General features: G+C 35.9%; 7 protein-coding genes across 14 annotated transcripts; 4 read left to right on the top strand and 3 right to left on the bottom strand.

Annotated features, from left to right (window-relative positions):
* Positions 1-5,966: 5,966 nt before the first annotated feature.
* On the bottom strand, positions 5,967-7,263 carry LOC125204842 (gibberellin 20-oxidase-like protein). The gene is made up of 2 exons (XM_048103586.2): positions 6,821-7,263; positions 5,967-6,748 (listed from the first exon to the last, which is right to left on the bottom strand). Exons 1-2 carry the CDS (start codon positions 7,162-7,164, stop codon positions 6,142-6,144), a joined length of 951 nt encoding a protein of 316 aa, XP_047959543.1. The 5' UTR covers positions 7,165-7,263; the 3' UTR covers positions 5,967-6,141.
* A 3,495-nt stretch (positions 7,264-10,758) lies between these two features.
* On the top strand, positions 10,759-13,601 carry LOC125204359 (putative E3 ubiquitin-protein ligase XBOS32). 4 transcript variants are annotated; one of them, XM_048103005.2, is made up of 12 exons: positions 10,759-10,917; positions 11,035-11,085; positions 11,156-11,182; positions 11,402-11,533; positions 11,596-11,729; positions 11,997-12,083; positions 12,300-12,422; positions 12,567-12,719; positions 12,818-12,919; positions 12,992-13,177; positions 13,250-13,317; positions 13,410-13,601. In XM_048103005.2, exons 1-12 carry the CDS (start codon positions 10,896-10,898, stop codon positions 13,480-13,482), a joined length of 1,158 nt encoding a protein of 385 aa, XP_047958962.1. In that variant the 5' UTR covers positions 10,759-10,895; the 3' UTR covers positions 13,483-13,601. The 4 variants fall into 4 exon arrangements, with proteins under 4 accessions (XP_047958962.1, XP_047958959.1, XP_047958961.1 ...); XM_048103002.2 differs by having other exon boundaries at positions 11,156-11,329; XM_048103004.2 differs by lacking the exon at positions 12,300-12,422 and having other exon boundaries at positions 11,156-11,329.
* Positions 13,602-13,949: 348 nt separating this feature from the next.
* Positions 13,950-16,865, top strand: LOC125203344 (putative pentatricopeptide repeat-containing protein At3g01580). Its single transcript, XM_048101666.2, has 2 exons — positions 13,950-16,083; positions 16,733-16,865. The coding sequence occupies exon 1, from the start codon at positions 14,130-14,132 to the stop codon at positions 16,050-16,052; it is 1,923 nt and encodes a 640-aa protein (XP_047957623.1). The 5' UTR covers positions 13,950-14,129; the 3' UTR covers positions 16,053-16,083; positions 16,733-16,865.
* LOC125203345 (Calcium-dependent lipid-binding (CaLB domain) family protein) lies at positions 16,736-17,833 on the top strand. The gene is made up of 5 exons (XM_048101669.1): positions 16,736-16,875; positions 16,966-17,031; positions 17,102-17,240; positions 17,322-17,457; positions 17,541-17,833. Exons 1-5 carry the CDS (start codon positions 16,773-16,775, stop codon positions 17,694-17,696), a joined length of 600 nt encoding a protein of 199 aa, XP_047957626.1. The 5' UTR covers positions 16,736-16,772; the 3' UTR covers positions 17,697-17,833.
* Positions 17,834-23,245: 5,412 nt separating this feature from the next.
* Positions 23,246-25,347, top strand: LOC125207730 (zinc finger CCCH domain-containing protein 12-like). The gene is made up of 2 exons (XM_048107196.2): positions 23,246-24,525; positions 24,843-25,347. The coding sequence occupies exons 1-2, from the start codon at positions 23,742-23,744 to the stop codon at positions 25,094-25,096; spliced, it is 1,038 nt and encodes a 345-aa protein (XP_047963153.1). The 5' UTR covers positions 23,246-23,741; the 3' UTR covers positions 25,097-25,347.
* A 194-nt stretch (positions 25,348-25,541) lies between these two features.
* On the bottom strand, positions 25,542-37,158 carry CCT (RNA polymerase II transcription mediator). 3 transcript variants are annotated; one of them, XM_089061145.1, is made up of 14 exons: positions 37,017-37,151; positions 36,799-36,860; positions 35,794-36,047; positions 34,699-34,758; positions 34,344-34,449; positions 34,175-34,243; positions 34,002-34,055; positions 33,723-33,830; positions 32,945-33,094; positions 32,494-32,841; positions 30,112-32,372; positions 27,222-29,825; positions 26,552-26,876; positions 25,542-26,422 (listed from the first exon to the last, which is right to left on the bottom strand). In XM_089061145.1, exons 3-14 carry the CDS (start codon positions 35,919-35,921, stop codon positions 25,988-25,990), a joined length of 6,648 nt encoding a protein of 2,215 aa, XP_088917271.1. In that variant the 5' UTR covers positions 35,922-36,047; positions 36,799-36,860; positions 37,017-37,151; the 3' UTR covers positions 25,542-25,987. The 3 variants fall into 3 exon arrangements, with proteins under 3 accessions (XP_088917271.1, XP_088917272.1, XP_047963681.1); XM_089061146.1 differs by having other exon boundaries at positions 35,794-35,989; XM_048107724.2 differs by having other exon boundaries at positions 36,799-37,158.
* Positions 37,159-42,278: 5,120 nt separating this feature from the next.
* LOC125205471 (uncharacterized) lies at positions 42,279-47,594 on the bottom strand. Of its 3 annotated transcripts, none has more exons than XM_048104422.2 (7): positions 46,762-47,594; positions 46,030-46,234; positions 45,876-45,940; positions 44,157-45,795; positions 43,863-44,065; positions 43,545-43,728; positions 42,279-43,466 (listed from the first exon to the last, which is right to left on the bottom strand). In XM_048104422.2, the coding sequence occupies exons 2-7, from the start codon at positions 46,178-46,180 to the stop codon at positions 42,826-42,828; spliced, it is 2,883 nt and encodes a 960-aa protein (XP_047960379.1). In that variant the 5' UTR covers positions 46,181-46,234; positions 46,762-47,594; the 3' UTR covers positions 42,279-42,825. The 3 variants fall into 3 exon arrangements, with proteins under 3 accessions (XP_047960379.1, XP_047960378.1, XP_088917163.1); XM_048104421.2 differs by having other exon boundaries at positions 43,863-44,071; positions 46,762-47,593; XM_089061037.1 differs by lacking the exon at positions 46,762-47,594 and adding an exon at positions 46,528-46,668 and having other exon boundaries at positions 43,863-44,071.
* Between the last annotated feature and the right edge of the window lie 8,473 nt (positions 47,595-56,067).

Below are 56,067 nucleotides of genomic sequence, written 5' to 3'. Positions count from 1 at the left end.
AAGCAGAAATCCAAACACACACATTGGTGGAAAAAAGTCTGAAGAAAAGCTGAGAAGTATCTTTGCAAGACTAAAGCGTCCCAAAATGCAAACGAAACTAGATTTCCAGCATTAGTTAATTGCCAGACGTTGGACATTTCGAGTGAAAATGCTTATTTCATACTTCTACTTCGGACAGAGTGGTTTTCATATTCTCTTTTTATTCATAGAAAGAGTAAAAAAAATCAAACTAAAATATCACAACCTTCAAACCTTCAAAATTAATAAAATTCCTTACTTACACCTTACAAACACATAATCAAATAAAATTCACGCCAACATAATATTTCCCCAAAACTCACTAACTGCAGTCTATCTACCAAATCAACTTTGTCGGCCTCTCCCCCAACTCCCACCTTGGCGCCGAATCTGCCAAACCAAGTTAAAATCTACACAATTCGGATAACACCACCGAAATTAAACCTTTGCCCTTTTTATACCAACAATCCATTTTAGTTGAGATGTTGCATCGACTTTTGCAGAATAAGAGAGATGGAGGAGAGAAGGTGAGAATAGAGATGGAGGAGATAGATACTTCAGAATCAACTTCGTCTTCTATCCTAACTTCGTCTTCTATTCCAAATTCGTCTTCACGCCCACCAATGCTCAACCAAGTAATTGCAGCCTTCAAAATCCACCGAAAATACAACATTCTATTTGATTTCTTTCTTGAGTCGAGATGTTTTCTCGACTTTTGCAGAAGGAAGGAAGGGGAAGAAGAAGAAGGGAAGAGAAGAAAGATGGAGGAGAGAAGGTGAGAGAGAGAGAATGAGAGAGAGAGTTATTAATATAAGGAGACAACCTGACCTGCACAATTATTAAATGCTCTGACAACTGAAAAAGTGAATTATTTGAACTTCCGAAAATGCCCAAACCCCTAAAAGGGTAGTTTCGGTACGAAATAGTGAAAAAGGACCAATTTTGAGATAAACGCTTAATCCAAGGTTGTTTGAGGATATTTTTAAAGTTCAGGGTTGTCTGGCGAGATAAATACATAGTACAGGGACTATTTTTGTAGTTCACTCTATAAACTATATTACACTTCTCTTTTTTTTGTTATTTCGTTTTTACCCCATTTCTTTGATTAAATCAATTCAGGTGGCCCACAGCCGCTTTTATATATATATATGCAATACTTATTTATTTTATTTTACAATCTTAATATAATAAATTATATATTAAATCCAACGTACAAACATATGGTTGAAATTTTTGTTATTGATACATCAACGCACAAGCACTAAATTAATTTTATTTAATTAATCTGACGACAACTTAATTCATAGTATATATATTTTCCAGAATAAAACTTTGAATATTTAAGAACAGAAAAGTTCAAAGCATAGAATATAATAAACAAAATGAACGATAGTACAATTTATAAATTTATAGCAAAAATATATTGTAACTTGGTCGAAATACTTTTGGAATTTTTAAATAATTTGTTTTTGTCTAACGAGTTTTTAAATAGGCATATAATATCATAAACTTTATTCGTGGTTGTTATTTCCCGCCGCGACGGATTCCGCCTACATTAAAATGATATGGATGCTTAATTCGTATACATCATCTATAATAACGAAATCGTGAATCCTGAAGCGCGACCCTAAATCACGAATCTAACTCAACATTCATGTCATTTTAATGTAGCCAGAATCCGCCGCGGTGGGAAATAACAACCACGGAAAAAGTTCATAATGTTATTTTTCAAATTGAAAGTTTGCAGAAAAAAAATACTACTAGTAATTTTTTGAAAGTTTCACAATATTAGAGGTTAATATTATACTAAAATAAAAATATATATAGCAATATAAACTAATTGCATACTGTTTTGAGAGCTTGTGAAAATGGAGTATGATTCCACTGGAAAATAACAAAAACTACAATTATTGGATTTAATAAATAATTTTTATATAATGATTGTAAAATAAAATACTAAGTATTGCATAAAAGCAACTGTGGCCTGTGGGCGACCGGAATTGATTCAATCAAAGAAGTGGGGTAAAAATGAAAGAACAAAAGAATAAGAAGTGTACGTGTAGTTCATATTTTAATGTTATTCCAACTTGGAATCTCTCTCACTGAATTTTGATGCGTTTCATATGTAAATGGATGCGTTTTAATCCACAGCAGGGGATCCTCCCCCTAAATTAAGTGAGTTGGTTAAAGGTGGGTCTTTTGTTGACTTTTTGGTTTTTTATTTTTGTTTTGGTTTATTTTTGTTTTGATAATGGCATTTGGGTGTAATTTTAGTGAATAATGAGGTAAAATTTTATGTCCAAATATAGAAAATTCTAAATGTGACTATAAATGTGTGACGGACTTTTATGGCAAAATTTGACTATAAAACTGGGACGGAGGGAGTACATAATTAAAAAAAATCATAAAAAAATACATTAAAAATGCAATAAAAAATGCATAAAAAATACATTAAAAAATGCAATAAATAAAAAAAAATGCATAAAAAATACATTTAAAAAAATGCAACCGACTAACCAAAATTGAGCCTACTATGGCGGCTAGCGGGATCGGCCAGCGGTCGGCTAGCGCCTGCAAATCGGCTAGAGATCGCCGATCGGCTAGCCTAAATTGCCGCAATGGAGGCTAGCGAATCGGCCAGCGGTCGGCTAGCGCCCGCGATCGGCCAGCCTATCCGCTAGCCTTCATTGTGGATGATCTTATACTCCCTCCGTCCCATTGAAGATGACCCACTTTCCTTTTTAGTTTGTCCCAACCAAGATGATCCATTACTTAAAATAGAAACACCTTTATCTCTACTTTATTCCCTCTCTCTTACTTTACTCTCTTCTCTTAACACACAAAATACAATTGCATAAAATCCCGTGCCGCCCAAGGAAGGGGTCATCTTCCTTGGGACGGAGGGAGTATTTAATTTTGCTGAAACTGTAATAGTGGGCTTAGTCGATTGCAATTTATTGGGCTTATGGTCGAACCTCAGTTTGATAGTGAGTATTTGATTAAATTTATACTCCCTCCGTCCCAATAAATATGAAATATTTGGTTTCCGGCACGAGATTTTATGCAGTGTTGTTATATGAGTTAATGAAGAGAGAGTAAAGTAAGAGAGAGGGAAAAGTAGAGAGAGTGATGTTTCCATTTTAGGAAACGTTTCATTTTTAGTGGGACAACCCAAAAAGGAAAACGTTGCATTTCTAATGGGACAGATGAAGTATTTTATATCGAGACAAATACATCCTTACAGGCTTCAAAGGGAAGATGGTAATCTATGAGTTCCATCCTAAAACCAATTGGTGATAGGTGGAGGGCCCATGAGACTTATATACTGATTTCAGTTCTCTTTGTACGCCGATGTGGGATAGTTCTAATATTATTTTTTAGTTTCAATTGCCAATATTATAATTCACTTTTTAAATTTTTATTGGCTAGATAAAATAATAAGTTTATTCAGGGAAAAAAGGGATATTAAAGTTTCTTCGCTTTAGGTTCTCTTATTTTTATTTTTATTTAATTACTATGGATATTCATCGGCAGTCTCAATGACTATTTCCCGCGCCGCTTTGTAGATATCTCAATTGGTGAAATAACTGGCCTAGAATTTTAAAGCTACTCCATACCCAAATACATGGATCAATTTCATGATTATTTGATTAAGGATGGACACGTAAGCCTGTATGATAAACACTAGATAATCGCACATAATTATTTGTCATATACATGTGTGCGCGTCACTATACAGCATAAACAATAGATAAAGATGAAATCTTTGCAGATATGATTGTGAATCTAGTGTATAAAGAGGGTCATTACTCTTTTTTGAAATATAAAAAAGGGTCATTATTTGTAGGCCAGTTTCTAATTTCAATCAAAGAAAGTAGCTTTTCATTAGAAAATGACACTTAAGGAAAAAGCCCGCAATCTTAATAAAGATTACATATATAAGATTGTGATCATTCAATAATCGTTCTTAACATAAGAACTATGAATCAATATTATTCTTACAGTTTTAATCTAATGAAATTCATTGGTGATAATTGATTAATAATTTATAATTTATTTTAATTGATTAATACTTATTTATATGTTGTGTGACAAAAGAAGCCATTATGACATACTGATGTTGTGTGACATAGATTGATATTATAAATGTATAATATTGATAGTATTAATATAGTATGGTGTAATATGTTGGTAGTTTACTGATTCTCGAAAATATATCAAATTTCTTAATTTAAATATATGCAATTAGGATGTTTTTAGATTTCTCACAAAATTATTTTTAATGTAATATATATTTTGTGAAAAAATAATTTAAACGAGACGGAATTAGGAAAAGATATTTTGAGATCAAGCGAATCTATCTTGTAAGATATTTCATGCATTTAGATTTGAAGATTTATTGTATTCTCTCTCCTATTTTTTTAAAAATTTAAATTTCATGTAACTCCTTCTATATAATTATAAATTATTTTTCAGAAAAAGCATATCAATATAATTTAAATCACGAGAAATATAACGAAATCCTAATTGCATAATAAATATCCCATCACGAGCCACAATATAGATAAGTACTTGTTAAAATAAAATTGTTCTTAAACACCTCAAGAAGTAGCTAGCATTAAATTGCTTATGAACATAATTTAAGCAGATACTAGTAGTATATTGCAATCTTAATCACAATTTGAAAATTGGATATCGAAGACATGTAGTACTAATACTTTAACGTAAATATATTAAATTGTGCATTTCACTTTACCCACTTATAAAGCTAGAACCAATTTATTATTGTTCATGTACATATATGTTCATTGTACCAGTTCTATTATAACGTAAATTATAACGTAGATTATAGATGGATGCACACTAAGTGTGTATGATATTGATCGTGTGTTTTCCTGTGCTTGTATTAATGAAATTATAAATGGGACTTATTCAATGCATAAAATTATGGCATTTTAACTCTAATGCATACCATCTTTATACACGTACTTGTTTTTTCTTGGACTCTATCCTACTTCAATAATAATAAAAACACTAATTATTATTGTTATTAGTACTATCATTACATAAGAGTGTTTAAGATATATTATATGCATAAACATTTATATTCCCTTAATAAAGATTATCGATGAAGGTCAAAAGTTGATAGATGAATGATTATTCTAATTTTACCAACTTAGGCAAGGATTCGAAAGCAAATCCATAGGAGATTATATCTTTCCAGGATGTTTTAAAAGTAGAAAAAATTAGACATAATAATTAAAGTAACTTTATCATGGTTGGCTACGAAGACGATTTGATTAAGGCTTAATATTTAATGTGGTATATGTCTGCAATTGTGATAACAATTCACAATATTTTTCAGTTTTTTCCCACTATTTTTAGACCCACTTTCTGTTTTAAGTGCATTTTAGATCATACATTCTAGAGATAAAATCCACTTCTATAAAAAATGTCAACTGGTGCTCAAACAACCACGCATGATCACATTTTCATGCATGAATTTTCTAATACTACTATTTAGTTTTGTGAATAATGAAATTTAATAAAAATATCAAACAATCCACACTAAATACAATTACAAAACATTTAATAATCACTTGATTGGTGCATAACATATGGGTTGGGAGTGGTCGCACCCGAATTCGAGTAAAATACATTTAATAATAATAACAATAATTCGATTGTGGCATAATAATATACACTCAATATCAACAACACCCTACCAATAAACATAAAATAACAAATTGAAAACAACCCTTTAACAATTCTCCTGGAATAAAAATCTGAGTTTGAACATGACCAAAGCCAAACACTTCCCAAATCATATAAAATGCCCCCAACCACTCTAATCCCATAGCTGGAATACCTAAATCTTAGATTGAATTGATTTTTATAAAAAAAACTCCATGTGATCGGCCAAAAAACATACCACTACAAGTTGACTCTTCCACAAAAGACAAGGCTGCACATACTCAACAAAATACCTTATTAATACACCTTACATAAATTAATACCAAATGTTCCAACTTCCAACTGTTTCAACCACCTCAAATTCTCTCACAAATTATACACATTCACACATTCACAAACAAATTAGCAAAAAAGGATGAAAATAAAAAGTCAAGTGATGTTATTTTGAGGAAGAGCTGCAAAATCCTTGACAGTAAAGCCAACCTTGTCAAACTTGCCCCTCTCTGTGTTCTCCCTGAAGGTCAGGTACTCCGAGCAGACAAAGGGCTTATACATCCTGGCCTCGTGTTCCCCAATGACGCCGTCTGGTGCTTCGACCACCTTGTGATCCTCGAAGCACCAGAAGAAGGCCAGCGAGAAACGCGTCCTCCTCCCGAGGACCACCCTGTGCTCGGACGAGCGAAGCCTGTCGTTGCTCCAGGCCTGCAGCATGTCCCCCACGTTGACCACGAGGGTCCCCTCCCTCGGGGCGATGCTCATCCACCGCCCCTCCCTCGACCTCACCTGCAGCCCCCCTATCTCGTCCTGGTACACGATCGTCACACAGCTCATGTCCGTGTGCATGCCTAGGCCCTCTGCCTCCTCCTCCGAGCTGCGAGGGGACGAGTAGTTGTTTATCCTCATGTATCCGTGGCATTGCTGGAATTCGGACTCGTAATATTTGGAATCCAATTCCTTTCCAAGTGTGGTCAGGATTAGCCTGAGGATTGTCTTTGAGAGCTCTGTCACTCTACTCCCATACTCCTGCATGATCTCACTGGACAGGAATAGGATAATCTTGTTACATGTATATAGTAATACAGACAACTTGAAACATATATATATATACCTGAAGTCATTGTCATGGTGGCCAAGGGCATCTGTGGAGTTCTTAGCAGAAGCTGCAAAATCGGGGCCGGAGACTCTGAGGCTTTCAAAGAAGGGGGAGGCGATGAAGAGAGGGGTGTAGGTTTTGAGGCCGAGTTTGAGCTTGGATTCGGATGGGAGAGAGAAGATCTTGTTGGAGAGAGAGTAGATTTTGGTGAAGAGATCTTTGGAGATTCCATGGTTGATGATCTGGAAGAAGCCCCATTCTCTGCAGGCAGCGCCTAGAGACCTCAGGGCTGATGCATCCAACGCCTCAGAAACGTCTAGAACAGGCAGCTCTAGGGGGTTTTCTGATTCATAGATCATCTTATTTAGACCAAAGGAAAATGGTGGCGGTTGCTTCTTTTATTTTTTCCAGTAGGAAGTTGGTTTATGATAATGAGAAAATGAAATGTAAAGTTATGTGTCATGATTAATGTCCAAAGAGAATACATATACAATACAAGGTCTCAATCAGATAATCACAGTAATGACTTGACTTTTTATACCACACCGTCAAAAACCTTGCAATTCAAGAAATTTGGAACTAGTACTATTTCTGAATAAGGGAAAGTGACAGCTGGGCAGCCATTATACAGATGATATGGCATGGGTCATACACAATACTGGGTCTCTGAATCCAAAATCTTGGGTTAATTAGTAATGTCAAACAAAAGAAAATTAGGCATGTGATCCACCAGCTTCATTTTTTCTTCACATTACTGCATAAATTATTAAAATCCACCATTCTCATTATTCTATCATCTGGATACTTGAGCATGGGAGATTGTTTTATTAATATTCTCTCTGATAAGATACTAACAATAGGTTGTTGTCAATCAATTTTGATATCTTCCTAAATATATAGAAAATATTGACATATTTTGTTAAATCATAAAAAAGAAATGGAAGTAGAACAAATGGTGTGAATATGCGTAGATATATTAATGAGCAAGACATTATAAGGTCCGTTTGTTAGAGTAGATAACTAAGCTATTTTAAGTTATTTGATCTAAAATGTACGGTATATTTTTATCATGTTTATTCTAGATGTGTTTTGTTTTTAATTTAGTACTCCCGCCGTCCCACCGAAGATACTCACTTTCTTTTATTGTTTGTCACATAATTACTAAAAATAGAAATACTTATCTCTATTTTGTTAGCTCTTCTCTTACTTTACTAGTTTACTCTCTCCACTTATCGCACAGAATAAAGTTGCATAATATTCCTTGCTACCCAAGGAAGAGGTCATTTCCTTGGGACGGATGGAGTACTAAGTATTAGTAGCACTTGTTAAAATCACATGCAGTGGCATTAGAGCGCACACTTTGACATGTGCTGCCCTTTGCGCGAGCTACTGGACCACGAATTCGCAGATTACTCTGGAAACCTTAAACATTGTATCAACTACGCCATGATCGTCTTTCTACTAACCTTAATTGTTATAGCAATCTAGCTTCTCTAGCGACAAGTCAATCGCGTTCTTCAATCGCATGATGGATGATCGCATCGTAGTAGCCAATCTAGAATAAGTTTTGGAGTGTGGAATTATGATATCTTATCCATAAGATCATGTTTGTTAACTAGGATTATGTACGAAGAAGTAATCACATTCTTTAATTTTTAAATTTCACTGTTTGTTTAATTTTTTAATAAAATTAAAAAAGTTATTAGAATTTTAAAAACAAAGAAAGTACCAATCCATAATTAATCAAAAGTCTAAATTTCATTTTTGGTCATAAGGATATGAGTATTTTACGTATTTGGTCCATAACGTATAACCATTTTTGGTCCTAATAAGATGAGCAATTTACGGCAACAGGGATGGATGCATCCTTGTCGTCTTCCTCCTCAATGGAGGGGTCATTGTCGGAGTAATCGAGGGTTCTGAACTCATCCTCCAACCCCAGCATTGTCTGTTGTAGAATATCATCATAAATAGCCGGCGAAGAAGAAGGTGGCAAGTAAATCCTAATTTCTTATTTTTTTCTAAAATTTCTTAGACCAAATTCATAAAATGATCCTTTATTTAGGACAAAAATGGACTTTAATCTTTAATTAATTGTAGTTTATTATCCTAATTAGGTATAAAAATTAGTTAATTAGAGTTGATCATTAGTTGCGTGACCGTGCTGTCCAAAAAGAACCATTTTCGGATTATTAACATTTATTCAAAATAAAAATCAAAATATAAATATTTTAAATTAAATTCATTGAAAATGGACTAGTGTCTTCCTTCCTGGCGTAGCTCAAGTGAAGTTGCTTCCTATTCTCTGCACAGCTCGGAAAGCTAACAGTTCTCTTAGAAACCAAACTAAAATATAATCCAACTCAAAATTAGATAGAAAGGAGATCGTATCTGCAGATCGAGGAAGGGGCAAAATGATACATGCGTACACGATGTCGCCGATGTTGGGAATATACCACTGCCGTGCCGGACCCCTCACCATCCCCCATCGACTCTGGAGCACACCAAATGCGCGCTCAACATCCTTGCGCGCTGCCTCCTGACGGGTCGCAAAGTAGGACTTCTTTGGTCCGACCGCATGCTTGATCGTCTTCACAAAGACAGGCCACTTTGGGTATATCTCATCCGCCAAATAGTATCCTATATTGTGCTGGTTGCCGTTGGCGGCGAAACTGATGGCGGGACCAACGCCATTGCACTGATCGTTGAACATGGGCGGCGACTGGAGGACGTTGAGGTCGTTGTTCGACCCGGCGACTCCAAAATAAGCATGACATATCCACAGCCGGTAGTCAGCTACAAGTTCAAGGATCATCGTGGGATGCTTGGCTTTGAAGCCGGAAGTGTGTATCCCCTTCCAGGCGACGGGGCAGTTCCTCCACTCCCAATGCATACAATCTATGCTGCCCAACATCCCATGGAACCCGTGCACCGACCCGTGCATATTTATCAGCCGCTGGCAGTCTTCGGGGCTCTGACGCCGAAGATACTGATCCCCGAATATCAATCTAACGCCCGCGCAAAAATTCAGCAGACACTCGGCGGCTGAAGACTCGCCAATGTGGAGGTACTCGTCGAACATGTCGGTCGGGCCTCTGTACGCCAGTTGTCTGATTGCGGCAGTGCACTTCTGTATTGCCGTGTGTCCGGGTTTGCCAGCCGCATCCTCCCTGATCCTGAAAAACTCGTATCTTTTCTTTAAAGCACCCACGATATGCATAAACAGAGGACGATGCATCCTAAAACGTCGCCGGAATAAGGCATCCCCAAAACGCGGCTGCGGAGCAAAGTAGTCCTCATACAACCGAATATGTGCAGCAATGTGGTCCCGGGGTACATGACGTCGGCGATGGATCGGCCGAGGTACCGCCGCCGCCGCCTGCTGCCGCCGCTACCGGAGCAATCGACCAATCGCCTCTTGCACAGCGAGATCCAATTCATTATCACTATCACTATCACTATCACTATCACTAGCGCCTCCGCCACTACCACCGCACGACTACTCGTCATTCTAGATATACTTGAAAAAAGAGGTTAGAGAGAGAAACTTGTCAATACAAGTGATGTGAATGAAATGAAGTTCAACGAGCCCTATTTATAGAGTTAAAAAAAAAAACAGTTTTATAACGCGGAGGTCCGACCTTCGCCACAGTGGCGGACGTCCGGTCGGACGTGGGGCTGAGGGACGGGCACATGGGACGGGCGTGGGCGCCCTTCCCGTTCACTACGGCGGACGTCCGGTCGGACGTCGGCGACGTCCTACCGCGACATCCGCCATTGGAGACGCTCTAAGATAAAGTTAATGTGGTTTGTCCTCTTGACAATTAGGGCTCTCGATTTTGTGATTGTTTTTTACCTTTTTAAGAGCGCTTTTTATCAGGGTGATTTTTTTTCTCTCTCTCTTTATTAGAAATGATTTTGCTCATATAAGTATCACTCCGATTTAGGTACTAGTACATTATTTGCAAAATGAATAGTTCTCATAATCCAAGAAAATTTTTCTCAAAAGATATAAAATCTAGAAAGGCAACAATTCCTTGCGCATTTTTATGGTGATTAGCAATCATGTCTTTCTAAGAAGTTGATCGCCATGGGTTCTATTTCTGAAATTGGTAAGTTGATTAGAAAACAGTTTTCTTGAATCACGCACACACACAGTTGCATCCAGCATCCATGTGTGTGTGTGGCGGGGCTTGAAGAACTCATTCTACAGTTGGTAAAAATGGCAGGTGCAGCGATTATCGAGGCTGCTGCTAGTGGAGACCTTAACCAACTCAGGGGTGATTGCCATATCTTCACCTTTTCTTGATTTTTTTGTATCTCTGATTCTGATACTTTTATATTTTGCAGCAATTAGGAACAAGGCTGATGATATCAGTGAGTACCAGAAAATATGTGATGAATATAGTGACTTCACAACTGGCCGGAATGTCTTGCATCACGCGGTTGAAATTGGACATTTTGAGATTTGCAAATTCTTGATAAAGACTGTCAAAGTTTATATTGATGCCTTGACTTACAAGGGTTCTCTCTCTCGCTTCTTCATGTGTTTATATTGAACAAATTGGGAGTGCCTAATTCGATATTATTCTTCAGGGGCTAGTCCTCTGTCAGAAGCTGTCAAAGGGGAACATGTCAAAATTGTGAAGTTTCTCATCAATCAGGGTGCTGACATTAGTCTTTCAGATGTTGAGGGATTCACTCCGTTGCACTATGCAGTTCTAAAAGGTCAGTGGTTTTGTAGGTTGTAATGCTGTGATAGATGCACTAATTGATTGGTTTTGTTTCAGATAATATGGAGGTTATGAAATTGTTAAAAGGTGCTTGGGTAGAAGCAGTTTCTGCAGGTGGAACACCTTTACAAATTGCTGTTTCTCGTGGAAATGTTCAGGCTGTCAAGTGTCTCTTGTCTCATGGCGCAGATGTGGGCAAGCACAACCTTCACTTGCACTCTTGTTGAAATCATTGTTTGTTTTTGTTTCTTGTACTAACTTTTAACTTATTTCACTTGGAGTTGGGGTTCACTTTCTTAATAAACTATTTGCTGTGGATAAGAGTTTGATTTGTTTAGCTCGTCAAATTTGGCCAATCATACTGATATTATCTTTTGGCTTACAGGAATATATTTCTTGAATTAACTTATGATATAATCTTGTGAGATTAATTCCTTTGCTGCTTTCCATTTTTGCAGCCAAGTGGTTATTGTGCAGCTGTGGACACCCCTCTTACATGTGCAGTCAAGTCTCGCTCATTTGAATGCCTGAAATTGTTGCTTGCGGTATGTTTGGTAAAATGGAAATAACTCTCTCTTCTAATTTTCTGTTAGAGATTGATGTCTGGTGTTTTAATATACTTCAATCATCCAACCTACCATTTGTGATAAAGTATTCCCTGTTTTCGTATTGGATGATTTACTCAAAAATGAAAATCTCTCATGCTTCTTTAGCTCTGTTCCTCAACTATAGTTCCCTGGTTAAGTGCTTTCTCTTTGCAGGCTAAAGCAAACCCAAATTCGTATTTCAGTTTAAGTCCTTTGGCATCTGCTGCAAAAGAAGGCGACACAAAATATCTTGAATGTTTGCTTAAAGCTAAAGCAGATCCGAATTCAATTCCAAGAGTTAATTTCAAAGTTTCCCTTTCTTTACTGTGCTATTCTTCATCTTCTACAGTTCTACTTGTGATATCTTCGGCCCGTCTCTTGCTGCAAACATCCTGATGTTATCTACAGGACACTTAATGTATTGATAATGCCGAATTTCAGGATTTCTATAAACCTATTGAGGATGCTGCCATGGTGCATAATCGTACAGCTGTGGAAATTTTATTTCCAGTGACTAAACGGCTTGAAATTTATCCAAATTGGACTGTTAATGGCATAATCGAGTCCTTTCATTCTGAAGAATTTAAAACATTGGTCTGAAACTACTTTTTCATTGTGTAAAACTCAGCAGCACTTTGATCTTCAATTGTAATTACAACCTTCCTTTCTCTATCCCATCACATATCTGTCAGAGAGAGCAGAAAAGGACAACGTACTTGACTGAACTAGAAGCTCAGGGGATGCAGGACACGAGCTATAAGCAATACCGCCATGCATCCCTAGTATATAGAATGGTAAACTTTTCTTCTTCCGATCATCTCGTGCTTGGCCATGTGTGGTAAGTAATACTACATGTGATGGTGTAGGCTAGCCTTCTTGATCCAGCTAACCCCACATGGATATCAAAGCGAAGCCTACTGCTAGCACGCGCAGATGAAAGCATATTTGCTCTGTTAGATGCTCAGGAATACATTAGACTCAAGCCAGACTTCCCCGTCTCTCACCCTCAGCACACAGGGGACATAGCTGCTGCAGCTAATCAGATATTCAAGGTACAGCAAACTCGATTCCTACATCAGCGGTATCAATTCATAATCTAACGTTTAATGATTGTGTTTGTGAAGAAATTCCTCATGGCGGGCCTTGCATTCTCACTGGATCCCTACAACGAGGCAATGTTTCCTGAATTTAGGTAACTACACATCCTAATAATTTTCATTTTTTTTTGTTATCAAAATATACAATTTGTATAACTAATACTCCAGTTTTGGTTTTTGATTGCAGAGTTGCTATGTTTGATTACTTTGCTTCGTTTAGTCAGATGAGCAGCCCGGACGTGATTTTGAGTTTTAGCTGATGATTAACATTGGATCATAATTCTATAGTCACGCTCATATACAGTGATTCATATTCTCCATTGCAAATATGTGTTTCCAACTGATTCAATTGTGTTGCATCTTTTTTTCTTTATTCTAACTGAAAGTTTATCAAAGCATACATATGTATACAGGCATTGGAATCTTGGATGTTCTGACTAAGGAATTCATGAGGTCTGATTTTGGAACAAAATAATGTAGATCTGATTTTGTAGATCTAAACTAGTAATAATGAAAGAGATACAAAAGCCAATATACTAGTTTCATTCACTGCAAATGACAAAAAAGAGAGAATTAAAAATAAAACTAGGCAACTCAGAGTGTGAGGTGTGTAAAAGTTGTTATTACAAAAACAAAATAAATTAAAGCTCAACTTTAATGGGCCTTACAATATTGTGTAAATATGATACTGGGCCTTACATTGGTGTAAACATTATATTAATAATTCCGTAAAAAATTATACTCCACGAGTATATATGACCTCACAAAACGTCGCCGTTTGAAACCGCTGCACCGCCGGCCTCCCTATCTTGGTTGCTCTCTTTCTCTACATCTCTCTCGGAATAGCATTTCTATCTCGCTTCAAGGAGAAGAAGTTATACAAAATTTGTATTCTTTCTGAGGGCGCATGTCTAATGTGGTCCGACCACGAAGTGCCCACCAAGTGTTCGATAAAATCACTAACAGACGCCCACCTCGTCAGAGCTCAACAAACTACAACGCCCACAAACCTGCATACAGACAGCGCCCCAATTTGGTAGACGCATTCGACTATTTCGAACAAAACGATATCATAAAATCATGGACATCGAGAATCTCGAGTTTAGTTAGGGAAAATCGGTCCCGGGAGGCTGTAGATGTGTTCAAATTGATGCTATTCAATGAGAAAAGGCCGAATTTTGTGACGGTATTAAGTGTCTTAAAGGCTGCTGGATCGCTTGGATCGAAAGATTTGACGTCTGGGATTCATGCTTACTCTATGAAAATGGGGCTGATTGAGTCGCAGGTAGCTGTTGCTACTGCACTTGTTGGCGTCTACTCTACTTGGGATATGCCGAGTGCCTGGAAAATATTTGATCAGACATCTAAAAGAGATTTGGTTTTGTGCAGTGCTATGGTTTCTGCAGTTGTGAGCAACGGTGAGTATTTGGAATCCTTTAAGTTATTAAAGGAAATGGTTTTAACAGGTGTGGAACCAAATCCTGTTACGTTTTCGAGTGTACTCCCTGCCTGTGCCGAGTTAGGTGCATTATGGCTAGGGAGAGAAATTCATGGTTATTCCATCAAAAGGTCATTTGACAATCATACCATTCTTCTCAATTCGATTTCGGATATGTACTCCAAATGCAGGCATTTGGAGGCAGCGATAGATGTTTTTGAGCATATGCAGAACAAGGATGTCGTTTCTTGGAGGATCATAATACGGGGTTGCGTTGAAAATGAGAGGCCGCGGAAAGCCTTGAAGATCTTTCTGCAAATGCTTGCTTGCTGCATACAAAATGTGGATGAACGTATCATCCAAGAAGTATTTGGTGCATATAAACAGTTGGACGAGAATTATTGCAGGCATGGATTTCATAGTCTTGTATTGAAAATGGGATTTACTTCAAATGTTCCTTTGGTGACTGAACTTCTTCAACTCTATGCTAAATTTGGCGATATTGAGTCAGCCAGGAATGTGTTTGATCATCTTAAGTGGAAAGATGTTATTGCTTGGAGCACTATGGCTTCAGTTTATGCTCAAAGTGCGCAACCTTATATGGCATTTGACATACTAAGAGAGATGCAATTGGCCGACCAGAATCCTAATTATTTCACTTACGTTAGTTTATTGCTGGCTTGTAGCTCACTTGAAGCTCTGGAGATAGGCAAAACGATGCATGCACAGATAATAAAATATGGATATTCAGCCAATGCATATTTGACATCTGCATTGATTGATTTGTATTGCAAATTTGGGGAAATAGGGAATGCTGAGGCGATTTTTGATGAAAATACCACCAAAGATTTTATATGTTGGAGTTCAATGATAAATGGCTACGCGGTTAATGGCTGTGGAGAGCTGGTTCTTGAGTGTTTCTCAAATATGCTATGTAATGGAATAACGCCTAATGATGTTGTTTTCGTATCAGTTCTATCTGCCTGCAGTCACTGTGGGTTGGAGTATGAAGGATGGAACTGGTTCAATGGGATGGAAACCATGTACGGTATCAAGCCAAATCTTGCACATTATGCTTGCATGGTGGATATGCTTAGTCGTCAAGGAAGTATTGAGGAGGCTCTTGAATTTGTAAATAATATGCCAATGGAACCTGATAAAAGGATATGGGGATCTCTTCTTGCTGGATGCAGAAACTCTCATGGACCTAACGAAATCTTGGAAGATGTTGCCAAGAAACTGATCAGTTTGGACCCAAAGAATTCTAGCTACTATGTCATTCTCTCGAATTTGTACGCAGACCAGGGTAGATGGAAGGAAGTCGAGAAGTTGAGAAATATGATGGACACCAAATTGCTGAAGAAAGTTGTGGGTTATAGTGCTATGAACTAAATCTTATACAGATACTGTGGTCATAAAGATTGTATGTTCTCCTAACCTGATGACAGATGAAAATTTCTTACATATTCAGCTTTTTAAATACACTTTGTTGTAAAGTAAAAAAGAAACAATTTTTTAGTTCATAGCAATAGCTCTGGTTTCAAGTAGAATAATGGAAATGGTGATCCTATTTGAGTTCAGGCTGGTCTCGATTTCATAGCATAAGATGGTAGCCTTGAATGATTTAATAAGTTTAGCTTGAACTGAAATTATGTTTTGAGAGGCTGCATTGAAAAATAACTAAGACTCCATGATTTGATGGAATTATTTTGATTTTTATCAGGTCAGAACTCAATGGCTAATGCTGGGTTACAACTGCTAGCAAGCAGTCTCTGCATTTGTAGATTGTAAAGCTTAGGTGTACTGCTTTGATACATCTTTCCACGTTGATTTTGAGATTGTTCGTTGTTATTGTTCACTGCTGTCCGATCTAGATTCGTGTTGATTATACGTTATCCTCGTATTACTAAAATATAGTAGTATATATCTGTGCTTCATTCTTTGGTTCATGTTGATATTCGTAACTGACCATAATAATGGAGTTTATTAAACTGAAGTTTACGTAATTACTGCTGGCATTTAATAGACAATACATGCAGTGTTTAGCTTCTTGTAACCTCTCAATGCAACAGGTATTGAAATAACATTTAGATAAGCTCTTCTTTTGCTTCTATGAATAATGAGAAGAGCCAGGCATTTCTTGATCAAATGAAAGGTGCAGTTCTTGAAGTGCTTCTTGTTAGTGCCGAAGGCATCGACCGCACCCATATTCTTGGTACTACAATCTCCTTAACATCACACAGTTCAACAAATACTCTCTTTATCCCTCTCTCTATTAACGATGTTGGATATGGTATGTTGACAGGACACCCCGGTTACCATGTTATTGTTGAATGTGGTAGTCAAGTATTCACAAGCAAGAGATCATCAGGTTTTCATAGAGATAGACTTCTCCCTCTTCATAAATCGACTGTGTTATTAACACCATTCGACTTTTGCAGGAAATCTGGGCAAATTCTACTGGAATGAAAAGCTTGTGTTCGAGCTGCCAGAATCCGAGCTGGAGACTCTGAGCCATCTGAAACTCAGGATTGTGAAAGAGGAGCGTTTCAGTGATGACGACTTTGTTGGTGAAACCATGCAAGTTTCACTTTCTCGTATGCTAGTTTTCTATGATGTTTCGCCTAGTTAGTTAGATAAATGTCATATTCTTGTTTGCAGAATCTTCATCAAAGGAATTATTGTGGAGGGGAACTACAGAGGGCTGGCGGAAATCCTCCCTGCCCCATTTAATGTGGTGCTTGAAGACGACACTTACAAAGGCGAGATGACCGTTGGAATGAAGTTCATACCGAATGTGAGTTTCTGTATCAGTGTATTTATGCATAAACGTTTATCACCAGACGATGCTGAATATCTGTTCTCTGTCGACTCTGCCAGGTCGCTGTGAACGTGGAAGGGAAGCAAAACGTGAAGAAGGGAAACGATGTAGGATCGATATGCTCTGTGATCACAAGCATTTGGAAACTCAAGTGGTGGAGGCTTTTCTCTTCTTATAAGAGTAGGTATCTCATGAACAAGAACAAAGAGAATTAGGAAATACTCAGATTAGCTATTGATATTGTTGATGAAACATCACTTGTAACTCAGGATTCTTAACCGTGATATTGGGGATTTAAAGCTGTATCCCAGGAAAGAAATATAAATACAAAATCTAATTTTTTGTTTTGAAATCTAAAATATGTGAAAAAAATCATTTTATTCTTGTTTTAATTTTTTCAATTAATATAATGAGTAAGTATTAGTTTATGCCAGTTTCTCATAACATTTAAATTTCTTAACTCTTCATATTTCACAAAAAATGGAAACAATGAACACTTGTTAAATTAATTTTTCAATTCATATAATGCCACGTTTCGAAATACTAGTAGAGTTCACTATACGTCTATACGTACAACGGTACAAGGAAAATAAACATATTCATATCAAACATAATGTCCCAATGCTACTGGACTTTTTTATTTTCTAAATGATTTTTTACTGTATAAATTTAGTTTAAAAAACGGTTAATATCCATCATCAAATGTCACTCAATTATGAATAAATTACCGGAAAATATAAATTTGGTCGAATTCAAATTTAATTTTCAATTCTAAAAATCAACTAGAAAAATCCTAAAGTTTGGAATCATTCATAATTTCTCGGGACAAAAAAAGTCGATTGTTTAAACCCTGTACCCAACCAAAAGTACATACTTTTGTGGGACGGAGAGCGTATTAAAACATTAATATCCCGCCTCAGACGCTAGTGCTACTTGGATATAAATATATTTTTTATTAAAAATATATTATTATTTGATAATTTTATATTAATTCTACCCCCTTTATTATCAGGTTTTGGATCTGCGACTGATTGCACCATACTTGCAGCCAAACAAGTCCAGATAAGAAAGAGATAAAGACGAGATAAAATCGTTCTATACTTGCAGTCAAAGAAGTACAAATAAGAAAGAGACGAGATAAGTAAATTTTACGCGAATTATCGTACTAGATAAGTTCAAATAAATCATTTTTATCTCCAATCCAGATAAAAAAGAGACGGAATAAATCGTAAATTTTACGCGAATCATCGCACTACAAATATAACCAGATAAGTGCAAGATAATTCATTTTTATCTCCAATTCCAGACACACACACAAAAAAAAAAAAAAAAGACGGCATAAATCGTAAATTTTACGCGGATTGTCGCAATATAAATGCAGCCAAATTAGATAAATCATTTTTATGCATTTAGTAACATAGAAGTTCTACTTATTTTTTGGCCTAAATATTTCTTCCTGGGCCTACAAACAATTCACAAATGAATACTATTAGATAAAATTATAGATCAACAATTAATGTAACATACAAAATCATAGAATTAACTTTGTCAAGATGTTATATCATTTGGGAAATGTCATTTACAAAAGCTTTGACGACTTGGTCCTATTTGTTTTCTTTTACTCTTCCACTTTCAACTTGATCACATGCACAATTCATTTGTCATAATAACCGGAGTACCACTAAAATAAGACATATTCATTTATATTAGATACCTAGTAAATAAGTAAATAGCAGTAATAATCGCAAGAATAACACTTAAGAGAGTAAAGAGAGAGAATTCTTTATTGACATAAGAATATGAGATGAGAAAATTGAATAGTTATAAATAAAAATGGAGGGATTTGAATTTTAATTTCAAATATTGGAAAAAAGTCCAAAAATTTGAATAACGGTTTTCCGCCTAAATCACCTATTTTGGCAAAAAAAAATCGTCACTTTTTTTGCAGACCTACATCCTCCGTACCTTTATACTTGATTGTCGTGTCTATAAAATGGAAACCGACAATTACAACGGTTCTAAATCAACCGTTAACTACAAATTTTAGTTCAAAGAAGTTATGAACGGTAACCGGGACATTAAACCCTAATCAGATCAGGGAACCCGATAACACAATTGTAGTTGAATTGTTTGTATTCAATCCGGGTTCCAACCCATACCTATTGGTTCGCTTAAAATCGTGCTCCTCTAATCTTCACTCATATTTTGCTTTGATTCGGTCCTCAATTGATAAACAAACAACTTTATCTTATGTGACTGAAAGTCACGGGTTCAAATCCAGTAACTCCAATAACATTGACGTACTCAAAGCTCATGAAGTATATGCGAAAAAAAATTTATCTGTACTTTATTTTATCTTTGCATATTAGAAAGCAATGGGCAGTAGGAGTGTTACATTATAGTAGTTGGTTAGAGCATATGTATATTATAACTACTCCCTTCGTCCGTCATTATGAGTTTCATTTCTTGGCGGCATGGATTTTAAGAAATGTTAAGAAAAATGGATGAAAAAAAGTAGTGGAATGTGAGTCTCACGTGTATATATTAGTTTTGAATAAAACATGAGTGGAATAAGTTAATGGATAGTGAGACTCTATTACCATTTAAACCGGGACTCCTATTCTGAAACCAAAAGAATATATCTTAACAAGCCCAACATGTGAAGAAGCATATGTAAAACGAATAATAAAAATGTACTTTGTGTCACCGACTTGGTCACAAAGCAAGTTGTAGAAATGTCGTTGTTGATGCCATCCGCAACGCTATCTCTTATCCGTCTCTTAACCGTCTCATCTCTTCACTATTCATGGGCCCCACTGTACTTTTCAGCTCATCTCTTAACTAAGAGACATCACCTGCATCCCTCCATCTCTTAACCATCTCTTAACTATTCATTCAATTTCATTTTTTATTTTTAATTCCAACAAATTCAATTAATAAAAAACACACTTCATTATAAATAAAATAAAATTACAATTTAAAATACCTAAAAAAATAAAAAAGACATAATTAAAAAACTAGAAATTACAAATTGCACACTCAAACTCAAATAAAAAAAAATGGAGGCAAAGAAGCAGAAGAAGGAGTTCTCTAGTGACGATCATCTAATGGTTGCCAAATTTTGCCCAAATGTGCTCCATTAGATCCTCCTGGAGTTGGGCGTGGGCGGTAGAATCACGTGTCCTTGCCCGAATAGACAACCGCTATTGCAAAGACGGATGCACTCCCGTTCGAGGCGGACTACTTGCGGTTGAGCTTCCCGGGGTTTCAGGGTCGAACCAATTTCCCGCCTCAGGTCCTTCGTCGGCGACAATCATGTTGTGCAAGATTATGCACGTATACATGATGTCGACCATATTCTCCATAAACCACTGTCGAGCCGGGGCTTTGATAATGTTCCATCGAGCTTGGAGAACCCCGAACGCTCTCTCCACATCCTTGCGAGCAGACTCTTGCTTCTGCGCAAAAAGAGACTGTTTTTCGTCCGTAGGCCTGTTGAACGTCTTCACGAAGGTTGGCCACTTCGGATAGATGTCGTCGGCAAGATAGTACCCCATTTTATACTGGCGATTGTTAGCGACGAAGTTGATGACCGGCGCTTTACCATTTAGAACTTCAGCGAAGAGGTCGGAGTTGTTGAGCACGTTGATGTCGTTGTTCGAGCCGGGGAACCCGAAATACGCATGCCAAATCCATAGCCGGTAGTCGGCGACGGCCTCGAGTATAACGGTGGGGTGGGTGCCTTTGTGGCCGCTCGTGTATGACCTCTTCAACGCCACAGGGCAATTCTTCCATTGCCAATGCATGCAATCGACACTCTCGAGCATCCCGGGGAATCCGTGCACTTGTTCGTGAAGACTGAGCAGAAACTGACAATCTGCGGTGGTTGGCTTCTTCAGAAATTCGGCGGTGAAGGCTGCCCGGACGCCTTTGCAGAAGTTCAACAAACAAAGTCGCCCAGTGGATTCTCCGACGTGCAGGTATTCGTCGAACGCATCCGCCGTTTGTCCAGTAGCAAGCTGACGGATCGCCGCAGTACATTTCTGGAGCGTCGTGTGGCTAGGACGGCCAACAGCGTCGAACCCTTCTCTAAAGAACTCTTCCCGTGCCGCCAATGGATTCACGATATGCAAAAATAGCGGGCGTGACATACGGAAACGGCGACGGAAGTAGATATCTCCCCACACCGGGTTCGGACTGAAGTAATCACGTTCCAACCTTGGGGCGGCTTCCTCCCGGTTACGGTGGATGTATGTTCGGCGTCGCCTAGGAGGCGCGGCGGCTTCCTCCTCCCTACGTCGATCTTCTTCTAGCGATTCTTCCATTATTCGACGCATTTGCTCAAATGGATCCATAATTGATTAAATTTGGGAGAAGAAAAAAATAAAGGAATGATTTTATAGAAGTGGTTGGAGAGGAAAGAAAGAGAGATGGGAGAATAGATGTGTGTTTGTGTGTAAAATGGAGAATGGAGAAGAGTATATATAGAATATAAAAAAGAGAGATGAGAGAATAGATGTGTGTTTGTGTGTAAAATGGAGAATGGAGAAGAGTATATATAGAATATAAAAAAAAAAAAAAATTAAAAATATGACCGTTCAACGGTCATATTACCATTTTTTATTTTAAATTTTTATTTATTTATTTTTTTGAAAAATCTGATTTTTTTAAAAAAAATTGAATTATGACGTCATAAATCCGACGCCCACTCGCGGGTCGGCGAGTGGGCGTCACGCCAGCAGCCCGCGCGCGCCACATGGCGCTGGGCGCGTGTCTCGCGAGCTCGAGGCTTGCCTCGCCGGGACGCGTCGGGCGTCAAGACATCTCGTCTCGTCGAGACGAGACGGGAGCCGCAACGCTGTCTCGATGCCGTCTCGTCTCGTCGAGACGAGACCGAGTCCGCAACGAGGCAGCGTTGCGGATGCTCTGATACTCCATGTACGAAGATCATGCTATTGAATTGTGGCTGTTAACCAAGAAGCATGACTATTTTCGTCATTTTTTATCGACTTTAGGCATTAGAAGAGTGTAGTTTGTAATTATGCCCTTGTGATACAATAATACTACTGTTTTGTACTTTTGTTTGATGCAATGTGTTGGGAGAGGGAGGGGGATGGGTTGTAAATTGTATGGATTGTTACACCATACTTGTAGTCAATCAAGTCCAATTAAGAGATAGAAAGAGGAAATAGATTTTAAACTTTATACTCGTTCCGTTCCAAGATAAGCGAAACACTTCTTAGGTACGGGATATAAAAAATTTATATTTAAATAGTTAAAGTAGAGAAAGAACATAGAAGAAGTAAACAGAGAATATAGTACGTGAGAATAAAGTAAGAGAGGAGAATTTTTTGCTAAAAAGAAAATTGATTTACTTATAGTGGAATATCCGAAAAAAGAATATGACTCACTTATCTTGGCACGAAGGGAGTATACTATCACAATGTACTTGTGACCAAATAAGTCTAGATAAGAGAGATATAAAAGGAATGAATCGTAAATTTTACATAGATTGACTACTATACAAGTAGTCAAACAATTCAAGATAACAAAGAAACGATATAAATCATAAAGTTTACGCGGATTATCCTACTAGATAAATTTAGGTAAATCATTTCTATCTCCAAGTCCACAGATAAAAGAGCGGCATAATATATCGTAAATTTTATAAGTTTAGATAAATGATTTCTATCTCCAAGTCCAGATAAGAGAAAGGCGGAATAAATCGTAATTTTAGGCGAATTGTTGCACTATAAATGCAGACAAATAATAAGGCTAGATAAATCATTTCTATATTTCGTATCACGATTTACGTGCAGTTTCATCAAACTTGCCTGATTAGTTCCCCAGTTAGTTCGTCCAACTGTCTGATCAAATCTTTAGCTTCAGTCACTTAATAAACTTGCCTGAAAAAACTCACGATCTACTATCTACATTCTATCTTCAAATTAGTAGCTTCAGCCTTCCGCATCCAAGATCTCGACACCACTTTCAATTTTGGTGAGAAATCTCCATATTTACACTTTTATCAAAGTAGAGTAGTTTAACAGATTTCCTGCAATTTCTAGCTAAAGTTTGTATTTTTTATCTAATTTTGTGTGAAGGAATGCAAGACTAGGGTTTCTTGAGTGTTTTTCACTTTGATTAGCTATAATTCTGTTGTTTGGTTCCAAGAAAGGTTAGGGTTTAGATATAGCATTTGCTGATGTAAGTTAATTCATTCATTTGGGGATATATTTGTTTGGTCGATCTTCTTGGAAATGGCTTATCGTCGTGAGAATCGAGTATCTAGTGGCGATGTGGTTGATGTTCTATCTGGGAGCTCTCGGAATCCTGTCAATGAGAGTTGGGAATCCGATCAAGCAGTTTGGGCCACGGAGGATGAATATGGGATGTGGAATGGAGAAGCCTCTTTTGACACCAATTCAAACTCGAGCTACGATGGGGCTTGTGCAGGAAGTGAGCCACCGAGTAAGAGATCAAGGGGTTCCAATACAGGAGACGGGGCAGCTTCTAACCGCTCGAAGGCCATTGGAAAGATGTTTTACAAAACTAAACTGTGTTGCAAATTCCGGGCAGGGACTTGTCCGTATGTCACCAATTGTAATTTCGCGCACAGTGTTGAGGAGCTCAGGAAACCACCTGATAATTGGCAAGAAATTGTGGCCGCACATGAGGAGGAACGAGCATCATCATCTGAGCCGAGGGAGGAGTTTCAGATCCCTATTGTTGGGGTCAGTGATGAGACGCAGAGGTCTTATAAAGGAAGGCACTGCAAGAAGTTCTACACTGAGGAAGGATGCCCTTATGGGGAGAACTGCACTTTCCTTCATGATGAGCAGTCCAAGGCCCGAGAAAGTGTGGCTATAAGCTTGGGCCCGGGCAGTGGCAATGGAAACTGCAACACCAATGGCAATGGTGGTGGCAGTGCGAGTGGACCAACCTTGAAGCCATCGAATTGGAAAACGAGGATTTGTAACAAATGGGAGCTTACTGGATACTGCCCTTTTGGAAGCAAATGCCACTTTGCTCATGGTGCTGCAGGTATAGCGCTTCGTTATGTTGCAATTTTTTAATGCATTTTATCTCTGTTGCATTTAGAAGCTATAGCGTCAAAAAGGAAAAGGATATGATTACACGTTCCTTTGTTTAGTCGAGCTTGCTGTTTTAACCATATAAAAGACCGTTACAGTTTTCTGTACCATCCCGAATAAAAATCTCGATTATGAATGCTTATGTGTTCGTTTGACAAAACTCTTGATAACGCTGTGATTAATGGTTTTGTGCTTGTGCTGTTTACTTTTATTTCTTGCTCCACAATGTTTTTTCTCTGATAAGCTCCAAATTCTTGCAAAAAACAGAACTACACAACTACAGTGGCGGGCCAACTGACTTGGAAGCTAAAAATCTGTCAACTCCCGATGCCAAACAACCGGTGAGAACACCGGCTGATAGTTTCGTTGCAGCTCTTCCTCATGCCGAAGGCTATCATTTGGGAATCCGGCCCCAGAGACTGTCCAACACGATACAGAGAAGTGGACAGAGACCTAATCAGAAATGGAAAGGCCCAGATAAGATTAGCAAGATATATGGTGACTGGATCGATGACCTCTAGTGGACAGATGGTGGTTTCTTCACTTAATAAAGGTGTTATAAGAAGAAACGAGCGGCTTTGTCGCGTCTTTGTTGTTGTATCGGATGTTACTCTGTAGAATAAGAAGAGCATGTGTGGGGTGTTCGTCGTCGCTGACTGAATGTCTTTGCCGGTTTTTGTATGTTGTAACATTTTTGCCTTTCATACTGTAACAAAATTGTGTTTCTGAACATGTTAATTTGTTGGAAATTTTCCATATGCTTGCCTGGAAATAGATTTTGATTCTAGTTATCGTAGATAAAATGGTGGTGTTGACTTTGTTAGAAATTTGAGCATTTTCTTTTCAATAATGTCAAAATATTTCATAAATTGATATTTGATAAATTACGAAAGGTTTAGAAGTATGATGGTATAAATTATTAAAGGGAAAAACAAGCAGAGGCGCAAGCGTAGGGGGATTACATGGTGGACAAAAATCGCTACATAATGATAATCGAAGACCATAATATTTGTAACAAAATATCGCTGAGCATCAAAGAAGCTACAACCCTCATTTCTCTTACATTCAACTCAGCTCCAGACGACAAAAGAAAAAAGGGAAAAATATATTGTATCTATATATACAACTATGGAAATGCACCATCCAGAACATTGGAACAATCAAAAGGTGTTAGTGGTGAGCAGGGTCCCAGATCGCCCGTGCGTACCAGAGGAAGCCGGGTAGAAACTTTCGTCTTTGAACCGACCCGGCCGCCAAGGCACCTGTAAAGAATGAGTCTCCGGAGCAGTCTCCTCGCCCCCCTCCCGTCTCCTCTGAGGTATTAACAACTGGAGATACGCGAGAGTAGACCATCCGGGACACAACCTACATGAAAAAAATTCAAAACAACCAAGTCTAGGCCGTGCTTCGCATCAGCTGTCCTCATCTACTGCACCAATGTACGTGAGATCCGTCCGCCTAACCCTAACGGCTCCCTTTAGCAAGAAGGAAGCCTTGAAATTAGCATGCTCGCTGTTGCTGATGCCTGCAGAGCTTGGCGAGGGCTGCCCCGCCCCGGCGCCATCCTCCAGAAGGGTCCACGGGTCGATCTCCGTGTCAAGGTCCGCTTGCGACGTCTGTGACTTTGATTTCATGTTGGTGCGCCCCGTATTCCTCTGAGGTAGGTTTGAGTTGCAGGGGTTTAACACTGTCACCAGGTTGCTCGGTTGGAGACAGGCAAGGGCAGTATGTGGTACAGACGGAGGCTGGCACAAGAGTGAAGATCGAGCAGGTGGTGTTAGAAACGGCAACGCACTTTGAATACGCCACCGGATTGTCTTGGGTAGTTCCATGCGATCCAAGTCATTCTGCATATTAACGGCAAGATCTTGACATGAGGAAGAAGAGAAATTGAACTGCTATACACATTTCCCCCCTCCAAACGATGATAATATGGATTTCGAAAGAAATATGGAGTTTGCAAATGTCAAACAAACCTGCAGGCTTTCTGCAACTTCCCGATCAAAAGCAGCATAGTCCTTGCTGGACTCAGTTAGCTTGGATTCGGATTTCAGTTTCAACCAGCTTGGCTGGTAACTGCTCAGCAGCACATGCAGCACGAGCAACAAACAATCAAAAAGGCTTTCACCACACAGAAATGTCGTAGATGTATATTTCTCCATAAGAGATCCTGCATCCCTATTGGAAGAAGTCGGTGCAGTATTTACATAGAGGGAGTTATCTTCGTGCACGACCCTGCTTCCGAGAAGGCGTAAAATCACTGAAGCAAGAATGTATCTCATATTACGGCTTGAAGGCTCCCTGCAAAAGTGACATGTTAGTACATATTAATAAGTACAATGTGCCTTATTATTCATAAGAATAGGATATTCAAATATCCACATGGACATGGAGTACTACTAATAACTATCATGTTAGAATGAAAGCCAGCATACAAATACACAAACCAAACAGAAATGGTTGTTCGTGTCAAACAGTAATACAGAGAAAGTGGAATGAATGAAAAGTTCATTCATGACATAGATGTTGAAACAAACACTATAAGTCAACGACTTTTAAGGTAAACCACACATTCATGACATTTGATATTGACAGTTTGAGGTTAAACCAGAAAAGAACATGATGCAATCAGAAAAGTAAAATTACCTATCTCCGCAAATAATAGGGAGTAATCTCAGCAGGAACTGCAAACGCAAAGTCATGGAGGCTCGCAGTGCTGCAGGAGAAGGTGGAACAGTGTCAGCAGATACAGTAGATTGTCTTGGTATCCCAGGACTGCCGCTTTTTGCACTCTTGCGGCTGCCACTTTTATTGGCAGGACTTCCAATAGCAGGGGATGGGGTTGCTGCAGACTTGCCACCTCCACGAGTAACTGTATTTATTTGTTGTTCAATGTTGCTCATCTGCTTGATCATTTCACTTGCAAAACTATTACGCAAGTCATCAGAGCCTTGATCCACACAAGGAAGGATCAATTCAATCAGAGCTCTCTCTGTCAGATGCTGCTGATTCACAACCACCCCTTCAACGACCGAGAGGCCATGCCCTATTGCAGAATGGTTAGCATCAGCCCCTTCATCAATAACTTCGCCTTCCTCAAGGGCACCAACTTCGGATTTCAATCTCTCACCTTTACTACTCACTGATTTGGTATCAGCATGCAACCATCCCCATGGCTTCCAGTATTGAGGCTTAACAGACAATTCTTTGATGTCGGCAGCAATATTCATAACTTTCTGCCAAATTGTTTTCTTGCCATACAGGACTTCTGCACCTCTGAGCAACCATTTTGCTTGCGACAGCATTGAATCCTCGAGCGACTTCCCCAATAAATGAACAGCTTCAGAGAATAAGGGAGCAGCATCAGGCCTGACAAGTAATCTGGTTAGGATAATTTGGACAAAGATACTCTCATTCTCCGAAGCAGTATTTTTATCAGAATGGGGTGAGAGAGATCGTATTGCATCAGTCAAGGAGATCTCGTTTTCCATAATCTTTTCGTTAACAGCCTGTTCATTTAGGAGGAGCCTAAGCTCAATCCACTGCCAATGAAACTTGGCAGGTTGCAGGGTATCCAAAACATTTACAAGCCTACACATAAGCTTTTTCACATTTTCTGCACATTGTTTTTTTATTTCACCTTGACCAGAGATCCAATTTCCCACATCCAATCTCGTTACAGGTTCTGGCATTTTGCAGTCTATGAGTGCATCTAGAAAAAGCCTAGAACGAAGAGGGGCCAAAGTAGCAGCTTTTAATTTGCTTTCTGTACCAATAGATTGCAGCATTGATACAAATTCTGAATCAAGAGTATCTGCGGCTATGAGATCATATAAACCATGAGCTTTGCGGAAACATATCTCACGGAAGGGAAAGTGCTTTATGGCATCACCTATAGCTGCAGTCAGTGATTGAGACAACTGATGTGAATCTTCTCGTGCTCCAACACTAGCATCAAGCATAGGCTTCCATATCACAAAGGCAAATATAGAATAGGCGGGTGGAAAAACCAAGTCCAGAGACAGCATTCGCTGCATTCTCGAGAGAGTTACAACTGAAGCTTCACCCAAGAGTTCCACAAGAAGTCCATCACATACTGTTCTGCAGTTCCCTACAAGAACCCTGAACCAGATCACTGAAACTTCAATCATGCTGTCAATCTTCGAAACTCCCACGGATCGTGCATTTCCGTTCATGCTAGTTTTCAGACTCCTTGCAAACTGCATTAGATCCAGGCCCTCTTTAATCCTAAATAGGGTAACCATTCTATCCAGGCTAGCAACTCCCTGAAGAATTGCCCCAACAACTAGTGCAGAAACAGCTGTTGTTCTAGCTGCTCTCCCAAGAGCTGCTTTACTCGAGTGTTCAATAGGTAAATTTGCATTGAAGTCGAGGGATTCAGGAGACATTTGAAACTGGCTGCGAGGTGCCTTTCCAGGTGCATAAGTTTGCATGAGTGCGGAAGAAGCTTCTGTTGCAAGAGCGACCTCAAAGACTCGGCTCTGACGTTCTCCAAGTGCTTCCTTTAATATACATAGACAGGTGATGTGAACCCGTAAAATGCACCTTGCAAAATTTAGGGATCCAGAAGAGGAAGGGACACTTGAGTTATTACTGCTGGCAGATAAATCAGGAATTCTGCCAATTACTTGTCCAACATTATTAACAATAGCAGCAATTGCAGAAGAAACCAGTGAAGGATCTCCTTCCTGTGCAGCCCCACCAGTTTGCCTCATGCAGTCAATCAATCCCTGCACAATTTTTTGAGCTAAAGGATAGCCATCTTCCCACCTCTCCAAACTTGGGATTTTATTTGTTCCAGCACCATAAGGCTTTCTATCTTTGTTGTAGAAGTACTGAAAAGATTCATCCACATGCTTGTTAACTATTTCTTTCATGCTCAAACCCACTCTAGAAACCCGTGCTGCACCTGTTATCTTTTGACGGAAATAATCATCAAGATCTTCCACTCCATTTGGAACACCAAGGGTAAAGCCAAAGTCCCCTTCTGAGGACTTTGCCGAGTCTATTTCAGAACTCTGTCGCTTATCACATGTGGATTTGAAGTTCTTTTCCCATTCAATGACACTGGTTACATTGCTGTACTTCTTCAGAATTTGGCGGGCATAAACTAAGGCAGGTGACGCCGAAACCACCCTACCTTTAGATGCCAAAAATGTGGCAGCACGATGCATTGTGGCAGACAGAGTCTCAGGAATAAGGTCAGCTGCAACAATTACGTGTTCATAACTGAAACCGAAAAAAATAAGATGAGTGAAAATATTAAGGATCAACAGAATGCAGTAATTTTATGAGAGAAATATGGAGTGTATAATTATATATATGCAGTGCCTTCATCAGGGGAATACAAAAATATGCTTTTCAGAAGCAAGCATATTAATTTTTAATATACACCATGGTTAAGTGCAACCATTGCAAGAATAATCGATGAAATTCTAGTGAGGGACAAGGGAACCCCCAAACAATATCCACAAATGATATGACAAAACACTGAAGATTGAATTGAAGAGCATACCTACGAATGAATGACAGAAGAAATGCTTCCCCAATGTTATAGACATCGTTATCTGCACTTCTAGGAAGCATCATGATACTCCTACTGGGGATCGCAGTACCAGGATTATTAGGAATTTTTGGCAACAACCAAAGAAGAAACCTCGTTGCGGAGGTGTATTCATGACAAACATCCATTAAATATATAATTGCTGACAGTTCATCTTCACCAAGCCTCCAGCATGTGGAGCTTCGACCATCATTAGCAGGAAGTGTCCTACCATATTGACCAATCTTAGGCACAGTCCTTTCAGCCTCTTCAATTAGGTGCTTAACCGCAGCTATCATCCATACAATCAACTTCCTCTTCTCTACAAACCGCATCTGCTTCAGAAGCTTTCCAATTGAAACAATATCTCCAGAGGACAGTTTTCTGGCCACATATACTGATTTTACGATGTCATCAGAAACACTTCTGTGGTGTGGGCACCCAATCTTACTTTCACATACATGGCTCGTAGATGCTCCCTGGCTACCTTCAATTCGAGCAGCATCTAATTGAGCAAGACTTTGAGTTTTCCGGACAGATTTCTGCCTGCTCCTCGAGGTCTGCTTGGTAGGCTTAGGAGGTGGTTCTGCTTTATATGATTCCATATATTGGACCCCCTTTTTTATCCACCATATTTCTTCATCATCAGCTGGATTTGACTGCAGGATTGAGCTCATTTCTTCACTTAATTTTTGTCTCTTCGTTCTTCTGCATTCTTCGCACCCAGATGTTTCTTCAGTGCCATCAGTTCTATTATAGACCCCACCAGGTCTCTTGGTGCTCACTTGAGATTCATCAACTCCAGTATCAGCAGATGAAGAAGGATTGGGAAATTGCAACAGTGACGAAATTGAAGCTTTTAACTCCTCAAGCTTGAAATCCAAGTCGGCATCTGTTGATGATTTGGAAGTTGCCTGAAAATACCACTGATCAACAGAAGATGGGGAGCCATTTCCATTTTCAGACATGTGGAAATACTTTTTCTTTGTCGCATTTCTTGCACCAGGAGTAAATTTACTGGCTCCTAGCAACCCATCAAGTAGCAAACGGCGTTCATTAGAGTAAACATTCATTGCTTCCAAAAGAATTGGTGGTTCAACAAGCTGGGCTTCCTCCAGAGCATCACGAATGTAGGGAGCAGGCAATTGCTTCAAGAGTTTGTAATGTCTCTTACGCTTTTCCAGGCTAACCATAGGTCCAATGCCATCCATGATTCCACTTACAATCAGCTGTCTGCCATATGCCAAAGGATTAAAAATGCCAGATCGCATCAACTCTCTTACTAGAAGTTGCACTCTTGTAAAACCTTCCCTGTTATGCACCTCATGTTGATCGATCCAACATACAATAACATCATGCAAAAGGCTTGGACTCTCAAAAATATCTAAAATATCTTTGTTTCTCGGCTTTGAACTGTACAAGGTTTCCATCTTCAGTTTTAGAAGTCGTATTGCTATAAATATATGAGAGAAATCTCTTCTACCAGTAAACTTAAGACCTTGGGGAGGTGCAGCACGAAAATCCCTAAATTCACAAGTAGCCCATTCACAAATTAGGAAAATGGAGCAAAGTAATGATGGTGTCACCTTACCAATATGCTTAAGTGATGTAAGTAAACAGGGACACACTTCAGCACTCCAATGCCCAGTATAAATTTCATCCCATGTATTTTCTAAGAGCAAGTTGCAAGAAACTCCTACATCCCCATGCATGAGAGCTTGGTCCAACACCTGCAAGGCTTTTGCTACATTGTGACCAGGATGATTGGGTTTGGCTGCTCTTGAAAGAGTATCTGAACATTTTTTAATCGATGAAACAACACTTTGAAATGAAAAGGAGTCAGCTTGAACATCATGGTTTTTATCCCTAAGTACACCGGATACTTCAATTTGACCACCCTTCACTTTCTTAGCATCCTCAGCCATTTTAGATAAGAAACTTCCATCATTTACTACATGACTTGTTACACACGCTGGCAAGGGAAAACAGTCCAAAGCCACAAAAGTATCAGGCACAGCTAGTACCAAATACCGAAGCATCTCAACAACAGCAGCAGTAGTATATGCACGTCGAGAATTATCAACAAGATCAGAACCACCAGGAGAAGGCTCTTGTATGAACCGAACAGCAATCCTCACTAGTGTACGCACATAAGTCTGAGATGAAACAACTGTTTCTATGACACCATATATAATGGGCAATAGCAACTGGGTAACACTGAGCAATTCTTTTTCCTGTGGTGCCATGATTTCATGGGTTGGAACATTAAAGGATAACACAATTATCAGAACAAATTGTAGATAGCTAATCTATTGCATCCAGAAAATAAAGAGGTAGATGAAAGAAGATCAGTACCTGGAGCTGATTAAGAACCCAATCAATAATGAGAGAAGGAATGACTAATCCTTCAGCATGGTGCCAATGAATAATTCTCACCACATACCACCACTTATTATACAGGGAAGGTTCCTCACCATCTACAACAGATGAATATGAATCACCCTTTTGTTGCACTGAACCAGCGAAGATCATTTGTGAAGACCGATCCCGCGCATACAATGCTGAATGAGTATTGTTCCTTGTAAGAAATTCATCCAATAGACACTGCAAGTACTCTATAATATCTTTCGTCCATTGTTCCGAACGTGAAATTTGAGTTTTTTCATGATACCCAGATGATGTATTAGAAGAGGCCGTACGAACCTGACAGAAAAAATAAGATCACTAATCCCAAACCTGAGGACAGAAAATCAGTTTTTCTTTAAAAAGGATAAATCCACTTCTTCTCTTAGCTGGATATCCATACCTGATTAAGATAAGTTACTTTGACAAACCATGTTGCTCTCAACAATGGAACATTATTTCTAATAAGAACTTCAAATGGAGACTTCCTCCGATAGCCAGGAGGAACATGGTCAGCCAATGACCGCAATCTTTTATGTGGTTGTGATAAACCCTGGAGAGAAGCTCAAAAACAAATCAGTATCCTGGTTGCTTTTACCACTATCACAAGAATATCATTACACTAATGAACATCAAATGCCATCAAGAAAATTTTCCAGGTTCATTGTGAGTTGCGACATTTCCCTCATATTGCATCATAATAGTTACACTAATACAACTGCATGAACAACTTTAGAAGCTTAAGGAATCAAACATAAACAAAGTCTTCACTTGTCAAACTTATAATGTTGAACATCTTGGCGCTCACTTTTAGGATTATTCATCATAAAACATGGATTGCCTAGTTGAATACAATGAAAAGGCAAGCCCGAAATGGAAATTCGGGGACATTTAGCATAATTTGTGATTATGGTTGTGCAGCAATGATCCAACCTATGGTAATGCATTTTGTAGTCCAATTCAACAACTGAAAGAAAGTTATATAAATGAAGATAGGGGGGAAGTGCATATAACAACCTAGTTCAGAAATCAATCCTGACACAATTCACAAACCAAATAAGGTGCATCTTTTATGAAAATATGGACGACCTAGCTCTTGAAGGCAATTCATTATATCACGGATGAGCTTTAGAAGTCAAATATCAACTTCATGAAATTTGTATGAAACTAAAAAGACATGCCTCAATCCACTTCCTCCTGAAGTCTTCTCCACATGGTCTTTGCTCAGGGAATATACCAGGCTTTGTCAGTAGAGTACTAGAAAGTGGCACTCCATAAACTTGACCTGCCTGTAAATAGAGGGTATTTGTTATTTTCAAAGCTTGTCATCGGTATCCAAACACATAACCATGACTAATTCTTGTCTGCAGTAACAGAAGACGGAGAAATTGATCTATTTACAAGTAAACAGATAGTGTTATTTTTTCACTATCTAAGATGAGCAAAGAAGAACACAGCACCTTTCGCTTTTGGGCACGAGACTCATTAATTGCTCTATGGCATTTTCGGATTGCCTGCAAGTGAATTTCGATTTAACTTATAAGCTTCATTCATACCAAAAGGCAAGCATGAGAAATTCTCTATTTTCTTAGGAAAACGAGGAGAAGGTTCATGGTCAAATTTTACTGCACACCTCTTTGCACTTGGCAATAGTTGGATTGTTGAAAAACTGAACCTGAGACAAGAGGATCTCTCTGGATTCCTGAGTTCAATTTGGTGATATAATGTATAAGTAACAAATGCAGAAGAGGTTTGATAAGAGTCATATGCCAGGTACATACAGAAAGATATGTAAAGACTACCTCAAGTCCTTCAACAGTCTCTCTGTAACCAGATTGCACATACTCCCTTGTAAGTGTCTCTTCAGGGCAATTAGGAGTCTGTGGGTGAAAATCAGGTGGCCCAACTCTGTAACCATAATAAAGTACAGCTGGGTTGAGGAAAGGGTTATAATAATTTGTAAAATGGAATTCAGGACCAATCTGGGATATCAAGATATTATTTAGATGGCTCTAAGTTTCTGACACTATAGTCTGTAAGGAATGGAGGATAGAGGAAAATAACAATAACCTCTTGTCCTGAGGACCTTTAAGGACCACCAAATGAAGAATGTAGTCCGCCAAATATTAAAAAATAAAGAGGAGATACTGAAATTACCTGGAGTTTAGTGATTCCTTATCACACCTCAATTTGTATTGATTTGGTTGAGCAGAACGTCTGGGAGAGAGAACAAGGTAAATAGACCAGTTAGGAATTAAATGCTTCAATGGTTTGATAAAAGAGATGCACATACTGCATTTTGGTGGAAGTGATTGGACTCTCAAGTTAGATTTAATTGCATAGCTTATGTACAATAACTAAAAAGACCAATATAAACAGTATGCTAAAGGGTGAAATAGCTAGCAGCCTCGACATATCAATTAAAAGAAACAATATCTAAAGGGTGAGAAGAGAAACAAAATCATCCAAGAACCAGAATACCATTTCCAATCAGAATTCAGAAAATAAATGCTACATCAGGAAAGGGGGCAGCATTGCATAGTACATGTAAGATACCATAAAGCCCATCTCAAATCAGTAGTATTGCACCCAAAAAGTGCCAAACTGAGAAAAATGGCAACTTAAACCCTTCCATATGAACTGATGTTAATATGCAAAATTGACCATATAAAATCAGTAGTATAGCACCCAAAGTCCCAAACTGAGAAAAATGCCAACATAAAACCCTTCCATATTTACTGATGTTATTGTGCAAGAACGAAAACCTTATGAAATCGGATGTTTTAACTACTAATATTTCATCAATGCAGTACCCTAGCATTAATTCATTTCCAATAAACCATAACTGTTCTTACTTCTTAGTTCTTACATATCAAGTAAAACAATCTATACCATTGTGTTTTAATTTGGAAAGTTTTCATTTAAATCCAGTTCTCCATGTCAGATACAGTTTCATCGGAATATTTGATCTAGAATAATGTTAAATCAGATCAAGGATTTATCTTTCACAATTCATGAGCATGGAGTAAACTCCTGCATTATAAGAACCATTTGAAGAAAAACAAAACTTACTAAATCTGATGTGAAAAACAAGAATAATGTTAATAGATCACAAAAGAAACCTACTTCTTAAGGGGAAAAGATTATCCATGAGAGCATCAGAATTCTTTTTAGTGACAGAAAATTGACCTGCTTTAGCCCAGTATTATTACGATAGAATTTTTAACATGCTACATGCAAGTGGATAACTACCTTGAATTTAGTGAGAAGTTAGAAGGCAAAGTTGATGGATCAGCACGGGATGCATCCCTCGATTGTATCCCGGAAATTGCATTGTTATTTAGCGCACTAGTGCAGCTGCCAGCATGATACCTTTGCATCTCTTCCAACAATCATCTGCATGCTGCCACCAGCATTGAGCAGCAAAAGGAAATGTATGCTTGCCAATCTACCGGAGCAATTTATTCAGGGATTGCCATAATCCATGTAAAATAGCCACTTTAATTCTACAAGACATAATAGATCAAGGAAATAAGAAAAGTTCTATCTGACATGACAACTAAACTGTAAATTATTTATTAAAAACACATTTGTGTGTAGAAAACCAGTTTAGTACGTAGTGTGACAAAACATGAACATTGTACCCAAAAGAGTGAGACAGATCCTAGACCATCAAAAAGTATAGCAATGCAATGAATATGGCTCGTTTCGCCACTAATTTTGACATAAGAGTAGTAACATTAAGATCGATTGTAGGATAACATAAAGCAGCACAAAGATTGATAACATCAAACATGTGGAGTTTTGCTTGTGTAATAAAAGAAATAAATCATATTTTCCAACTCGTGAATAATGATACAAGGATGAATTAAAACAATTGCTCTTATACACATTAACCCAACTTTACGCATTACATCCCTCATTCTTCAATCTTGATTTAACCTCCATGATCCCATCCCTCCCAAAACAAAATGCCAATAATTAATCAATCCCTTGCTTAATCACTCAAACCTTAATAATCACTGCAATTCCAACAATTGAAGAAGTTGGCGTCAGCAGCTTCAACATATCAAACTCAATCGCCCAAGCAACTCATACACCAGATATTTATACTGAATCAACACTCATCTAAACTAGCAAATAACTCGAAATGAGCTGCCCAATAGCCAATGATGCAACGAACCAAGAAGCACATAGTTACAAAAGAACATTTATATGACGTTCCCAAAACTGAACGAGATCAGGATCAAAGCATACCTGATAAAAACAAAGTAAGAAATCCTAACACTAATCGAATCCCCAAATCCCGCGAGTATCGTCTGCCAAGAATTGGGAGTTGAGGAGTTAAACTAGGGTTCAAAGGAGCAAATAGCAAAAGGTAGGGTTTTTCACATATAACTTAAATCACGAAGAGTAGAGAGAGAAATTGCGGAAATGGAGGGGAAGATGAGAGATTTGGAGTATCGGTTTACTACCAGATTAGGGATTTGAAATCGTATTGGAGGAATCAAAATCAGGGGAATTCTAGATTACGTGTTGTTTTATTTATGTGTACGTATTGATGTATCTATAGGTTACAGAAACAGAAAGTTTAGTGCTAAATTTGCACTTGGGGTACTCTTTTAGACAAGAAAACGGAAGTAAATAAGCAGTCACCTTTTCAACCACAGCAAACATCAATATCCATTTCTCTCTAAAACTATACGACCCAAATGAATTAATTATTTGCAAATGTATTTAAATTAGGAAAATTTCTCCAAAGAGTCGGGAACTATGATTTATTTTCATCTCCTCAATTAGGGTTTAGGGTGATGATATTGGCATTTAGTGATTTGAACTTTTTAATCATTTGGCTTTGTTTTGTTGATCCTACGGGTATAGAGTCACTGGCGGATCTAGGGGGGAGGAGGGGGCGGTCGCCCCCTCCGTGCGACTAATTTCATCTTATTTGGACGTGAAATTACCATGTCCGCCTCTTCCATTTGCATCGACGTCGCTCCGAAAATTGAAAAAATTGTCATTTTCGCCCTAAATCAAGCTACTAATATATATTTCGCCCCTTCCATTTATGAATCCTGGATCTGCCACTGTATAAAGTAGTTTGATAGTTGAATCTAAAACTTAAAGTAACCAATGAAAAACAATTTTTACAAGCATACTGCACTCGATTTACCTGTAAATTTAATTTACGATATGATATTACAATAGTGATGGTCTTTAGTCTATTAATCGAGTAATGGATTAGTACTATATATTTTGTATTAGGATGTAAAATATTTGAATATGATATATGTAATCTTACGTATTTGTGAAATAATATAATAGTAAATCACTGTTTTATAGTAAAAGAATTTGCGATTTGAAGCAAATAGTTATTATGATGTGGTGAATACATTATATACAATTATCTACCATTATCACTGGTAGCAAGTAGTATTAAGTAAATATTTTACTTACAATATTCAGACATTAAGTTTCGATAGTGAACTATGTTTTAAATTACAAAATTTTATTTTCCGTATTAATAAAACTAAAATGTGAATCGGTTTTAATGTTAAAATTATTTAAAATGTGTTTTAAAATGTGATCAAAGTTGCAAGATAATAGTACTAAGTTTCATGGGGTGTCTCAAACAAATATATTCGTTTTTATGGGGGTACGAAGTGCAAATATCGTGTGTACAATGGGTGTGGGGTTGACTTGTTATTTTTGGGTGCTGACATAAGAAATTAGTTGGTTATATTTTTGCTCAAACTGGGACTTTGACAATTCAGTTGATAGATTATAAACTCATTTCAAAAGAGTACTCCTATTAACTTGCAAGTGCTCCACTAACACGTGGTAATTATAGTAATTAAAATGCAAACATTGTTAATAAACGTGTGATAAACATTGATAATTCACATTAACTAATGTATAAAATTATTTAATTTATTTTTACACTCATAATTGTAACAATGATTATAATTGTGTTGTAGTTTTCCTTTATTATCTTCAATTCAATATAACGATCTAGAACAACGCTAAAGGAGTTATATGAATTTTAAAATTTTATGATGTAATTTTTTATTTAATTAGTAATTACTAAATTTTTTTGGATTCATTCAAATCCGGTAGTATAATGGAGGCACGTGATGCCGACGACGACTGATTATAATAGAGAAGAAGCAAAAGAGAAAGAGTTTATTCATTCAAATCTTGAACTCAATTGTGATATTGCAATGAAAATTTGAAGGGGAATTGTAGTTAGTTATGTCACTTTGCTCGGCCTTGTTCATTGCTCCTTCTTTCCATGCAAGTTCATGCATCTTTGTGTATCTTTTATCTTCATGTACTACCAATTTTTAAGAAATGAATAAACGACAAAAATAAGGTAATTATTACCCCTTTATCCCATTTTAGGAGTCCAGTTTTCCATTTTAGTCTATCACACATTAAAAAGTCTCAATTAGAATACATTCATAAATGATAGTTATAGGTTTCTCATTCCACTAATGTCATTCTACTAATAATTTATTATAAAATTAATATTTCCTCAGTTAAAAAAAGTAGTCTCATTTGTGTAAAACATATATTTTAATGAGAAATAGGTAAAGTAAGATAGAAGGAGAAAAAATGGATAAAATAAAAGAGATAGAAAGAAAAAATAGATAAATTATGAGATGAATGAGATGAGAAAAAATGAATAACCGTATGAATAAGATAATTTTCCTTTTTAGAAATGAGACTATTTTTTGTGGACACCTATCCCAAAAATGGCAAAAAGAAAGAGAAACTCCGAACAAAGATTTTATTACATTTAAGATAGTTTGCACTATTTTCGAACTCTTTGCCACTTTTTTACTTTTAATATTAAGGGATTATTTAGTCTTTGTCTGTATGTTTAATAATTTCTCTCTCATCTATTCTCTTTTTTTTTTCTATTTCCTTCTCGTTCTTATTAGTATTTAATTTCTTATTAATCTCTCTCATTCTACATTCTACATTTACTAGTATTACACCTGTGCGATGCACAAATTAAAATATTTTTAATCGAATCAATTAAACAAAATTAGGAATCATATCATTATATAAAAATTGTAAATAATCAATGTGTATAATACAATGAATTATTGGTGAAGAAATTTATGAACTGATAATTTTGTATGAATGATTTACACCAAATCTTCAAACCAAAATGCATATTCACCTACTTTCTTTACTTTTTCAGTTTCAAATATATATTTTATATAAATTGCTATATATCAACCGGACAACTTATACTTTGTATTATGCAATCTTCTAATCAACATGAGTGTTTCTATTACTTTAATTATTATTTTAATTAAAAGAATATCAAATTTTTTTCTTTTTTATTTCTCATTTTATTTGTTTATACTATTATACATCAAAATTTATTTATTTAAATTCATAAATTTTCGAAAAACACATAATATAACTTAAATATTAAAAAATTTAGAAATCCCATAATACGTAACTAATTAATAAAGTATAATATATTCCATTAACAACTTAAATATTAATCGGTTGATGTCATGTATTGAAATACTCCTATATAACTAAATGAAGCCCTAACAAATTAAACCTAATGTATAAAATCGTGCCTTCATATCACACCGTCTTCTTCCCTGTGACGTCTCTTTCTAGAATTTTGCCATTGCGCTTGGTCATTTATTTTATTTATACATGATGAGAAAATATGTTAAATAAATTGACTACATTCAAACCCCAAAAAAAATGAAACTGACCACCATAAAAATAACATTACAAATACAAAGTAAATCATGAATAACAAAAGACCATCAAGTAGCGAAACAAATATGTATGAATATGTGTTTGTAACCTCTATTTATAATAAAAAGAATAAAAAAAATGGCAATACTTAATTAATTTCATTATTAATTTGGTTTTGTTCATTTTGGCTTGATGTCACGAATTGTTGAGGCTGAAGATGCATCATGCATGCACTAAACAAAAACACCAGTTATTATACAATATTTATGACCAGCAGACATTTACATTTTCAATACACCAAAAAAAGCACAACTTAACAAATAAAACCAAATTACCAAAACAGTCACCTAAGTTTGTCCAGCATTCAAAACATTAGCCTCAAATTTAGAAGGCATATAACGCATTATTCTGCACAAGAAACTCACAGTAGCACACTCACCAAACCGGCCTCTCACCAGGCAAGTACGAAGGTGGTCGCCCTCGAATGGCATGAATGTGTGGAATAAGAAAGGGCTATGGGAATTCAATTTTCTCAATAAAACTGGCAAAAAAAATTACTATCAAAGTTTAATAATTCAGTAGCATTAGTATAATAGTATTATAATCATAAATTTCTCAATTGAATGCACAGAGTGAAAAGCCATGAAGTCGATTGAAGTTTTTTTAGCTATCTGATTTCAAAGACTCACTTACCGTTATATTTCTATGGGAGAAGAAAGGTTGTGGGAGTGGGAGTATTAAACTAAATATCTAGATAATCTCCCACTCACTCCACTTAATCACACTTTTAAAGCCTTTGATTATATATTTTTAATTTAATATAATTTTTTAAATTAAATTGCAATCTTGTAATTTTTTCCAAAACTCCCCTTTTATATATTGTATAGATTCTCAATTTATTAAGATTCACATTAAACATTCAATACATATATCAAACACGGGGTGCGTTAGAATGATAACGATATTTATGGTGATAACCTAATAACCTATTATTTTATGGTTCAAAAATATCATTTTTACTAAAAATGATATTTTTTCAGCATGCATAAAATGATACTTTTAATCCATAAAATGATATTTTATTCTATAAAATGATATATTTCGTTCATAGAATGTTAGGTTAGTAGGTTATCACCATAAATATGGGTTATCATATGATCACGTCCCTATCAAACACTAATATTATTATGCACATAAATGTGTATAATTTTCGTTATTTTAATAGTGATTAAATACGCACAATATTCTTAGAATGTATCATAAATAAATTTCCTTCTTGTATAAGAGTAATATTTATTTAAGCTCACTGGCTTCAATTTTGTGCAAAAACATATTTCAATAAAAAAAATTAGAAAATGTTGATAATTATCTTTAATTATAATATTTTTAAAGTAATGCATATCAAATTAAAAATATATTTAAGTTGACGTGTATTGATTATTTATTGTTAAACTAAATTAAATTAAGAATATATAGAAAATGGGAGAGATGAATAATAAATTAAATAAAAAATATAAGTAAGAGAAGAAAATAGGAAAAGCGAGAGAAATGATAAGAGAGAAATATTAAACACGAGGACTAAAATATCCCTTATAACTAAAAAGTAAAAAAAAAATAGCAAAAAAGTCTGAAAATAGTGCATAAGTACCTAAATTATAATTAAGTGTTTGTCCATATATATCCGGTGATATACACTTTTTTTATTGTATACCAGAAATGTGCAAACCAGACTTATTTTTGGAGTTCGATTTTCCAAATCGACTGCAAGGTGTATGATAAAAGTCCAGATGTGATCATGCATTTTGACTGAGCATTTCACCTTACAACAGATTGTTTTACTAAATGACCTTTAAAGTTTTAGTTTTATTTTTCATAACAGATGCTAAGTTAATAATATCAAAACAAAAAAGATATTGAAAAGGCGGAATGTGACTTAAAAAGAAGCATCATAAGAACAATCGGATGACCGATGATTCTCAAAAAGACGAGCACAACAGACGTGATGGCGTAAAACGAAGACATCTATTGCACAAGTCACATTACAGAGTGAGTATGATAACATCAGAAGAGGAGTAAACACAACCATGTTTCTTTACAAACCAAACACCTATGTGCAACACAAAACTACAAACATGTGGAGGATTTTCTGCACACACCAAATATGCAGAAGCCTTACTGTATTATTCTAGGATCATACATCACAAACCTTGATTTTTTCTATTATGAGGTTAGACCCCGCTGAACCTGAAATAAAAACGGGCTTATGGCATCAAACGAAGCTAAATGTCTTCCTACAAGTACCTCTGGACGCCTTCGGGTGGTGAAACTGTCCATTCTTTGTGATTCCTAACACGAAAAAAATGACACAAGACTCTACTGTACTAAGAAATACTAGCCATCTGTGAGATTTATTGGTTTATGTCGAAGCTAGACGTTTCAGACCTTCGTCATGATTCCTGGGGATTATGTGACTGGTTGGGGGACGCCCCTCGTCTTCCAGGTATACAAGATATCAGCTTGAAACCGATTTAGTCCACGATTCTCCTCACTCTACAAGTAGGTGGCCTCAATGGCATCGGATTCATTTTGGAGCAATGCAAACTCACACTCCAATGTGTCATCCAAAAAGATCAGTACCGTTTCCTCCACCAGTTCTGTGAAAATGGTCTCCCCCATCTCTGAAACAATAAACTCGACATCCGATTGGAGGACCATCCATTTTCTGGATCTCACCAAGTCTGCTTTGACAAGCTGTTCGAGAGAGTGAGGCTGTGGAAGCTGAAGCAGATGCCATTCGACAAGTTGCCATATCTCATGGATCAGGTCCATTCCTCTTGGGGCCACTTGGTTATTCATTTTGACATGGGATATCCCTGAAAAGCATCCGAAGTATTTCTCACACACCTCACTTAAAGCTGCATTGGCACAGTCGAAAAGGAGTTTCTGATCATGTTGGGGTCGGCTAGAGAATAATTCGACTTCATCAAATAATGACGAGTCAAGGATCTCATGCATAGAAATCCATCTCAAGAGAAATTCATCCCAGTTTAAACCAGAGCCCAGCAGCACAGCTTCCACATACTCAAACGCAGATTCCTCATCCTCGAGAGAAATTCTTGTACAAACTCCTTGGTCACTAGCAAAAGATTGTTCTTCAAAATGGATATGACGTGGCTGGATTTCTCTGACAACTAAATATAACAGAAGATTATATTTTCAGTATGAGAGATAAACATAAGGCTGTTTCGGTTATTTATCCACAATCTAACCTGGTTGAGATGTGGTGCTTGCAGGGCTGACGTCATCATCTGTGAATAATGGCTCAAGAACAGATATCGGACTGGGTCGCTCCAATTTGTACATTGCGCAGTCAGAATCATCATTTTCAGCACTTACTGAACCGCTTGGAGGGGACTCTGGTGATGACGGGGATTGATCTTCGCCAGATAAAGGCTGGGTAACATCAAAACAAATGTAAACATGAAAAGATATTCTGAGTTAGGGAACACCAGAAAAGAAAAGCAACATGGATTCAGGACTCGACCCTCATATTCCGAGTTAAAATGAATGAAATAGTGAAGACTCACCAAATTGGAGCATGAAGAACAGTCTGCCGATAACTGAGAAGGAACTTGTGTGTTGTCTACTTCTCTAGCATCTTCATTGTCAATATCTCCACCAATCAAATCATTAGATGATTCAGATGAATTAGTAATGATCTTTTCCTCTTCCTCATGTTTTGATTCAGCCATTTCCTCAATGTCTGCAACTACTCCAGGCAAGCTTTGAGCTGTTACTATAAAAAGAACAATTCCTTTAGTGAGATCAAATAGTTGACCACCTTCAAAAGTACGTTTCACAAAATAGATGAGATTTATTACCTTCATGATCTAAAGTAATTTCATTGACAGATTGAATTTCAATGGAATGTTCTTGATCATCACTGAGTGTGATCTTATCACTCGTATCCAGAGACTGTATCTTGTCTTTGCAGTTGCTACTAGAGCTGACTGGCTGACTATCCAAATGTTGCTTTCTCGGACTCAGATGATTGTTAAGGTTCTCTTGCAAAAGACCACTCAAATCACTCCTACCCATGGCACGAGGAGACAATCTGAGCTGGGTCGTTATTAAGATATCATCACCGTATTTTCTAGGGCTGCAGCAAGGGGTACCATTATTATACTCAGGAAGAGAGAGGATTCTACCAAGGGACTTTGGCAACTGCCGAGTTACCGACTCGGGGGTTTCACCTCCATTATTCAGCATCTCAGAGAGATGCTTTTTAGCCTCTACATAGATGTTAGATCCCCCTAGTCTTGAATATTGGCTGGTTTCGTTCGCGACCACTGAACTCCCATCCTTCAAATTTCTAACTGGTTCACCCTTCTTCAAGCTAGGAGAAGATGTCAAAAATCTTTCAGTATAGAAATGGTTCCTATTTGGAGAACTCCAGAAAAGATTTTCTCCTGTACTGCTTTTGTCACCATTATTGCTATTTTGTAGCTTAGGACTCAGTTTGACATTAACTCTATCAGGAGTGACTCCTTGTCGTTCCTTCCCTATTGCATGCCTGAGTTTCCTTTTTATTTCAGTAAAAGAGAACTGGGATGTATTTCTATCGTTCTGAACCTTATTGTCCATGTCAGGAGACTGCAAACGAAGGCTGCTAACTCTGGCATCAATTTGAGGGCTATATGCCCCTGCTTGCCCAGGTTTCAGTATGACAATTTTATTATGATTCTGAACATCTTTATCCCCTATTACAGGGTAGCTCTCCAGCGACTTGGTCCGTCTCCGGAAGAAATTTCGGTGTTTATGGCTGCTGGACTCATCACACTTTAATTTTCCCGCTTTATCCTCAGACAAATTGGATGCTGGCAGCAAATTGGTTATTGCATCTCTGCTTAATCGAGCATCCTCTAAATTCTGCACATGTTTAACCAGTTTCGAGTTTGGATCCTTTAGTTGCTTCAACAGCAAGCCCTTATTCACACTCAATGTTTTCAGAGCATCCATGAACTCTTTCGAGCAACAACTATTCCCGTCTTCCCCAAAATGCTTACCGCAGTCCAGCCGCTGCTCTGCAAGCACTATTACAGCTGCAACCAACTTTTCTTCAATGACGTTAACAGTCTGACCAGATGGTATATCATGATCACCACAAAGGTCATACTTCGAGCCATTTGCATTACTCTGGTTGATCTGTGCCAACTCTTCCATTATCATTTCCAGATCGAGATAATCTGACCTTTGCTCTTGAACCTGGTTACCGTTCTCGGGCGTCAGGTGTTCAGAGGTGCCCAGCTCAGTGACATCCAGATCACTAGACTTGATGCGGCTTCTGCTTCTTTTCTTTTGACGTTTTTTGAGAGGATTTCCGTTATTTGAGTTACAATGTTCCAAATTCATAGCAGAATCTTTAAGGTTTCCGGACTCATTACACATCTCTTCTTCCATGAGTTCCTTCACGCTCGTTTTAGCAGCATCAAGCAGAGGCATATTACCTTCACCATCGACCTGTTTCATTACAGAATATTGTTATGATAAAGAAAACAAACACTCAAATTACAAGCCAGACATCAGACAGAACCACATACCTTGATGCTTTCGCATTTTTCAGTCGGATCAAGTATAACGGGATGGTTTCCCGAATAATCACCACCTAGAAACCCATTAAGAAGTTAAAATCCCAAAAATCAGTCTATGAAACATCAAGCTGGCATGTAAGAAAAATTCTATGAAAGCTCTTACCAACTACTTGCTTGTTCATACGGCTTCTATCTGAAAGCAAGCGTTTGGTGGATCGCCCATGGCGGAAGTGAAATATGCTAATTAAACCCGATATGCAACCTGCCTGGCCTCTTTCATGTCTCAAAAGGCGCCTCTGTGATTTTTTCGCCATAATGAATTCCCTCTAGTTCTCAGTACTTCACATTCACTACTTATCCCCCTCTAACTGCAAGTTAAGCCGATAGGAAATCAATTTATTAGTCGAAAGCAAAACCAAAAAAATGCTTCACTGCTCAAGAATAAGATCAAGCACCTACACATTCCCGAATACACAATACCCTTAGTTGAGATCGAAACTAGACCGATTGTAACTAAGCCCTCAAAGTATTCAATAAGGATTCATAAATAGTTGAAACATAATGTTAAAATGAGAAGGATTTGAACAGTAATTGGATCCAATAATCCATTTGATCAAGATTCATGATTCAGTCATAGCCTCATAGGTTAATCAAGATTTACCATACAATACAACTTCGAAGAATGAGAATGAGAGAGACATGCAATCTCTGAATTGCAGTTCAAGCATACTGATTATTTAGATAAGGGGGAATAAGAGAGAGAGAGAGAGATGTTCAAGAACAAATTCTCAGCATCTAAATCAAGATGTTTTTTATGGCAAAAGTAGAACAAGCAAATTAAGGAAAGAATGGATAGTTAACAAATAAAACTGATGAGTATAGGATTTATTATTACCTGAAACAAGCAGCCCACCCCAATGTGGTTTCAGTAGAATCTACCAAACACCTGTTGTCTGATTTAAGACAAAACCCCAAATCACTGTAGCCTTTTTTCCTCTCTCTTTATCAGCTTGGAAAAGTAAAAATTGGTTATGGTAATGGCAATGTGGTCTTCCCTTGAACGAAACAACTATTTCCTGGAATGCTGCTGATCCACAAACAAAAATCGTAAACTCATCTAACCTTGCCTTCGAGGTTAGATGATGACAATTTCACACGACTGCTCACTCAATCAAGCAAAGATTTTGCCTTTATAACGATATTCGATTTCCCTGATCAAACAGCCTCAGTTTTCTACACCAAAATCAAAGTCTGGAAAAATATTTATTTTCACACAAAACTCTGGATTAGCCCCATATGGAAAACACCAACGGAGATGGGATTATTCGATTAAAAGATATCAAAACCCCACAAAAAATCCTTTTTTTTTTTACAATTCCAAAAGCCCAGAAACAAAAATCCTATCTTTGACAGGTATTTACAACAGAAAAGTTGGAGGGTGAAGGAGAAAGTGAAGGGGTTGATTGCTGGGGCGGAAGAGTATCAAATTCCACACCGACCAAAAAGGGAGAGCCACAGGGAAAAATCACCCACCCACTTGTTAAGAAATTGGAACCAAAAACTTATGTGTGGGGCAGCAATTAAAGACTGTAAACACAGATATAAAGAAAGGAAAAGAAATATGGGAATGGTTGGAAAGTGTAAATAATGGTGCGTGCCTGCGTTTGTGTGTTTGAAAGGGAGAGAGGAGAGAGACAATTATGCTGATGGCGATGTAAAAAAGGAGGGAGAGAGTGAGAATTCAATGCTCTGATATTTTATGAACAAAATAAGGTGATTTTGCCATTGCTGATTAAGGAGTATTTATATTAAATTCCAAATGCTATTTTCACATCTGTAATTACTTTACTAAAAAAACTGCAAGTTACTAAATCATTTATTTCGTGTTTGAAGAAAATCATTTATGTTTTATTTTTAATTTTATAATGATCATGGAATTTTCTAATAATAATAGTGAAAATTATGATACTTTATTAGATAATATATCTTGAATTTGACTACTTTAAAGAAGCATAATGACATATAGTTTCCCATAAAAATGCTTGACTGTGGATAAAAACCAAAAAATCCATATTCTTCCAATGGGAAATGCAACAATAATTACGTTTCAATGTAATTCCATCTTTTTACTTGAATTTCTCAAATCAGTAAACTATAACAATTCTTTTGCATTTATTCACAATCCTTTAATTAATTGCACTACAATATTTATTTTTCCTTACAATCACCCACAAATCTCAGCGTCGTCAATATATGGCTTGTAATACTGAATTACTACTGATTGATTGCTAAATGCATTCTTTGACGATATTTGGAAAAGGCTTCAATAATGTCTTCATCATTCAATTTGAAGTAAATGTTTACCATTTCTCCATTATTTCGGTCGAAATAAAATCATGTATAATTTGCTACAAATTGTAAGCTATGAACTTTATTAAATTAAATCAATTTTTGTCAAAATTCATCATTTACTCCATATTTTTACCATTTCGTTTAGTTACTTTGCATTGGATCTCACATATAGTGCATTTAAAATATTTCAACGTGTACGAAAATAGGTGCAGTCCATCTCTGAAACACAGAAAAACACAAATAACTGTTGAATGTTTTTATGTTGTTGTTCAAGATTGCAATTTTGGAGGATATGAAGATTTTAGTCATGTATGAAATTTGGAAGCTTGCGTTGAAATTGAAAGGATACTACCAAGTGTTCTAGTTGTCTTCTTGTTTGCTGTAGAGTGAATGACTCATTTGTCATACTATTATATGCTGTGTGTAGGACCACAATATATATACTATGGTAAATAGTAGTAGTAAAACTGTTAAATAAATTGTTACTCCATGTTGCAGTATTTAAATTTATTTCTCCCTATCTACCCTCCTAGGCCTCCCTAATTAGAGCCCATGGTTTTGTACACGAACACTAATTTTTCTCTCTCCTTTTATGTACATTAATTGTAGTGATTCATGAAATTAATATAGATTGAAATATTTTTTCGATATATTAGTACTACTAGTGTTTGTTTTTACAGTGGGAGTGGCGTGGGGATAATTTATTTCAATTGGAATTTGTTGGTCCTTTTGGGGATATTAATTCGTACTATATTATTTCAGAAATTGCTAGAAAAAGTGCAAAAATTAAAATTATTAACTCTAAGTCTCCGAATCACACGTTACTAATTTGTATTAGTATTTGGGTTGCAAGTGCTCGTTGGTAAGGTATTTCATTAGGGCAATTGGGTCTTGCAGTCGTGTAGAAATTAAAGTGAAAATTATCTAAACATAATATGATATTTATTAATCTTAGATGGTATAGTTTAATTTGATTAATATAACAATAAAATCATCTTATTTATATAGCATAATATTGATATAGTATATAGACAACCTCTGCCTTTCAAATCTTGGAGTACTCTATATACTACTATTCATGTAATAGTGTATACGAAACAAAAGTTTTACGAAAGCAAATAAAACACCATTTGGTATAATACTTATAAGAATACATATTCATGAGGTTTACGAAAGCAAATAAAACACCATTTGGAATAATACTTATAAGAATACTGTGTTTTAAAATATATTGATCTATTGATGCAGGGTGCAGCATTTACATATAAATAATTACTTGGGATTTGGAAAGTTAGCTTAAAAAATTCACAGGGTAGGTATGGAAATCTGCAATACTTATTATCTGTTTCCACTAGTGAATAGTGGAGTATGTGCTAAAAGAGTATTGTTACTATGTCATTTATTTTTTAAGTTGAGAGTTTTAAATTTGTTTACTTAATAATTAAGTCGTCAGCCCTCCATCATAATGCATGTTGTTTGGTTTAAATTGTTTAGCTGTTGTTTTATTTATAGACATAAATTGATTATTTTAGTAAATTATTGAATTACTTCAAATTATTGTTTTTTTTATAGCGAATTGATTAGTAGTAATAAGCATTAAGTTACGGTATCATCAATACATTTCATTATTTGTTCGACAAATAAAGGAAGAGAAATAAAGGTCAGTGATAATTTTATAAGAGTAAACTTACTTACGCTAAAACATTTACCTACATTTTTTATGGTTTCTTTATTTTTTTATTTGTTTTTTTAGAACATGCAAAAAATATAATATAACAATTAACAGGGGAGTGTTATATTGCTAACTCAATACCTAATTGCTAACTACAACTAAATAATAGCCATTAGATATTCAAATTAAGGGCCTAGATCATTAACCAAGAAATATCAATACGATCAACAAAAAACATAATAAAGCCATAGGATTAATTCCATAAAATATCAATAGGGGTATTGATATCAATTAACTACATGTTTAGTTATAACTAACTTTTAAAAGAAATCCCAAAACTTTAAATTCATATAACATATATCAAATTAAAGATAATTTTATAAGGATTCCAACGATATCATATATGCATATGTTCCGACGTCAAAATTTGAAAAAAAAATCGAAAATTTTTCAATTTTTTCGTAAAGCAGAAATGTCAACATACTATATAAAATATGTCAATATAATACATGTAGAATGTCAATATAAGCAATGGGTTAACATTCTTAAAGCATCGTGTTGACATTCTCAAAGCATTGTGTTGATATTTCCGAAACACTATATTGACATTTTCATCTAAAACCCTAATTTTGCGTTTTTTTTTATCTTTTTTGATTTTATTAATAAAAACGAAAATTACACGTGGCAATTTGTAGACCACACGTTTTCTAAAATCCTATAGCCTTAAATTAGTTGTAGTTAGCAATTAAATGATGAGGTAGCAATTGATCACTCCCCATAATTAACATATATCTCTTGTTGAAACTTTTATTAATTTTAGAACAACCGAATATATTCAGACATTCTCAGAACAATTCCAGCATGTAATCACCAAGAAAAGAAAGGAAGGGCCAGAGAGCAAATGAATTTCTGCAGTAAGCTCGTGAAAAACGAATCACGAAATAAAAACAATAAAACTGCTCTGAAAAATAGCACAATTTTTCTAGTTTTTTGGAGTTACCAATGATGTTTGGAGCAGGTCAGTATCTAACTGAATGACATGCAATCAGTTATTTTATAAATCATTTTATTACATTTACGATATGATCTTTTAAAATACTTCATCGATCATTAATTGTTATTGCTAAATATTGTTGATTAAATTTATTAATAGTACTATACAAGGAGTACTAATTTTTCTTGCCTATTTGGATAATCGTTTACATAATTATGTAATAAACTAATAATGATATCTGATATATGTTTGATATAGTCATCCAAAAAAAACTGTAACATCATTTATTTTAATAATTGAAAGAGAAAAATAATAATAATACAGTTGAAATTTTATTACTATACTACAAAATGACTCAACTTATTAGAAAGAAATTTACCATAATTATTAAATATATATAGACTAATTTTAGTAGACGAGCATAAATAGAAAAAAAAATTATTTGTCAGAGGCCAAGAAATACTAGTACTCCAGTATTTTCTTTTGGTTTGAGAGGAGTGTTCAAAGATATACGTACTCTTTTTGGTGGGAGTTATATAGTATTACTATTTACAATAAGGCCAGAAGTTTGCAGTATAGATTTAGATACATGTTCCAACGCCCATCAATTCTAAATTTTGGCATTTTTATGTTTTATTATACATATATTACAGATATTTGGAAGTAAGAATTAATATGGAGAGTTGAACCCACTAGCGTTGGTTTTATAGTATAAATTAATAATATAACAAGATCAACATAAAACAATCAAATGCACAATATGTCGATTGTCACTCACATGCATAAATGTATGGGATATATATAGTAGGAGTACTAATAATGCATTAGGTTGGGAAGATATTTGTCGAATGTGTAGATCAAAGTAATGGACAATAAAACGTGGATGTTTAGTTTGATTTAGAAGTAAACACCTATGTCTTGCAAAGTTTATTAATACTGTTGTAAAAGTTTTTTGAAAACAATTGATGGAAAATATTGGTATTGAGTAATTAGTAGGTGAAAAATTAATTGGATATGAATGTTAGTATAAGTTAAACTAGCTAGCTCAATGTGTTGAAGGACATGACATGGTAGATAAGCATTAAGGTGATGCCCTTTTGATTGATAAATGTCAATTCTAACATCTTATCTTATGACTACAACACAAACACTAGTCTTGCAAGTTGGGTGATATTGGTTGGTATTGCAAACCACCAAACCAGAAATTATGGAAATTTATTGAAGTAATGAGACATCTAGCCCTACAAACTATGACACTTTGATGAAATAAATGAAGTGTTGGGATGGGGACAATGTTTGTTGAAGATTGTTTCACTATCTTAAGGATTCTCTCCTCTCACACGAGGATAGTATAATTTTCAACATATAATGAGTTCATGTGGACAATACCTTATCATATCAGTATTAGTATTAAATGCAGCTTCTTCGATTATAACGCGTGAAATCAGAAATATGATTTGTATTCCACGTCTTTCTTTCTGTACGGATACATCTGTAAATTCACCTATTCAACTCCACGAGTTTTATAATTTTGTAAGTATATATTTAAAAAAACAACAAAATTGTTGTCCTATTGCGTGGACATTTAATTAATCACAGACTGCAGCGTTGCAATAATGTTAATGGTGCAATATTTAATACTACTACGATGGGTGCTAGTTGTAGTGGTGGTAATACTAAAATTTGCTATGTATTGTAGTGTTGGTGTAACGTAACTGTTAAATGTTTCTGAGACATAATGTCTTTAAGATATAATGTTTTAGGAAAATGTTTTTGAGACATAATGTCTTCAAGCCATAATGCCATAATGAGGTTAAAATAGTAATTGTACATTGAATTTTATTTTTGAAGAAATTTATATTTTGTGTATATACTTTATTACCTTTACATTAATTTACTTAGTTATTTAAGGATATGGAACTAATAATGAGTGTATAATTTTGTTTTGACTATGTGGGACCTACACATTTGCGATGCATGATCTTTTTTAATATTTATTATTTTTGTTACATTTATTTAAAGTCATATTTTATAATTTTAAATATTGTAATTTTATTAAATTAATAGTATGTTTAACAGGTGAATAAAAGACGTATCAAACTAGACCTTATTGACTTTAGATGAGATGATCGAATAATTATTCAAGAATAATTAGCACAATGAAGTATTAAATTTTTTTGTCAAATTTTAATAAGCTGTAATAAATCAAAATATTGATAAAATTATTGATAATTAATTTACAATTAAATTGAAATAATTTTCAATATTCATGAAATTATTCTGTTTGTTACTACTTATTATTCACAATAATTTCTTTATAAAAAAATAAAATTTTTATAGATGCAAAAAGTTTACTAGAATTATTAGTTCAATTCACTATAACGTACGAAAAATTAAATTTGATATATAATATATTGATGCTAATTGAGCAATACGGTTTTGATTCTAAGAATATTATAATTATAATTTTTTGTTTTTCATAATTTTTATTTATGTAATTTTTAAAATTTTGAAACATTACCATCAAACCTCGATAAAAAAAATAATCACATGTTTCTTCGTTCATCTACTTAGCATTTTAAAGGTATATTTAAAGATATGCAGTTAATATTTTATCTTTTTCTTTAAAAAAATATTAGAGTTCTTTATTTATTCACTATATCAGCAACAAATTAAATTTTGAATATTCGTTCCAAAATTTTGATTTCTTTAGATTCTTAATTTGAGTGACAGAGTCTTACTAGTACTAGTCAATTAAAATTAAAAAAAATATATTATTTGTAACAAAAGCTATAGAAATAACACAAAAATACGATAACGCAAAAAATGCTTAATCATAGTAACTATATTATTTTATTATACAATTCAAATTTGAATAAGAAAAATGTTTTAAATTTTTTTTATATATACTAAAATAATTGATTTCATTGTTGTATATTTTAGAATATTTAAATAAAAGAACAAGCTATGAAAGAATGGTAGTACTACTATATTAAGTTATCGAATTATTTTATAGTTAAATATAATACTTTAGTTGTATAATGTGTTAATTAATACACTGTAATGATAAATTTATAATCTGAATTAATATTTTGAAATCCATTTATAACTTTAATGCATGATTCAAGTTTATCTCTAATTAATGCACATGCATTCAGACAAGGTATTTAGTTTGATTTTAATTTTTCTTAATTGTAGATATCCATTTAATATGATATTAGGGTAAATTAGTCACAATATAAAATATAGTTATGGCAAAGTGACATAGGGGTATTATGGCATAAAGGCATTAGGTCTCTAAATCACTACTCATATTTTTAATAGTATATATTTGTATTTGTTCGCACACCATGAGATAAACCTCTTTTTGCATTAACAAAAACGCCCAAACCTAACATGCTAATAATATGGCATTAATTGTGGTACACATTACATTAACTAAGGTAATTAAACATAAAATATCATCTTTAATGTACATTGATGCGTAACTTTGTCATGTAATTTTTTTGGATGGGTGTGTAAATTTAAACGTAAAGACTGTGCCACAAAGGACTTTACATTAAAAAATTCATCATGTAATAATATGTAATAATGTAGAGTAGTATACAATTATAATTGTTTATGTGACTATGCCATATACTACCTAAATAGAAAAGGGGAAATGAGAATATGAATACCCAAAACAAATATGGAGGGTAAAAGAAAAAGGGGAAAAGCTAAGAGATGATGAATGCCTTCATTGAAACCAAAATCTATCCATCCTTTTTCCTTTTTTTTGTTGAGTGTAAATGAAGAGTGGAAAAGATAGATTATAAAAGTTGGAAGAGATAACAACATATGAAGGAGAGGGAGGGAGAGAAATTCACTATGCCCACAAGTCCACAACAAAGCAATTGCACTCATTAATGTCTGAAATTTAATCATAACCGCCACCAACCTATTTATCCCCACACACATGCAATCCAATATTGGTTTGACATATTAACGAGTTTCTAGCAGCCCCCAAAATTAAAAAAAAAAAGATAATAAAATGAGGAAAATAAAAGTTACTACTATGTTTCATGTCCAACATTTTAACTACTTGTGGCAAGTCTGATTGGTCGAACAACTTATTCAATAAGCTAACCTTGAGACAATTTGTTGATTAGGAGTATAATTTATTGTAGCTTGAGTTTGGAGGAACAGATTGTGATTTGTGGTGCATAGGGGGTGTTTGGCTGTATTGATTTCTTTTTAACCCTTCCCCACAAATTTATATTGAGTTCTTAAAAAATCAGGTAATGAGTCATTCAGAGGTGATATATTAAAAACATGATCTTGTTCTACCAATATGTTGTAGATTCTCTGTGAGTTTAGTATCTTGCTCCAAAAAATATTTTTTTTATTACTGTAGAGTTTGAGCCACATCTTATAAAGATCATACATTTTGGATAATTTTAGTCTTATGCGTAAGGCTTATAAATTAAACCAAACACCCCCTATCTATTTCATAGTAGATTTAGGTTGGTCCATCATCAACTAACAGACCTACAATATTCCATAATTTAGGTAGCATCTATATTACTTATACGATTATAAAATGTTAAGAAAGTAAACCTGTGGGAATAGATAAAGGAACAAAAGGTTGAATACATGGATCTTCAGCACCTATAGATTGGAAAAGTTCAAAGTCAATTTTCATAAAAATTTGTTTAGCCCTTCAAATTCAATATTATAGAACTAAAAAATCAAAAATCATTTTTACACACTAGGGAATTGAAATTACCAACTCTCGATGAAATTTTAATCATTTATTAACTTAATCAAGTTATCTACACTAGATGAGTTGACAGTTACGTCAATTCAAGCACATGAAATGATTAATTGAGAGTGCCAAATATTTTTTGCATAACATGGAATCAAACATTCATATCAGTATAAACTATAAACTATAGAGTAAATTAGTCACATGTAATTTGATGAGATTTAATCATCAAATTAGGTCACATACATCTATAGATAATTCCTCACGACTCGAGACCCTTAAACCACTAGAAAATGCGAATTTAGGTACTCACGAATTGAACCACATGAAATACTAGTTATTTTCTTTTTTTAAGCAAGTTACAAATGCATAACCTGAGATAGAAAATAATTAGAAATGTGATTTCGGCTGTGCGGAAGAATTGACAATTGTCTTTTCA

This window comes from Salvia hispanica, chromosome 6 (assembly GCF_029641045.1).
Source record: "Salvia hispanica isolate PSC_SH4W2 chromosome 6, Shi_PSC_v1, whole genome shotgun sequence".
Lineage (NCBI taxonomy): Eukaryota > Viridiplantae > Streptophyta > Magnoliopsida > Lamiales > Lamiaceae > Salvia > Salvia hispanica.
Note: the sequence above shows the minus strand (reverse complement) of the source record. Positions and strands in the feature narration are given on the sequence as shown.

Bases quoted from the DNA above. Each gene is read 5' to 3' on its own strand.
- LOC125204842 (XM_048103586.2), bottom strand. From the start codon at position 7,164: ATGATCTATGAATCAGAAAACCCCCTAGAGCTGCCTGTTCTAGACGTT. The intron at 6,749-6,820 runs GTATATATATAT...ATTCCTGTCCAG, and splicing joins CACCATGACAATGACTTCAG to TGAGATCATGCAGGAGTATG.
- LOC125204359 (XM_048103002.2), top strand. From the start codon at position 10,896: ATGGGTTCTATTTCTGAAATTG. The intron at 11,534-11,595 runs GTCAGTGGTTTT...GTTTTGTTTCAG, and splicing joins GCACTATGCAGTTCTAAAAG to ATAATATGGAGGTTATGAAA. The intron at 13,318-13,409 runs GTAACTACACAT...TTTTGATTGCAG, and splicing joins GCAATGTTTCCTGAATTTAG to AGTTGCTATGTTTGATTACT.
- LOC125203344 (XM_048101666.2), top strand. From the start codon at position 14,130: ATGTCTAATGTGGTCCGACCACGAAGTGCCCACCAAGTGTTCGATAAA.
- LOC125203345 (XM_048101669.1), top strand. From the start codon at position 16,773: ATGAATAATGAGAAGAGCCAGGCATTTCTTGATCAAATGAAAGGTGCA. The intron at 16,876-16,965 runs GTACTACAATCT...GTATGTTGACAG, and splicing joins CGACCGCACCCATATTCTTG to GACACCCCGGTTACCATGTT. The intron at 17,458-17,540 runs GTGAGTTTCTGT...CGACTCTGCCAG, and splicing joins GAATGAAGTTCATACCGAAT to GTCGCTGTGAACGTGGAAGG.
- LOC125207730 (XM_048107196.2), top strand. From the start codon at position 23,742: ATGGCTTATCGTCGTGAGAATCGAGTATCTAGTGGCGATGTGGTTGAT. The intron at 24,526-24,842 runs GTATAGCGCTTC...TGCAAAAAACAG, and splicing joins CTTTGCTCATGGTGCTGCAG to AACTACACAACTACAGTGGC.
- CCT (XM_048107724.2), bottom strand. From the start codon at position 35,921: ATGCAAAGGTATCATGCTGGCAGCTGCACTAGTGCGCTAAATAACAAT. The intron at 34,244-34,343 runs GTAGTCTTTACA...AATTGAACTCAG, and splicing joins AGACTGTTGAAGGACTTGAG to GAATCCAGAGAGATCCTCTT. The intron at 34,056-34,174 runs GTGTGCAGTAAA...ATTCACTTGCAG, and splicing joins CTATTGCCAAGTGCAAAGAG to GCAATCCGAAAATGCCATAG.
- LOC125205471 (XM_048104421.2), bottom strand. From the start codon at position 46,180: ATGGCGAAAAAATCACAGAGGCGCCTTTTGAGACATGAAAGAGGCCAG. The intron at 44,072-44,156 runs GTAATAAATCTC...TTCTTTTTATAG, and splicing joins AATTACTTTAGATCATGAAG to TAACAGCTCAAAGCTTGCCT. The intron at 43,729-43,862 runs GTGAGTCTTCAC...GATGTTACCCAG, and splicing joins GTTCTTCATGCTCCAATTTG to CCTTTATCTGGCGAAGATCA.